Here is a 70,000-nt window from a genome sequence, read left to right as displayed (position 1 = left end):
ATATTTATTGTCTAAAGTCTAACAGAGAACATGAACTCTGTCCAGGTGCATCTCTGAGCTGGATCCGGCAGATGTTGCTGCTCTTAGGCTGGCCAAGCAGGGGCAGCTTCTGGCCCAGGGAGTTGGTCCAGTCTCTGAGAAGGCCCTGGACCAGATGATCACCAGGAGGGAGTTGGCTCTTCACTGCTGCAAGAGGACCAGGGGAGCAGAGGAGACAGCCAGGAGGATCAAGGCCCTGGTCGATGAGATGGACAGTGAGAAGGGGAGGGACACTCTGGGAGGACCACTGGTGGACCACGAGTGCATTCAGCAGGTCTGGAAGGAGCAGCAGAGACACATCACCTGTATTCAGGACCCAGAGGGCTTCTCTCTGTACCTGAAGACAGGCACACTGAAGAAGGGTGGTGTGGACCTCTGCTGCTACCGCTGTGCTCGTGGCTCCACCTCCTTGGAGTCCTTCCACCTCCATCTAAATCGCTTCATCCCAGGTGGCTGATTTTATCTTTTAATGTTGTTGTTTTAAACGCAGAGAGTAAAAGTCATCTTCTTGGTTTCCCCTGCAGGGACCAGTGCCAGCGACGCCCACTTCCAGGCCGACCTCCTGGAGGGTCTGATGCTGGAACCAGGACCGCATGGAGGAAGCTGTGAGCTGAGGATCTACAGCAGCGCTGAGAGGGAGGCCATGGACCGACTCAGCTTGGACGAGCGCTACCAGCCTCCTGGGTCACATACAGGCAAGAATGATTAACCTTAACTCAGACGTGTTGGCAGAAGAAAAAACTGTTCTAGTGGTTTCTCTGGAGATGCATCCATGGTTTGCTGATGCCGACGTATTTCCACCAACCAACACTGACATGCAGCGCTAAAAGGAATCCTCCATTTTAAAAGCACAGAAACCAAAGCAACACATTTAGTGGTAAAAGATGTTTTTATTCTTCCTGATGAATAAACAAAGTCTAAAGCAGGTCAGAGACTGAAAGAGCCTGGAGTTTCATCACTTTCTACTTTCACTTTTTACTCTGCTACTTTCCACCACTATGGAGTGCATGTTTGAATACTTCCTTAGTTCACATTCTTGACTAATAATCTGTATTCTGCGTTCTTCTACAGGGGAGCTTCTTGGGATGGAGTACCTTTACAGTCAGTCTGGTCGTTCGCTGACTGTAACGGACAACCCAGAGGAAGAGGATCGGCTGGTGGAGCTGATGGATGATGAGGCGGTGCGCGATGAAGGCTTTGTGGAGGAGGAACCCGAGAACCTGACCGTGCCCGTCCTCTTTGCTCCAGAACACAGCAGCGTCCAGCAGGCCTCCAGCCCCTCTTCCTCTGCACCGTCCACATCCAGCCGAGGAGATCTACGTCAGCGCCTCAACCAGAGTCCTCTGCCTCCTCCTCTGCCTCCTCCTCTGCCTCCTCCTCTGCCTCCTCCTCTGCCTCCTCCTCTGCCTCCTCCTCTGCCTCCTCCTCTGCCTCCTCCTCTGCCTCCTCCTCTGCCTCCTCCTCTGCCTCCTCCTCTGCCTCCTCCTCTGCCTCCTCCTCTGCCTCCTCCTCTGCCTCCTCCTCTGCCTCCTCCTCTGCCTCCTCCTCTGCCTCCTCCTCTGCAGCGCCCTGTCCAGCCAACTGGAGCCTCTGGTCCTGCAGCATCAGCTGGGTCCAGCGTTGCAGACCAGGCCCCTGTGAGTAGACGACACGTTAGCTTCAGTGCAACATCACTGAGATTTTACATGCTGTAATGTATTTTGTATTTTAATACTTTCATGCAGGCTGCAGTCCTCGGACCTGACGGCATCCCAGGCTGGGATAAGGTCCAGGACTTGGCCGAGTACCTGGTGACCCTGCGTCAGGCTCTCTACCTGGACGAGCAGCAGGTCAGAGGTCATCTGCCTGTGACCTCTGACCTGGACAAGAGGAGGATCAATTACCAACCCAGGCACCAAGCCAAGCTGGCACACGGCCGCTTTAAGGCCCCCAAGAATACGGGCGTCACCCCGGGTGTGGACAGTGTCAAGAGGAGCCTGATTGGTCCTCCAGGGGGACCGGCTCAGTGGCCCAGCACCAGTCGTCTAGTTGAGGCTCTGTGCATTAAATTGTGTTCATTGCACAAGTCCCCAACAAAAAAGGATGGAGTGCGGCTTCCTCGGTGGACCAAAGTTCTCACCGACTACCACCACATCTGAGACCTGGTGCTGGACTGCCCCCCCCTGATGGAGGCCACCTCTCTGCAGCTTTTTGTCCTCAATCAGAGGACTCTGACACAGTGGTAAGCACAATGCTTATTTTTTTTTACTTTGACATTTGAAATAAAAGTATCACATTTAATTGTAATGGTGACAGTTTTCTGATTGCAGGTTTAATCGAAGGGAGAGCACGCAGGAGATTAGTGTCCTCACCCAGGGCCTTGCTGCAGAGGACCACATCGTTGTGGCCAGCTCACAGCTGCCTCCTCCGCGGGAGAAGCTGGACGAAGCGCCGTCCCCCTCAGGACTCCAGCATGAGTTTGCCCTCCCGCCAAACAGAGCAGGTAAGGCTCCTAAGCTGCGGCCAGGCAGACGACCTGCTAGTGCCACCGTCCTGCAGCCCGTCACCCCAGCAGTTCCTCTTCCTATCCCAGCTCAGCTTCTTTTATTGAACCCTGGGTCGACAGTGATGGCAGCAGGTCATCACAGGGCTGCTCCTCCCCTGGCTCCTTATTTAACACCTGCCACACAGGTGGCTCCTGCACCCACTGCTCCTGCGTCTGTGTCCCGCTTCACTGAGAGGAACAGGCGACGCAGGGCAGAAGAGGAGGCCACCGGGAGCCAGAAACGAAAGTATGTGCGAGAAGTGGCTTTTAACAAGTGCAGCAAATGTGGGCAGCCAAAAACAAAAGAGTTTGGCCACAGCCGATTTGGCAGCGCCACTTTCTGCCCCAGTGCTTCAGGGGCAAATCCTTGGAGCAGTGGCTGGTAGAACAGCGGCAGCTGAAGAAACCGGGAAACCCACCCTAATAATGATGATAATAATAATAATAATAATGATAATAGTAACAAAACCAATAACATGTAAATATATATATATATATTAGGGCTGGGCAAGTTAACGCGTTAATTTCGCGTTAACTCATTAGACTATTAACGGCGATATTTTCTTTAACGCGCGTTAACGCATGTTGCTCACATGCTTTTATTTTGTGAAGGTCTGTCCAACTTCCGTTTGTGTGTGCCGCACTTCCGTTTCAGCGCTTCCCTCGGCCAAATAACATTAGTTTGACTGAAATGATCAACTGTCGCAGCAACAGTGTCAAAACTTGCAGAGCAATGGAAGTGGCAGGTCAGGGCCACAGCTTCAAACTATTCATGAGTGAGTGGATGATACAAAGAAGTGGCCTCATATAACGTACGAGGACATTTTAACCTGTTTTGTGTCGTTACTTGGTGCGGACGGCTCTGCTGTGCGACTTTACCGAAGCGAACCTCCGCAGTGAAAGAGTTGGATCGGTGTTAATAAATATCAACATGGATGACCTGGTATTCATGGAGGCTGATGTCCGTTCAAGCTAAAACTAGTCCGACGTTCACGCTGCTGGATTCTGACTGCATCAATCGGCTCTACGAGACCTCAGAGCGCTCTGATGCTGCGGCTCCAGGGAAAGCCTTCAGTCATGCAGCGGCGACTTATGGAAGGTAGGCTGATGAATTATCTGATTCAGAAACATACTGGCCGTTGGCTCGTTGTGATTAGATTGCTGCTCAGTTAATTTTGTAATGTTTGGGATTTAACTGATGTTATGAGAGGATATCAAAACATTAGCTTACCTGTCTCCTCTCCTCTTGACGTCTCCTGGTTTTGTTTTTTTATGGAACTTCGCAGCCCAGACACTTTTCTGGCGTCATGTGGTCTTATGTTGGTCTTTTGTCCACAAAATGAAAAAAACATACGGTCGCTTCGGTGGTTTCTTCAGATTTTAAGCTTTTAACCACAGGCGAAGGGATTCCTCATTCTTCGGCTGAGGGTGAATGAAGTAGGGCGCCTCGTATCCACAGCTTTTGTACACGGTCGATGATTAAAACACTCCTGCTCCACGTAAACCTTTCTTTTACACCCGTTACTATGACAACCTCTAACCACACAAATGATCCCGGTCTTCCTCGAAGTCATAATGACGAGTAATTTGAGACGAAGTAGCCGCATGAGCCGCTTCTCAGATAGCTAAACACTGACAGGAAGTGAGCGGGCGGAAGTCTCGCCCAAACAAACGTCAACTCGCTGCCTCCATGTTTCCGTCAAAAATAAGGTGGATATGCACGCGAGAAAGCAACAACAAAAAACCGCTTGTCAACGTCAAATAAACGCAAGCAACGCAAGCATATCGAGTTAGCAAGCATTTCAGTTTAAAGTTCTTCCAGCATGGAATATGACAGAAACAAGTTAGTTGTAACCACTGCCAAGTTAAACTTTGGTATTGAACATAAAATGGTAATGCTGCTCCCTGCTGTTACCTCAGAAATTGCCTGTTTTTGGTAGATTTTTTCCCCATAAAGAGAATTCCCTGTCAGTGGCAATAAGCTTTAATTTATTATTATTGCTATTTTTTGTTTTACATGTTTAAGTTGAGCTTTACACTAAATATGTGTTACTGATAAGTGCTACAAATGTTACAACACTTTTGTTCATATGGCAGCAGAACATTAAAATAAAAGTGCTCTTTACACTACTTTTGAATTCATTCTTGGAGTTTGTAAATACAATGCGATTAATCGCGATTAATCAGGGCGATTAATCGCGATTAAATATTTTAATCGTTGCCCAGCCCTAAAAATAATGAAGGTTACTACTTCATATCACGGGTTCTTTTAGGAACGTAACCCCCGTGAGAAACGAGGGTTCACTGTAACCGTATAAGTCTAATAAAAGCTTCCTGAAGGGTCCCGGCCCAGACGGGCTCTGAAAGACAACAAGTGTCTCAGTTTCCAGTCATTCTGCAGAATAAAAACTGTTTTAATGGTCTGAAGGAAAATGCAGCTGAAAGCAACAAAGTCCATTAATGGAGAAAATGAGGAGCTTTTCTGTGCAGTGAGGTTTGATGTGCTGAAGGCAGCAGTGATGGAGCTCCCAGTGAGGACCGTCCTCCAGGAGGAAACCTCAGAGATGTGAGGAACCTGGAGATGAGCTGAGTCCACCATGAAGACATCAGCAGCTTACATCTTAAAGTTGCAGTGTGAGAGTCAAATTTCAACTTTTAAAACAAATCTGAATAAACGGTACACCCAGGTTAAAACCTTGTTGCCAGTCCTTGCCTGTCCTGTATCTTGTCTGACTTCATGCAACCACTTCCCTCCCTTCAGCCAGGCTGAGGAAAAGACTCCACCGTCAAAGCTTCAGTGCAGTTCAGCTGTCCTCGTTTCAGCTGGTTGTGCCTCAATGGACAAATAGCTGTCATTTCTTATTTCATGCTAATCTTTGATGTGAAACCAACATCTTTTCTGTCAATAAGAAAAGTTATTTTGGAGTTTCATCAGTTTTCAGGAAAACGGTTTATAATTGAAGGACTTTGTGCTGAAAGCTTGAAAAAAAGCATGAATTTAACGTCCTGAAGACTCACTGCTGCAGGGAGCAAAGGCGAAGAGAAGACGAAGAGTTTGATTTAATATGAGGTCAATGTTGCAAAGGTGTCTTTTTAAAAATAAAATCTGAGATCTCTTTTAACTAGGCGGTTACCTATGCTTCCTAAATGTCTTCAGAGTCCAGACCAAATGTGAAATAAAGAAATGAGACCTTGATATCCCAGAGCAACGATGGCACAGTGCCCGCTTGAAAGCATTTTTTACCTCCGTCAGTCAACAGAACATTGAAATAGTTGATTTTTTATTTCACTTTGCAGGACTGTAACATAAATTGCAACCTGAATTGTTGAGAAATGTCCCTAACCGGGCACTGAAGTGTCAAAGCAACTGGAAATAAAAATCTGCCAAATGTCAAAAAGCCTTTAAAAGCATTTTCAGCAGAGTTGGTCAGAAAATTATTACTTAAAAAAAAAGAAGCTTTCATTCAGAAAACATCTCAGTAATCCAGTCCAGATAAAATGTTGCAGCTTTAAGCTGATTTTACATTAAAGAATGAAAACTTGATACAACAAAAATATCTTTATTCTCAGCTACGTCCAGTTTCTCCACCTGGGGGTTAAAGGTCATCAAAGTATTTATTCCTGCTGTCAGAGCTCAACAGTAAAAACCTCATCAGCATAAAGATGCAAATTAGCATCAACACGTTCAGACCCAGATAGACAATAAAAGGAACCAAGGACTGAACCCTGTGGCGCCCCCTGGTGGACGAGAAATCGATCAGAAGCGCCGTGAAAACCCGCCTGTCTGGCTGCAATGCGCGCTCCCGACACAGGGGAACAGAATTTAGCACAACACCGGTGTCCTGCAACTTTTATTTGTGTCCCTGGTCCGACACGCCTGAGTCAAATAATCCGGTAATTATCAGGACTCTGGAGAACCTGACTGCAGACTGAGGAGCTGATTGTTCCATTTGATTCAGGCGTGATGGACCAGAGAACCTCTAAAAGTTTCAGGACACCGGCCCTCCAGGACTGGAGCTGGACACCGTTGGAACAGGAACCTGAAGCTGAAAATGTGGGACTGTCCCTTTAAGAGGAGCAGCAGGACGCCGTGCACGCTGCGGCTCTGTGTGCGCGTTCACACGTTTCCTGTGTAAAACTAAAAGTCCAGAATAGGAAGAAGTTGTGATGTGGAAATGTTCCATGTGGTTCTGTTGTTGGTGTTGGTTCAGCTTCTGGTTTGGTGCCGCAGGAGTTTAGCTAGAAAAGTAAAAACTGGTCTTCAGTCTGTCCAAGTCAGCAGTTTGGAAGTAAAGAAGCTGATTTTAGTCCCAGACTGTCAGCGTCGGCTCTTCTTTCATTCTCAACGTGTTTTCAAGGTTTGGAAAGATGGAGCAGAAATATCATTTCATCATTGCTTTGAGTTTCTGCTGCTGATTTATTCAACTAAAGAACAAAATCTGTCATTTAAAAACATGTCAGAAAGAAGATGGAAATGTTTTACTGTAAATTAGGACTTTTTGAAAGTCAGTGTTGATAGAAAAAAATCTGTTTTATTGAAACAAGCGTCAGAGTTTTATTGAAATATTGAAAATTGATCAGAGGAACAGAAGAGAATGAGCAGCAAATGAATCAAACACAGAAGAAGAAAATCTGTTTATTTCACATTAAAACACATGAAGTAGAACTGCAGCAAATATACAAAAGGAAGATTTAACATGTGAATGTAAAAAGTGTTTAGAAAAATAGGAGCCGACAGAAACAGATAATGTCCAGAGATTGAGAAAAACTGGCCAACATTTCAATGAAATCTGACTGATGAATGAAAGTAAAAAACCAAGAGAGAAAGTCAACATGCTGATATTCAGAGTGAAGCTTTGACTGGAAACAGGCAGAAAAACAACATGTGGATCCTGGAATAATCCCAGCTTCCATCTTTAAAGGACTGGAAGAGGAAGAAGTTTCCAAGGAATCATTTAGAAGAGTTTCACAAAGAAACAGATTGAATCCATGAATGTGAAAACGTGTTTCTGAGTGAAAGAGACAGACATGAACAGACTGAACTATCTGTTCAACAGGGAGAGGCTTTCTCTGACAGGAGGAGACTCTTTAGACTCAATCAGCACAGAAACACTGAGGAACCAGAACCGGACCAGAGCCCAAAGCCAGGAAGCAGAGGTTCAGTGAATGTGGTGTTGAAGGTGTGGAGGTGGATCAGTGAGTCAGAGGAGACTCTGTAGAAGGACAGAATACCAGCAGGACAGTCCACATACACTGCTACTCTGTTGGAGACGGAGGAGGAGGAGATAGATGTTTCTCTGTTATTGTGACAGACAGAGTAACCATGATCAGAGCAGCTCAGACTCCAGGACTGATCATTATATCCAAACCAACAGTCTCTACTGTCTCCTTTCCTCCTGATTCTTCTGTAACTCACTGATATATAAACTCTTCCTCTCCACTCGACCTCCCAGTAACAGCGACCAGTCAGACCAGTTCTACACAGCAGCTGAGGATCATCAAATCTGTCTGGATGATCAGGATATGACTGAAGCTCCTTCACACATGTCACCTTCCTGTTGTCTTCAGACAGTTTGAGTTTTCTGCTCACTGTGTTTGTGTCGATTGTGAGTTGACAGGAATCTGATGGAGAGAACAAAGACAATCCAGCTGCAGTTATTGATCATTTATTGACACTTTGATGATGACTCCTGAATGAGTGATGGACAGTTTGAAGATGGTTGAATGTGAGCTGCTTTGTTGTCATGAATCAAATGAAAAACACACTTACACTTCCTCAGACCTGGTGTCAACCATCGGACTCCAGCAGGCTCCACCCTGAAAGGAGGAGGGGGGTCAGACCATCAGTCTCTTTCAGCAGCAAACATGGACATTACATGTCTCTCAGACACACATTGTCCTCCACTGAGAAAGGACCAGTCCAACATTTGGACACGTCCACTTGTTGTAAAAATCCAGAGAAAGAAAGAAGAGCTGAGAGCAGACAGACACCTGGGCTCTGATGATGATGATGATGATGATGATGATGATGATGAAACATTACAACCTGCAGTGGATTTAGTGTCGCTGTGGGAAATTCACGTGCTCTGTGCTGCAGCGCTCTGATTGGCTGAGATCAGAAATGGAGCAGGTTTTAAAAGAGAAGGGCCGACCTCTTCATGAACTAAGTGACCCTCTGTGGCTGGCAGACCTGGCATCTTTAGTTGATCTTACGCATCGTCTGAATACACTGAACAAGAAGCTACAAGGCAAAGAACAGCTGGTGCCACACCTGTATGCACACCTGAAAGCCTTCTGGGTAAAGCTCCGCCTCTTTGAGACACAACTACGAGGCTTTAATGCTGCACACTTCCCTGCTCTGTCTGAAATCACGTCTGCTTTTCCAAAGGCCGACCTTTCTGCTAAAAAGGAGAAATATGTGTCTGTGATTGCATCTCTGGCTGACAGAATTCAACCAGCGTCTCCAAGACTTTTCTGTCATTGAAAAACAAATCCAGCTGTTCTCCACCTCCTTCCTGGTGGATGCAGAAGAAGTGGAAGAGAGTCTGCAGTTAGAACTGATTGAAATGCAATGTGATGATTCTCTGCAGAGTCAACATCAGCTTCTCTCCCTCCCTGAATTCTTTCAGAGTTTGGATAATGCCAAGTTTCCTCTGATGAGACGCCACGCAGAAACAATGATGAGCCTGTTGGGCTCAACATCCAGATGTGAACAAAGATTTTCTCTGTTAAATCAGAACAAAAGCAGACTGAGAAGCAGAATGACTGACAGCATCTCTGTGAAGTCCTTCGTGTCTCAACCACCAAACTTTCTGCTGACATGTCAGCCATCCTTCAATCAAAGGACAGCATCACTGCTCCCACTGACTGCAATGTTCTTCACATTATAGCTGACTTAGAAATACACACAGTATTCATGTGGCAATATGGCACCTCTAGTGTGGCCCTTTGTTTAGTTTTCTGGATTTGGCCCTCACTAAAAAAGTTTGGACACCCCTGGTATAAAGTGTTAATGTTCCCCCTTTTATTTAGGAAGATAAAAAAGGTGAATAAAATAAATCTACTTTAGGACCTTTAAATGAAATAAAGACAAGTAACAAGTGCTTCTCTGCATAAAACACTAAAATAAAAACACTCAGGGTGTCAATCTAAAATCACAGTTCAATAATATTTGCTTAAATGCTGATTAATTAAAGCTAAAGCCAGCAAACACCAAGCTAACCCTACGTTGCAGGCCTGTTTCCATGCTTGTGAATATGGAGACCAAACTCAGTGGTCGCTTCACTCAAAGAGCAAATAATAAACTAAAAAGGTCCCTTGTGCCAGATGAATAATAATCCTAACAGAAACGCTCTGCTCCGTTTAGTCCTCCTCTCCTGTGGAAAAAACTCAGCTCCCACAGTCACGGCTCTGACTCCAATACTAGGCCACCTGCTTTATAAGTTTGGTTTTTATTAATTCTGCATTATTTTAACTACATGCGCTGTGTTTCTGTGCCTCAACGCTCTTACTGCTCCTCTCTCCTCCCTTCCCTCAGACCCAGGTGCTTTTATCAGCGGCCAGCCTTCAAAACGTGAATCACTACGTTTAATGTCCTTCCACTCGTACCAAAATGTCCCAATTAAAGTCAATAGGAGAGTCAGTAGCTGTGTTTCATGCTATTTTGTTTTTAACCACACAGAACCAGCGGTGCTTCAATGGAATGCTGCCTTGCTCTTTAATTCAGGTGAGCATAATTACGTTAAATGTAATTTAGGTGTGGACTTTTAAGGGTCATTTTAAGGAACTTGTAACATCAGGGGCTTCAGCTCAGACCCATTATTCCTCCTCTTCCCTCTAAAGGAGCCCTTTACACTATTTATTTAGGCATTTTTCCCACTGTTTATTCCTCACATGCAGAGCACCAATGGGGGTAAAATCTGCCCACCTCACCGCCTCAAACTGATATCATTAGTATAAATTATGCTGATACCAGACGTTACCAAATAAAGTGTTTTTTTCTACAGCCACTTAGGAACCAGAGAGACGCAGAGCTTGAAAAGCTGCGCCTTTACTCATCAACTCTGGGGTTGCCATGCATAAAAAGTGCTATATTTCCTGTAGGATTCCCCAATAAAGACTATTAGTGGGCTAAAAGAGAAGCAGAAAGTCATTATTCCGTCCGCTCTGACCACAAACAAAACGCTCAGAGAACAACTTCAAACTGAGCCTTCAGCTTGGTAATTACGCACCAGAGCGCCCTGAGGAGAGCAATAGAGGAGATTTGTCTGGTCAGAGCAGAGACTGAGATGAGAAACCTGTGGCTGTGAAAGGTGATGATGGTTATAAACTGTAACAGGCTAGAAGTTCATGGAGCTGAAAAGAGGGAAACATCAGCAGCTGGATCAGCATAAAGACGCAGCGTGAACCCCTGAGTGCTTTAAGTGTTCCTGCTGAGGGGAAAATGTCAGACCATAGAGGCTTAATGAAACTCAGCCTGATTCACCAATGAGGTTATAGATCTACACTGATAAACAAACCCATAGATTAATGTGTCACAGTGTAATAATACGGTCAATAAAATAAAACTACTTCATTTTATCCGGTATTAGTTTCTGATCAGGGTGGGAGTGGAAAACCCACATTCACACTGGTAAGTGGAGGTGAAGGGCATCAGGACTCATGGCTTTGGTGGACACATGGGGAAACTCGCTCTGACACTCAACCAGAATCGCATAATCGTCATTTCCACCAGTCTCTGTTTTAAGTCCACATTTGAGCTGAGCTCAACAAGAGCCTCCTCCTCTTGGATGCTCATTTTATCTCTGACTGTGGGTGGGAAAGAGAAGGGGTTCCTGACCCACTGGTTTCCCAGTGGCTCCTCTCCAAAATACTCTCAGAACTGATCATGCAGCCCGTTCAGATGCTGATGACCGGTTTCACAGAGTTCAGCGGCAGCGCTGTCTTATATTTCTTAGCGCCTCTCCTGTGACTCTTTGGCGCCCCCCAGGGGAGGCACGCCTCACCTATTGAAAACCACTGATCTAGGCTACATGGTCCTGATCCAAGCTGGATGAGTTCTGAATGGATGGATCTGAGGCTTCAAAGCAGCTTTTAAAGCCAACATATCACCAGAACCCAGTTCTGCATTGTTGGGTCTCACCTCAGACGGTCAGAGGGACCAACAAAGTTCTACCTCTTCAATCTGCTGCTCACTGCAGCCTTGAAATGCAGATCAACTGATTGGTTGAAGGCAGAACCTCCATCCTACAACTGGTGGTGCTGAAAGTTTGGGCCAGGTACCAAATGGAGAGAAGAACCAACCTGACCAGACTTTAAATTAATGTGTTCTATAGGCGTTGGGAACCTGCAGTAATGTTACTGATGCAATAAAACTAAAGGTTGTAATTAGTAATTGGATCATTGTTAGATGGAGGATCTGAGACTTTGTGACAACACAGCTCTGACCCAAGACTGCTTGATGATCTGGTTGTTGTTCTTTTTCTCTTTTTGTTGTTTAGAAAATGAAAAAAACTCAATAAAATTTAATTTAAAATGGGTTTCATCATGTGAATCTAACTGGTGAACTTCTCTTTCACAAATATATTCAGTTCCTATTGAGCACCATTAAAGACCCTCGGCCCTTTAATTTTCCCTGTGAGCCGTTCTTAGTGAGGAGAATATTACAGAAAACTGGGTAATGATCTCTGCCTGCAGATGAGTCGTCTAATAAATCCCATTTCACTACCAGCTGAAATATTCCTGGACACTAGTGTTAAATCAAGGACTGATCCATTTCATGGATGAACATCTGTTCTGGTCCATCTTCCATCATTCAGCAGAATAAATTATTATCCTCTAAATGTTCTTCTACTATTTTTCCATTTCCATCTGTTTCCGCCCCATAATATTCCATGTGCATTAAAGTCACCACATATTACTGATTATCTCCACCTTTAATCTGCATTAACTGATTCAGATCTAACTTTTTACAAGGATTATAATAGTTAAATATAATTAATTAACCTCATTTATTATTTTCTCTATTACTACATATTCTAGATCAGTTGCTCTACTTATTTCTCTGCTTGTTAGATGATCTTTTCTAAATGTTGAACATCCTCCTCCTGTTTCTTCCTTCCTGTCACTGAAACATCTCCACTTATTCAGAAAACTAGTTACAGTTTTATTTTGTCTTTTACACATTTTATCCATCTGTGCTTTTTTGAACACATTTAACACGTTTTCACCTCTTATCACAACAACCTCCTGCCATCTTGGAGGGAAAGTCACCATGAATGATGTGACATTTTCTCCATAATCACACATGAACTCTGAGCTGCTGCTTTCAGCTCCGTACCTGGATCATCTAGTCTGGAGTCAAAGGGAAAGAAGGGAACCAAATCTCAGCAGCTCCAGATTTAGCTCCACAAATGTGATAGAATAAAAACTGAATAAAGTTACGACCAAAATGATTCTTAACTCTGGCTGATCTAGATTTAAAGAGATTTTCATTCAACCAAGAAGTAGGAAGGAAATGAGGCAGGTAGGTTTCAAGATATAACGATGTAAGGAGTTAAGGATCTATTTCATTTACATTTTACATTTACAGAATGGCATGTTGAAAATTATTTGTGGACTTTTTAATAATGAATGTTAAAATTTTACTGATTGTAAACCACTGGAACACATCTAATTAGTGCTGAGCAGCTTTTTACATCTTTCTAATGTTATTCTGACATTTGTCTTTGGAGCTCAGAGTCCTGCAGGCTGGAAGTCCTCTTACCATCTCCATCATTTCCACCTCAGTGTCTGTTCTAACATCAAGTTTCTTAGTTCATTTTTACACTGCCACAATCTGGATCCTCTACTCTACTTGTGATGATGGTTTCTAAAATTAATGTCCAGCTCACTGTGGGGGTGATCGCAGGGTGGGCTCTGGTTAAATGCCTGGATGACCCCAGATCCAATGACCAGGCCAAGTGATGCTTTCTGCTTTCTTTAATAAGCAGATTTAGGTCTCTGTATGTGTGTGGTTCTACAAACTATAATAAACTAATGAAAACAAAAATTATAATCTGATGTTATCACAACTCTCATATTAGTAGATCACACAAATCATTACAGCCACATGCTGTCTAGTAAACCTAACAGGCCTTTATTTGGAGTCCAAACTAGATCTGAGAACAAATAAAAACTGTTTTATCTTCTTTCAGTCTTGTGCTTCAATCACTGATAATGTGGAGATCAAGCAAACAAGGAAACTAAACATGATCAGAATCACCAACTGAAGGGAAAAAGTTAGCTTAGTTAGCCATATCTGCTGTCAGCTATAATGAGCTGACAGAAAAGACTTTAGAGAGTCTAAAGTCTAAAGATACAGAACAATAAACCTACTTGACAAATTATTCTGATTGGACAATAAACAAAACTCAGCAGTCTTAAGGACACACACTGTCAGGAAATACCACACAGACTGCTTCTAAAACACAGCTTGTAAAGATCCTCACTGCTTCCAAAAACACCATTTTACATCTCTTCTAACATGACTCAAAACGCCCCCTGGTGGTGAGCCTGGAAACTGCACCACAGTCCTGCCTTCAGAACATCATTCGTCTATAGCAGATAGTTTAATTTACAGATCCTCAGATTATGATTAGTGATCTTTGTATTTTTAAATCTTGCCGACATATCTGGTCTGAATGCACCTGCATAACTTTCCTGTGATAAACAAGCTCTCATGCTTACAGATTTACTGTGTTTCCACATCCAAGGACGCAGAGAGGAGTTGAGTTAGATAGGAACTGGATCGTACCAGTGTCTGAACTCTGAAGATTACTCCCACTTTCTTTGTTAACCCAGAATGTGTAAAAGTTTAATGTTTTCTTTTTCTCTTGACTCTGATTCCTGACTGCGTTAATTTTATTCAATCAAATTTAATTTATATAGCGGCAATTCATGAAACATGTCATCTCATGGCACTTTTCAAAGTCAGATTCCATCAGAACCTCCCGGTTGGTCCTGCACGTCATAAGAGGAGTAGGAGAGGGATGGTTGGGATTTAATTGAAGAGGTTTGATTTATGATCTGTAAAATCAGTTCAAACTTTGTCATAAAGTTCCTCTATAACTTTATTCCTCCATACCTGAGAGCTTCCAGTTTCCAGCGTGGATCCTTCAGTCCAGCCGACAGCAGCTTCACTCCTGAGTCTCCTGGATGATTGTAGCTCAGGTCCAACTCTTTCAGATGGGAGGGGTTGGAGCTCAGAGCTGATTTCAGAGAAACACAGCCTTCCTCTGAGACCAGACAGCCTGACAAGCTGCAGACACACGATTCAACACAAGATGTTGTTTTAATAAGCAATAAATAGAAATCAAACTGTATTTTGTTCTGTATGTAATAAAAAGTAACATCTGACACATTTAAATGGATGAATCCTGACTAGAGCTTCACTGGGTTGGAAACTGCCAACTGACACAAACTCTGCAGAAGATTCTGGCTTTAAGGGAAATTCAAACTGGACCTAAAATACCAAAGATAAACTGGTTGTCCCAGTAGAACCATTGTTCTGGTGTCTAGATCGCTTTAATATTTTTTTATCTAATTGGAGTCAAGAATTGAAGCTGATATAAAGAATAAAGCAGTGGTTTGGATCAGTGGCATTAGCAGCGTATGGTGAACACATATTTCACACTTGCAGAATCAGCAGTCTTTGAGAAATCTGCCATCTGAGGTCAGATCCAGTCTTTCAGTGCGCTCTCTTTCTTTCACTCTTTGTTAAACATTTTCCCCATATTTTCCCCACTTACTGCATCTCTTCTCTTGCTGTCTCATCACTAGTTTCCCTGTCACTCTGGGCTCTGGCCTGCGTGTGTTTGGGATGTCATGAATCAACTCTGGTGGACGTGATGACCAGGAAACTGGGACATGGAAAGGACAAACTATCTACCACTAATATTCCGCTTTATTGTGGGAAACTGAGAGATAATTAAATTATTTCTCTCAGAAAGAAAGTCAAGCCCAAACAAACAACTTCACTTTCAAAAACACTGGGTCCTGGTTGTGGAAGTAGTTGAGCAGTCGTGGTGTTGCCTGTACACAAATAATCTTTTCTGTCTTTTTCTTTTGACTCATTGTCAGGTTATGGTGGAGCAGGTAGTGACTATATGGAATACAATAAAAACTAATGTGATTGTTTTTAAATTACTTAATCCAAATGTCATTTTTGGGTTTAATCCATCTTTTTAACAAACATCTAAATGTCTTTCTTCCTGAGATCTGGCGCTGTTTAGAAAACATCCAGGGCTTCAGACCATTTTAGTAGAACATCTCTCACATTTTCAGCTTCCAGCTCTGCTTTGATAGCTCTGCTTCATCTTTCTCTGTTCTCATCTCTCCTGCTGCTCAATCAGCGCACTGCATTCTGGGATCTTTTATGTGCTGAGACAGAATAGTCCATTTTAGTAAATGGAAAGGGGAGCAGCAGTTGATGATGCATTATGTTACATTTTTCTGTTACCTTTGTGATTGTAAATCTTAATTATTTTATTTAAACATACATAAATAATTAATGGGTAGTGTTAAATGGCTGGGTAACCAGCGGGTCCCCTTACTGGTGGGGGCCCAGGTGGTTGTTTTCAGCTTCTCTGCATTGAGGTAACGTATAGTTGTCTGTAGATGAATATATCAGAATCAGAATGTTTATTATTGTCATTGTACATCATGTTCCACACATGTACAACAAGATTAAAGCCAGGTCCAACCAGTGCACTCATATCAAAATGTCAGATAATCAAAAATATATACAATACAATATACAGTAGTGTTATGTACATTAGAGATATAATATATGTCGCTGTGTAGATTGTTAAATATGTGCGTAAATATTTCAGGACAGAAACTGTAAATATTGTACAGTGTCAAAATTGCAGTTTTTTAGAATGATGAATAATGTCAATAAACTTATATTTACATAAACTTTTTAGCAGACATAAGTTAACAAATCTATCTTTAAACTAACATCTCCATCATGTTTTTAGCAGGTAATGGACATAAATCTGGTTTCAACAGGATGGAGAACTTTGTACCTGAGAGTTTCCAGTCTGCAGTTTGGACTCTCCAGTCCAGCAGAGAGAAGCTTCACTCCTGAATCCTGCAGGTTGTTGTTACTCAGGTCCAGTTCTCTGAGACTGGAGGACTGGGAGCTGAGAACTGAGGACAGAGCTTCACAGCTTCTCTCTGAGAGGTTACAGCCACTCAGTCTGAGGAGACAGGGAGAAAAATCTGCTATTAAACAATTCATCAGAAATATTGTTGATTTAATATTATGTATTTCAATTTTAAATGGATTCTGGTAATCATCAAGCCAACGGCTTTTGGGGACCAGAATTTTGCTGCTGCCACCCCAAACCATCAAGAACTCAGACTCATTACAGAACTACAAATCCCACATATTTAAACATGCTTTTCTGTAGTATACTTTTCGTATATTTCTGTGTTTTTAAAAATTGTTTTTCAAAGCGACTTTGTGTGTCCAAAAAGAACAATATAAGTTTAATGCATTATTATTATTATTATTATTATTATTATTAATAATAATAATAATAATAATAATAATAATATTGCGCCGATGCCATTTTTTTGCCCCGATACCTGGCCACTTTTCAGTATTGGAATGAAAACATCCTAGTGCCATAAACCCCATTTCCACTACCCTTGTTAAACCGATCCATGCTGAGCTCGGTCCGAGCTTGGATCAGTTAACCAAGCCAAGCTTGGTTCTGACGACCGTTTACACATCACGCTATCTCGGTTCCTTGGTTTCCTCACCTCCTAGTGGCGATCTGTGGTACTACTGCTCTCTCGGTTTGAAGGAGGGAATCAAGCAAATAAAAATGGCGGCGCCCGTAACATTCAGGCAGTTATGCTTGGTGAAACGTCGTTGTTAGCAGAGAGTCAGGCGAAGAAGGCAACTTTTGGTGAATTTACTTGACAGAGTCGGCTTTTGGGAAGTGGATAAGACAAACGAACGTCTAATAAGGATTTACAGACGCAGGAAACAACGACAGACGCTGAGGTTCATCACGCTGCTAAGCAGAATCATCACTGGAAACCGTGTCACAGTAGGGAAGCTAGTGTTTTTATGAATGTTTGAAATGTCAGCTGATCGCACAGAGATGACGCGGTCTGCTCATGCGCTCTTTGTTATGAGACATGGAACCGGTCTGCATTTAGCGCGGTCCGGTTGTGTCTAGCTCGGTTCAGTTCAGTTTGTGTTCCATTTACACTCGATAGTTATCTCGGTAACTGAGCTCTGACTGGTCTCAGCACGGTTAAAAAGGGGTAGTGTAAACGGGGTAAATGACTCGGTGCCATCTTCTGGAGTATATAATATGTTAAACTCTGACCTATAATGGCTAAATCACTTGTCATGACGCTCTGATTTTTACACAATGTATAAACTAATGTGTAAATAAATACCTGTTTTCATGCAGATATATTTTTTCGCCTTTTCAACAAAGATAGACATGGTATTATGCATATACAAAAAAAATTAATAAAAAATGTATATTTCAATAAAGTCATAAGTTTTGTTTTTTTGTAGAAAAAAAATCACTCTCTCACACACATCTAATTCTGAGCTTTCACACCAACAACAATAACTTCTTTGAATATTTTTGCTTGCTGTTTATATCAGGGGTCTCAGACTCGCGGCCCGCGGGCCAACTGCGGCCCTCGGGACGATAGTTTGTGGCCCCCGCCTTAATAGGAAAGTTTAATGTCAGTGCGGCCCGCGGGTTTGATATGATTGGCACTTGTTAGTGTTGTGTGCGGAGCTGAACGAACTTACCAATCACGGTGGAGTATATTGCTCTCGGGGGCAGGACATCCGCCAGGTGTGTTTGCATTTTCTATTTGTCATTATTTGCATGCGGCACAAGCGCAATTTCTGCAGCTGCTCCCGCTTCACGCGCGTCCAGTCTAGATCCGGAAGTTGCTGCTCAGTGTACCGTAATTAAGGCTAGGGCCTGACTACAGCCAAATATGGTAATAGGCAATCAGAAAGGTTGTCTGAGGAGCCCGTGTGTGTGTGTGTGTGAATAAAACACAGACAGGTAGTAAGTTTATATTATTGTATTCAAATGTATATTTTTTGCATATATTTAGGAAGGTAGTCAATATTTATTTTCCTATAAGCATACACAACAAAAAATAAATAAACTCTGATAACACCCAAGAGTTTTTGTTCTCTTCAAGTCCGTTTTTTTTTTTTTTTTTTTTTTAATGCAGAGTGATTAATGTTTCACTTCACTTAAGTCCTGCCGCGAAGCTGCGGTGATCCGGTAGTTCGCCATCATGGCTTGAAATGGGGTGGGAAAGAAACCTGACCCAAATAATGTCATAAATAAAAACAATTAGCATTTATACAGGGTTAAACTGCTATCCAAAACAACTAAACATTCATTTAAAAAAAAAAAAAAGCTTTATTCCATATAGTATTTGTCATGTTTTGTTTAACGTATTTGGCCCGAATGCAGAACACACTCAGTTACACAGGAAGCAGTTTTAAGTTGTTTATTAAATAAACTGCGGAAAACTAACAAATGCACAGGAGGTTCTGTCACAAGGTGGTGGCGACGAGGAGAGAGGTACGAGTGGGACGCGCTCAATCTAGGAGGCAAAAAGAAATTATTAGATAAATTAAAAAGGCACGGAGCGATTTATTGGAGAAACGTAAGCTTACCACATAGCACTGAAACCAGACCGAGGGGAAGCGGAGCGCACTCAGCTCTTGCCTGATGTTGATGGAGGCGGGTGACTGTGTGACCGGTGAACGAGTGCTTGGGGCAGGGTCCGAGCGAGCAGCGCCGGCGGGTCCAGGGATCCAGGGGCAGCAGGAGGAACCAGGTAGATCCGGCTTGGTAATTCCAAGGGAGCACGAGAGGGAGTCCGGAGCAAAGTCCAAGACGAAGGGAACCGAAGGACTTGGCTTGCAACGTCAGAGCATGGATGAGTGATCCAACACGAGAGGCAGCCACAACGGCGTGCTCCTGCTGTCCGAGTTAGTGTAGTTCTTAGTGCCGCCGAACGCTGCTGAACGAGCCGCAGGTGTGCGCGCCCGCCCATCTGTCAACTGCAGACACCTGCGGAGAGAGCAGAGAAGGCAGAACCGGCAGAAACTGCACGGCTCTGCCTGCTGAGTCTTGACAGTATTTCTCAGGAATTATTCAAATTAATTTCAAGTTAATCACATTGTTACAGATTTAACTAAAGTTAAAGATCAAGTAAAGTTACAGATTCAGTAAAGTCAGATATCAAAGTAAAGTGCACTTTTAAGTTCTATCCAAGTTTAATTGACATTTAAAGACAAACTTAATTTACTTAAATACTGTTTTAAGTAACATTGAATTGGTTTGTTTTGTTGCGCAACTCCAAAGAAATGAACCAATTCCAGAGTTGTATTGGCCGTTCACAAAAATCAATGAAAAGTAACTAAAAGTATCCTTAAAGGACAAAATTACAAGAATCAAAGGTCTTATTTAATACTTTGAGGACGTATCTTCAATTCGGGAACAAAATTAACAAAAAGTGAATGATATTTTAGTCTGCAAGACCATTTTAAGACGTCAATACACAGATTTTAAGTGGCGTGTCACCATCGCATTTCTATTATAAAAAAAACAAACAAAGGACGTAAAATAAACGACTCACCGTCGATTGGTTACCAGAAAACACCCAATATAATCCTTCGTCTAATTTAATTTGGGTTGATTCAGCAATGTTCTTCAGTGATGTAGTAAAACGCCGTAAGCAGCTAGCCACAGCGAAAGCCTGTAGCAACGGAAATGGAGGAGATCCGAGTTCACCTCTGACCCGGACCTTAAAGTGTGCTGTCAGGTTTACCCGCCAAAATAAAATAGGTGTTGATTATTTTATGCCGGTTACATAAGCGGTACAGAAAAAGAAGCGGAAAAGGCGCATCACCGAAACTGAAACTACAGCCCCAAACATGTCTTTTTCAAAGCCTGCAGTGAAGAAAAAGGTTGGGGATGAGCACAGACAGTTTCAGAAAAAGTGGGAAGAGCAATATTTCTTTGTTGAGCACAGGGGCATCCCGACGTGTCTTATTTGCACAGAGAAAGTTGCAGTGCACAAAGAATACAATTTGAAACGTCATTACACAACTAGACATGCTGAGGAGTATGCAAAATACCAGGGAGATGAGAGAGCCAACCGGGTTGTTAATCTTAAAACATGTCTACTGAGGCAACAAGATTTCTTTAAGAAAGCAACCAAAGAGAATGATGCAGCAGTTGAAGCTAGCTACGTGGTTAGTGAGATGATTGCTAAAGCAGGAAAGCCATTCAAAGAAGGTGAATTTGTTAAAAAGTGCATATTACAGGCTGCAAGTATTGTCTGTCCAGAAAAAAAGGTCAGTTTAACAACATCAGCCTTTCTGCCAACACCGTGGCAGAACGCATTTCTGACCTGTCAAGTGACATTTATGATCAACTGCTTGAGAAAGCAACGCGTTTCAGTGCATACTCAGTTGCTCTTGATGAGACTACAGACATCACTGACACAGCCCAGCTAGCAATCTATGTCCGTGGTGTTGATGACAATTTTGAAGTCACAGAGGAGTTGCTCACAGTAATTCCAATGCATGGCCAGACCACTGCTCAGGAGATATTTCACCAGCTGTGTGATGCCATTGAGAATGCTGGTTTGCCGTGGAAGAGGTTTGTTGGAATAACAACCGATGGAGCGCCATCAATGACAGGGAGGAAAAATGGACTGGTGGCACTTGTTAAAAAAAAACTGGAAGAGGAGAGTGTGGAGGAGGCCATTGCTTTGCACTGCATTATCCATCAGCAGGCCCTTTGCAGCAAATGCCTGAAGTTTGACAATGTGATGTCTGTTGTTGTGAAATGCATCAACCAAATCAGATCCAGGAGCTTAAAGCACAGAAGGTTCCGTGCTTTTTTAGAGGAAATGGAGTCAGAATATGGGGATGTGCTCTACTTCACCGAGGTACGTTGGCTCAGCAGGGGAAACACACTGAAGAGATTTTTTGAGTTGAGAGTGGAAGTGAAAGCCTTCATGGAGAAAGATGGGGTTGCTGTTCCCGAGCTAAGTGATCCCAAATGGCTCATGGACTTAGCTTTTCTTGTTGATATTACCCAGGAGCTTAATGTACTTAATAAGAAGTTACAAGGCCAGGGGCAACTTGTCAGTGCTGCCTATGACAACGTGAGAGCATTCTCTGCAAAACTCATGTTATGGAAAGCCCAGGTTTCTCAGACAAACCTTTGCCATTTTCCAGCATGCAAGGCACTCATGGATGCAGGCACACCATTCAGTGGTGAGAAGTATGTGGATGTCATTTTGAAGCTACAGGAGGAATTTGATCACAGATTTGCAGACTTCAAGACGCACAGAGCCACATTTCAAATTTTTGCGGACCCCTTCTCCTTTGACGTGCAAGATGCTCCTCCTGTGCTTCAAATGGAGCTGACTGACCTACAGTGCAACTCTGAACTGAAAGCCAAGTTCAGGGAGGTGAGTGGAAAAGCAGACAAGCTTGGGCAATTTTTGAGAGAATTGCCACCCAGCTTCCCTGAGCTTTCCCGAATGTTCAAGCGGACCATGTGTCTTTTTGGGAGCACATACTTGTGCGAAAAGCTCTTCTCTACCTTGAACTTCAATAAGTCCAAGTACAGGTCGAGACTTACTGATGAGCATCTTCAAGCCCTACTTAGGGTCTCAACTGCCTCCTCCCTTAAGCCAAATGTGGCTCGGCTATGCGAGAGGAAGCGCTGCCAGACCTCTAGCAGTAAGAAGTAGGCAGAAGAAGCCATGTTCATAACAGTTTATGTTCAATGTTACATTCATGTTCAGAAAGTTAAAGGTTAAAGAACTGTTAATACGGCCATTTGAATTTGAATTATAAAAATTTAATTTATCTAGTCTTCTATATCTGCTGTATTATTTTTATTATTATTTTATTTATTTATTACTGATAAAAAAAATTTCTTATGAATTGTTATTTTATTTATTTTTTCATCTTATTTTGTGTTAAAAAATAAAAATAAATACATTTGATAACATTGGAATGTTTTTGTAAGAGCTTTTCTTGTGGAAAACCCGATGCGGCCCAGCTTCACCCAGACTCTACCTCCAGCGGCCCCCGGGTAAATTGAGTTTGAGACCCCTGGTTTATATCCATATTCATACAGTTTAAGCCTGGAAAAAGGTTTTAAACTTCCAGGTCATTCCAGTCTTACACTTTGCTTGCAACTGTGCAAGAGCTTAATACCCTTGAAAGCGACTGTTTAGCAACTTTTTAGTAACTCCAGGTACTTCGTTTGGTACTGTGGTTCAGCCTTAGTTTGTCAAATACAGAGACAACGAATTAATAAGCATTAAAGTGTGGTTTATGGGTTGGGTTTCTGCAATGTTACCTTCAGAACCAATCTCTGCCCCGCCTAATCTGCTTTCAGCAGTTATCTCACATTATTGCAGCAGTAAACTGCAGAAAATATGGGCAGAGTTGCTCTCTCTGCGTTTACTCCCTCAGCTCCTATGGCGGAGGGATATTTAGTGCAAGCAGGTCTCTTAATAACCAATGTTTCGTCACTTATTTTAGAGCCCGAATAAGCGATTTCACTTTCAGAAACGTGCCCAAAAAACGCACAACCCCCGACTCATTAAATTTACAAGTGACTTTAGAAAAAAGAAGCCCAAAGTATCATAAAATAAGCAGTCTTGGCAACAGTGAGCGGGTCTGTTTTGCTACAGTCTCTAGCGACCTTGAAACTACGGAAAGCGCCGAGGGTAAAACAAACACAGTCCAGAGAACGCGGCGGGTAATTACATAATTACAAAACATTAGGGAACGGTGTGCGTGTTTTGTCACGAGATCAACGGCGACAAAAAAAAATGTCAGCGTTATGGTCTAACAAAGTTAACATGTTAATAACGTGCTAAAACTGACAGCCCTAATTCTAACACACTCTGATGGGATGGGAGTCCTGAATGTATTTAATTCTTCAAAGTGGTCACAAAATAAAACCTTTGAGAATCACTCCTATACGTTGTGTCCTATACTGTGTCTGGTTTCTATTCATAGGGAATAAAGGTCAGACAAAAGTTAACAAATCTATCATTGCACTAACATTTCCATCATGTTTTAGCAGGTAATGGACAGAAATCTGGTTTCAACAGGATGGAGAACTTTGTACCTGAGAGTTTCCAGTCTGCAGTTTGGACTCTCCAGTCCAGCAGAGAGAAGCTTCACTCCTGAATCCTGCAGGTTGTTGTTCCTCAGGTCCAGTTCTCTGAGACTGGAGGACTGGGAGCTGAGAACTGAGGACAGAGCTTCACAGCTTCTCTCTGAGAGGTTACAGCCACTCAGTCTGAGGAGACAGGGAGAAAAATCTGCTATTAAACAATTCATCAGAAATATTGTTGATTTAGTATAATATATTTAAATTTTAAATGGATTCTGAGTAATCATCAGATCAACGGCTTTTGGGGACCAGAATTTTGCTGCTGCCACCCCAAACCATCAAGAACTCAGACTCATTACAGAACTACAAATCCCACATATTTAAACTTGCTTTTCTGTAGTATAATTTTCGTATATTTCTGTGTTTTTAAAAATTGTTTTTCAAAGCGACTTTGTGTGTCCAAAAAGAACAATATAAGTTTGATGCATTATTATTATTATTAATAATGTTGCGCTGATGCCATTTTTTTGCCCCGATTCCCGATACCTGACCACTTTTCAGTATTGGAATGAAAACATCCTAGTGCCATAAACCCCATTTCCACTACCCTTGTTAAACCGATCCATGCTGAGCTCGGTCCAAGCTTGGATCAGTTAACCAAGTCAAGCTTGGTTCTGACGACCGTTTACACATCACGCTATCTCGGTTCCTTGGTTTCTCCACCTCCTAGTGGCGATCTGTGGTACTACTGCTCTCTCGGTTTGAAGGAGGGAATCAAGCAAATAAAAATGGCGGCGCCCGTAACATTAAGGCAGTTATGCTTGGTGAAACGTCGTTGTTAGCGGAGAGTCAGGCGAAGACAGCAACTTTTGGTGAATTTACTTTACAGAGTCGGCTTTTGGGAAGTGGATAAGACAAACGAACGTCTAATAAGGATTTACAGACGTAGGAAACAACGACAGACGCTGAGGTTCATCACACTGCTAAGCAGAATCATCTCTGGAAACCGTGTCACAGTAGGGAAGCTAGTGTTTTTATGAATGTTTGAAATGTCAGCTGATCGCACAGAGATGACGCGGTCTGCTCATGCGCTCTTTGTTATTAGAGAACCGGGCCAGAGAAAAACCGGGCCGAGCCCACACATGGAACCGGTCTGCATTTAGCGCGGTCCGGTTGTGTCTGGCTCGGTTCAGTTCAGTTTGTGTTCCATTTACACTCGATAGTTATCTCGGTAACTGAGCTCTGACTGGTCTCAGCACGGTTAAAAAGGGGTAGTGTAAACGGGGTAAATGACTCGATGCCATCTTCTGGGGTATATAATATGTTAAACTCTGGCCTATAATGGCTAAATCACTTGTCATGACGCTCTGATTTCTACACAATGTATAAACTAATGTGTAAATAAATACCTGTTTTCATGCCGATATATTTTTTCGCCTTTTCAACAAAGATGGACGTGGTATTATGCATATACAAAAAAATTAAATAAAAATTACATTTCAATAAAGTCATGTTTTGTTTTTTGTAAAATAAAATTCACTCTCTCACACACATCTGAGCTTTCACACCAACAACAATAACTTCTTTGAATATTTTTGCTCGCTGTTTATATCCATATTCATACAGTTTAAGCCGGGAAAAAGGTTTTAAACTTCCAGGTCATTCCAGTCTTACACTTTGCTTGTAACTGTGCAGGAGCTTAATACCCTTGAAAGAGACTGTTTGGCAACTGTTTAGTAACTCCAGGTACTTTATTTGGCACCGTGATTCAGCCTCAGTTTGTCAAATACAGAGACAACAAATTAATAAGCATTAAAGTATGGTTTATGGGTTGGGTTTCTGCAATGTTATCCTCAGAACCAATCTCTGCCCCGCCTAATCTACTTTCAGCAGTTATCTCACGTTATTGCAACAGTAAACTGCAGAAAATACGGGCAGAGTTGCTCTCTCTGCGTTTACTCCCTCAGCTCCTATGGCGGAGGGATATTTCATGCAAGCAGGTCTCTTAATAACCAATGTTTCGTCACTTATTTTAGAGCCCGAATAAGCGATTTTACTTTCAGAAACATGCCCAAAAAACACACAACCCCCGACTCATTAAATTTACAAGTGACTTTAGAAAAAAGAAGCCCAAAGTATCATGAAATAAGCAGTCTTGACAACAGTGAACGGGTCTGTTTTGCTACAGTCTCTAGCGACCTTGAAACTACGGAAAGCGCCGAGGGTAAAACAAACGCAGTCCAGAGAGCGCCGTGGGTAATTACATAATTCCAAATATTAGGGAACGGTGTGCGTGTTTTGACACAAGATTAACGGCAACAAAAAAAAAGTTGTTGGCATTATGGTCTAACAAAGTTAACGTGTTAATAACTTGCTAAAACTGACAACCCTAATTCTAACACATTCTGTTGGGATGGGCGTCCTGAATATATTTAATTCTTCAAAGTGTTAACAAAATAAAACCTTTGAGAATCACTCCTATACGGTGTGTCCTATACTGTGTCTGGTTTGTATTCATAGGGAATAAAGGTCAGACAAAAGTTAATAAATCTATCACTGAACTAACATTTTCATCATGTTTTTAACAGGTAATGGACATAAATCTGGTTTCAACAGGATGGAGAACTTTGTACCTGAGAGTTTCCAGTCTGCAGTTTGGACTCTCCAGTCCAGCAGAGAGAAGCTTCACTCCTGAATCCTGCAGGTTGTTGTTACTCAGGTCCAGTTCTCTGAGACTGAAGGACTGGGAGCTGAGAACTGAGGACAGAGCTTCACAGCTTCTCTCTGAGAGGTTACAGCCACTCAGTCTGAGGAGACAGGGAGAAAAATCTATTAAACAATTCATCAGAAATATTGTTGATTTCTTTACAGTCACCAATGTTCTCCTTGGAAAGATTGATGGATCTGTCTGATTTTACACGTCTTTATGTTGCCTTTTGTTGTGAACTGGTTCATTATAAATAAACTGAAGCAACATTAATCAATATTTACCTCATTAACAGATTTCTCACTATCAGAAATAGAAGCAGCAACAATCTGTGTCCTTACAGAGCTTTGTTGGAGGCTTTAACCACTGGCAGCAGCCTCAGAAGAACCTCCTCTGAAGCAGAGTATTTCTTCAGGTCAAACACATCCAGATCTTCTGCTGATGACACTAAGATGAAGATCAGAGCTGACCACTGAGCAGGAGACAGTTTATCTGTGGAGAGACGTCCTGAACTCAGAGACTGTTGGATCTCCTCCACTAGAGAACGATCCTTCAGTTCATTCAGACAATGGAACAGATTGATGCTTTTCTCTGCAGACACATTCTCACTGATCTGCTTCTTGATGTACTGAACTGTTTCCTGATTGGTCTGTGAGCTACTTCCTGTCACTGACACCAGACCTAGTAGGAGTCTCTGATTGGTCTGCAGTGAAAGTCCCAGGAGGAACCGGAGGAACACGTCCAGGTGTCCATTTGGACTCTCTAAGGCCTGATCAACAGCTGTCTGGTGAAGAGACTTTGGTTTAGGGTCCTTAGAAACTGAGGACTCCTTAGATGTTTGTGTTTCTTCCATCAGGTTGACACCATGATTTATGAAGGTCCGATGAACATGAAGAGCAGCCAGAAACTCCTGAACACTCAGATGGACGAAGCAGAACACCTTGTCCTGGTACAGCCCTCTCTCCTCTCTAAAGATCTGTGTGAACACTCCTGAGTACACTGAGGCTGCTCTGATATCGATGCCACACTCTGTCAGGTCTGATTCATAGAAGATCAGGTTTCCTTTCTGCAGCTGATCAAAAGCCAGTTTTCCCAGAGACTCAATCATCTTCATGCTCTCTGGACTCCAGTGTGGATCTGTTTCAGCTCCTCCATCATACTTGACCTTCTTCACTTTGGTCTGAACCACCAGGAAGTGGATGTACATCTCAGTCAGGGTGCTGGGCAGCTCTCCTCCCTCTCTGGTCTCCAACACGTTCTCCAGAACAGTAGCAGTGATCCAGCAGAAGACTGGGATGTGGCACATGATGTGGAGGCTTCTTGATGTCTTCATGTGGGAGATGATCCTCCTGGCCTGCTCCTTACCTCTGAACCTCTTCCTGAAGTACTCCTCCTTCTGTGGGTCAGTGAACCCTCTGACCTCTGTCACCATGCCAACACACTCAGGAGGGATCTGATTGGCTGCTGCAGGTCGTGTGGTTATCCAGAGGCAAGCAGAGGGAAGCAGTTTCCCCCTGATGAGGTTTGTCAGCAGAACATCCACTGAGGTGGACTCTGTAGCATCAGTCAGGATCTCCTGGTTCTGGAAGTCCAGAGGAAGTCGACTCTCATCCAGACCATCAAAGATGAACAGAACCTGGAAGTGTTCAAAGCTGCAGATTTCTTTGGTTTCAGTAAAGAAGTGATGAACAAGGTCCACCAAGCTGAACCTTTTCTCTTTCAGCACATTCAGCTCTCTGAAGGTGAATGGAAATATGAAGTGGATGTTCTGGTGGGCTTTGTCTTCAGCCCAGTCCAGAGTGAACTTCTGGGTTAAGACTGTTTTCCCAATGCCAGCCACTCCCTTTGTCATCACTGTTCTGATTGGTTGATCTCTTCCAGGTGGGACTTTAAAGATGTCTTCTTGTCTGATGGTTGTTTCTGGTCTGTGTGGTTTCCTGGATGCTGTTTCAATCTGTCTGACCTCATGTTCCTCATTGACCTCTCCAGTCCCTCCCTCTGTGATGTAGAGCTCTGTGTAGATCTGGTTCAGAAGGGTTGGACTTCCTGCTTTAGCGATCCCCTCAATCACACACTGGAACTTCTTCTTCAGACCAGATTTAAGTTGATGTTGACAAACTGCAGCAGGATGTTCTAAATTGACAAAAAAAATTTAAATCAGGATGGAAACAAAATTATCTTCTAAAAGATGATCTGAATAAATGTGATTCCATCTCTTCAGACATCAGTAAATGTGTGATTTATCCATCAGGTTAAATCTTTGTAGAAATCCTCTTACTGCTCTGCAGATGGTCAGCCAGCTCCTCCTGCTTCATCCTTTGGAAGTTCAGAGTGATCTTCATCAGTGCCTCTCTGCTGCTCCTCCTCTGCTCTTCATCCTCACCTTCCAACACCTCCTCATCATCTCTCTGACTCTCTGAGCTGTCTGGGTCATCTGGACTCAGAAGCTTCTTGGTCTTCTTCAGCTCCTTCTTCACAAAAGTGACAATGTTGTTCTTGTTGTGTAATCAAGCGATGAGGAAAAATCAGACTGTGTTGTAAGCAATGAAATTTGAGAATTTTACAGACACCAAGGAGTGTGTCGTTGCTTTGTAGCCAAGCTACCCCGGATTTATCTACCTCTTTGGCAGTGGACCCTGTAGGACAGAGGAGTCCACGCTGGGGAGATCAGCTACCGATGCAGGCCTCATGGAGCTCATAGACTCACAAGCATCTGCATAGTTGACCAAACTACTACGCGGTCTGCTTTCCAAGAGACCAAAGTTGTAACTTATTTACCAACTGCCCTAAAGGCGGTCTGCTTGTAACCTTTCTAAGCTGTTGCAGGAAAGCTGAGTCGAGACAGCGCAGAGCGGTCTCCTGTCCTGCCACCAGGCGAAGCTAAGAGGAAAGCCGATCTGAAGTCACCCACTGGACCGGGAGACATACCCTCACAAGATGAAAGCTATGCAAGGGAAGCTGGATGGAGGTCTCCGCTTCCACAGCCTGAACACACTGCGTGAGCTGTGCTCAACTTGCCCAGGCCTGGTTTTCCAAATGACAGCTGCTGCCCCTGTTTCCTAGCTAGCCACTTGCTCGCTACTGAGATAGCCAGCTTTACCTTGGAGTAATTCACTGGCAATTAGACGCCCATCACCACAACCAGAGACAACAGGAGAGCTTGGGCAGAGAAATAGACAGGAACAGTTTAAAATGTTTGGCATTTTGAAACCAAGTGGTTGCGATTCAAGTCTGTTTTTACAGTTAGAAAATTTTATTTCCATAAGGGATACATTGACGGGATAATGATGTTTGTGTTTTCCGTTCCAGTCATTACAACTAGATAGAGCTTAAGGCTTTGTTAAATTAGCGCCGAATGTTGCAAGCATAATGCTAATAGCTTTCCAGATAATATTATTGCTAACCTCGACTAAACAGAACTACAGTTCGTTTCAAACTTAAGTTTTGTTTTCGTTTCGCTCTCCCATCGTTCCATAGTGCGATGAGCATTGGTACATCATTAATAGGGAGGATTAATGTCCACACCTCTAAACTTTTGTGGGATGTTAAAGGTGAGATTATGTAAACTTTCAAAATGCTCACGCGGGGGTTAGAGGGTGGGGAGGGGGTGTTGTTAGTGGCTCGCTTTTACTGTCACAGCAACTGGACGCTAGAAGAGTGGATTCACTCAACTCCATCTCGTTTAACCGACTAGACATCTAGACATGGAAGTAGGGATGTTTTACTTTTGTGAAAGGAGTGTCAACACTTTATTGTTCAAATAATGAGTTAAAACAGAAAAAAAACACTTGATACAACTTGATAGAATTATTTTTACTATTTTCTACATATTTTATGTTATTTACTATGTTCATTGCATTTATCACGTAATTTAGTCTTTACTACTAAGATGTTTTAAGGTTTTAATTATTCAGATATTAAAGTGTATTTCAAGTGTATTTCATGTGACTGAACTGTCTCTCATTACTGTGTTTGGGTTTATTGTTTTAATCATGTATTTACTGGAATATATAGACCAGGGGTTACCATTTTATTTTACTCTCTCTCTTATCGTTGCGGAAGGCCTGCAGAAAGCAGAGAAATATGTTGTGACGATAATAAGTGTTTTTCTAAATATGTTTGAAACTGTTATGAACTGTATTCAGCCATCTGAAGTGCTTACGCATAACTGTACTGTGTGAACTGCTTGATATTATCTAGAAGGTCACAGAGTTGTTTTGCTTCTCCCTACCCCTTAGCTTCACAATGGAACCAGGGATTCCTTTGGAAAATAAAAAGAGAGGAGGCGACGGAGCTTGCTTCAGAGCGAGTTGGAGATCTGTAATTAAGCACTTCCATTCGTTCTCCTTACGAAGATGGCTTGCAATGTTAGCTTTTAGAGTTTTTGTTTTGTTTTTGTAGATCTGCATTTTATTATACATTTTCCTGGCTTCAACTTTTTATTATGTTTTGAATAACTAGTTTTTAGATTTTAGTTTTTATAAAGGGGGAAATATAGTTACTTTGCAAACAGAAGTTCTTCAAAAACTGCTGAACAACATGCTGGTGAAGATTCTTTTTCTCATTTTCCCCTCAGCTGCAACACTTGAAGCACACAGGGGTACACGATGCTTCTTTATGCATTATCCAGCTGCTGATTTTTCCCTCCTTTCTGCTACATGCATTGCTAGCTGTTACAGTTTATAACAATCATCATCACCTTTCACAGTGGCAGATTTAGCTACTCAGTCTCTGCCTTGATCAGACAAATCTCCTCTATGGCACAGGGCGCTCTATTGGTTAATTGCACAGGTGAAAGGCTGAGTTTGAAGTTCTTCTCCGAACACATATTGTTTCTGATCGAAGTGGACGGACTAAATACATTCTGCTTTACTTTTAACCCACTTCTACACCGCTCTGGTTACTAAGTGATAAAAAGTCATTATTTGGCAAGCCCTAATATCAGCTATTTGGGCTGATATCCACCGGACAATAGCTGACAGACCGAAAGTTATTTATTAAACATTAAATAACTTAGACAGTTTGTAATAATAGCACAACACCCTGCAGCAGCTGGAACAGAATAATATATGAAGGACACATCAGACTGAGATCATGGATCCAAACGTCAGAACCATGTTGGACAGACTGACGGTCCACTAGTCCACACAGTCCAGCATGGAGACGACTGAACAGAACCGATGGGAAAGTAGTTGTTGTACATGTACAGACCATAAATATGGAGTCCAGCTGGGTTTGATGCTGCCGGGCAGACGGACCTCTGAGAACCTCTGAGTTCTGCTGGTCCACTCTGTGGAGGAACCAGAACAATTAGGAAGGAAGGAAATATTCATCCAGCAGTTTTCACAGATGAAATCACCAAGAACTTCACAGTAAAAGTCCTTAAAAAAGAAAAACTGAGCATCAAATGAACACAAATAAGTTAAAAACAGGAAGATAAAATAAAAGGATGAAGACCAGAACCACCCAGTAGACATTTTAAAAAGTGGGTCTTTAACTGTCCACACTGTCAGCAGATGTGATGCTGGTGGGGACAGTGACCCATTGCTTGGAGACAGTGGAGGTGAAGGTTCTGTCCACACAGGTCTTCAGGACAGTGTGTGGGACATCCAGCAGGTTCTGATGACTAGATCTGAGGTGGTGTGGACCTGGAGGAGGTCTGAGATATGTGGCTGTGTGTCCATGTAAGGTTCTGTCCTGGATGTGATGGTGAGTATTTAAAATGGATCCTGTAGGTCCCTGGAAGCCAGTAAACTCACATTAAAGGTTCTGGTCATATGATTACAATGTCATAAAAAAGTAGATTTTTTTGCCAGCTTTTCCATTTAAAAATGTACAAATAGGTATCCGGCGTCTCAGGAGGGGGAAGCAGTGCAGCACCAACACTGTTTACAGTGGGGGTGGTGTGCTGCTGACCTCGACTCGGGACGTCGTGCGTCGGTGGGCGGAATACTTCGAAGACCTCCTTAATCCCACCAACACGTCTTCCATTGAGGAAGCAGAGCCTGAGGACTCTGGGTCGGGTCCTCCCATCTCTGGGGCTGAGGTTGCCGAGGTTGTTAAAAAGCTCCTCGGTGGCAAGGCCCCGGGGGTGGATGAGATTCGCCCTGAGTACCTTAAGGCTCTGGATGTTGTGGGGCTGTGTTGGTTAACGCGGCTCTGCAACATTGCGTGGACATCGGGGGCAGTTCCTCTGGATTGGCAGACTGGGGTGGTGGTCCCCCTATTTAAAAAGGGGGACCGGAGGGTGTGTTCCAACTACAGGGGAATCACACTCTTAACCCTCCCTGGTAAGGTCTATTCAGGGGTTCTGGAAAGGAGGGTCCGTCGGATAGTCGAATCTCGGATTCAGGAAGAGCAGTGTGGTTTTCGTCCTGGCCGTGGAACACTGGACCAGCTCTATACCCTCAGCAGGATTCTTGAGGGGGCATGGGAGTTTGCCCAACCAGTCTACATGTGTTTTGTGGATCTGGAGAAGGCATTCGACCGTGTCCCCCGGGGGATCCTGTGGGGGGTACTCCGGGAGTATGGAGTACCGGACCCTTTAATAAGGGCTGTCAGGTCTCTGTACGACCGGTGTCAGAGTCTGGTCCGCATTCCCGGCAGTAAGTCGGACTCGTTTCCGGTGAGAGTTGGACTCCGCCAAGGTTGCCCTTTGTCACCGATTCTGTTCATAACTTTTATGGACAGAATTTCTAGGCGCAGCCAAGGTGTTGAGGGGATCCGTTTTGGTGGCCTTAGGATTGCGTCTCTGCTATTCGCGGATGACGTGGTCCTATTGGCTTCATCAGGGCGTGATCTACAGCTCTCACTGGAGCGGTTCGTAGCCGAGTGCGAAGCGGCCAGGATGAAAATCAGTGCCTCCAAATCCGAGACCATGGTCTTGAACCGGAAAAGGGTAGAGTGCCTTCTCCGGGTTGGGGAGGATGTCCTGCCCCTAGTGGAGGAGTTCAAGTATCTTGGGGTCTTGTTCACGAATGAGGGGAGGATGGAGCGGGAGATCGACAGGCGGATTGGTGCAGCGTCTGCTGTGAAGCGGGCGCTGTACCGATCCGTTGTGGTGAAGAGAGAGCTGAGCCAAAAGGCGAAGCTCTCGATTTACCGGTCGCTCTACGTTCCTACCCTCATCTATGGTCACGAGCTTTGGGTCGTGACCGAAAGAACGAGATCCCGGATACAAGCGGCTGAAATGAGTTTTCTCCGTAGTGTGTCTGGGCTCTCCCTTAGAGATAGGGTGAGGAGCTCAGTCATCCGGGGAGGACTCAGAGTAGAGCCGCTGCTCCTCCACGTCCAGAGGAGCCAGTTGAGGTGGCTCGGGCATCTGGTCAGGATGCCTCCTGGACGCCTCCCTGGTGAGGTGTTCCGGGCACGTCCCACCGGGAGGAGGCCCAGGGGAAGACCCAGGACACGCTGGAGGGACTATGTCTCCCGGCTGGCCTGGGAACGCCTTGGGATTCCTCCTGAGGAGCTGGCCCAAGTGGCTGGGGAGAGGGACGTCTGGGCCTCCCTACTGAAGCTGCTACCCCCGCGACCCGACCCCGGATAAGCGGAAGAAGACGGACGGACGGACGGACGGACAAATAGGTACATTCAGTACAAACAGACACAGGCATATTTTACATTTACTTCTTTTATTTTTGATAATTATAACTGACAACTAATGAATATCTAAAATTCAGTATCAGAAATTTTTAATATTCCTTAAGACTAATACAAAAAAGGATTTCCAGAAATGTTGGTCAACTGAAAAGTATAAACATGAAAAGTATAAAGATGTGCAGCACTCAATGATTAGTTGGGGCTCCTTTTCCCTGGATTACTACAGCAATGTGGCATGGCATGGACTGGATCAGTCTGCCCAGGTATTATAAGAGACCAGGTTGCTCTCATAAAGGCCTTCAGCTCTTCTGCATTGTTAGGTCTAGCGTATCACATCTTCCTCTTGACAGTAGTCCATAGATTTTCTATGGGGTTAAGGCCTGGGTATTTTTCTGGCTAATTAAGAACAGGGATACCGGACTTCCAGTTCCGGGGTGAACAAGGCAACATCTTAGACAGCTCCATGACAAAAACCTGAGAAAAAGGCCATTAACTGTGGTAAATGCTGATTAGTTGAAAACAATATTAGGGGCCTGGAGATGCCCCTGGAAAGGCTGGAAACGCTAAACTGCGCAAAGAGGACGACATGCATCGGAGCAGCGCTAACGGAAAGGCTTGTGCCCGAAACAGAGCAAGTACACAACAATATGTAAGAGTTGGAAGCTATTTTCTTGGATATAAGAGAATTTAGACATGAGATGGTAAATAGCCTCAACAACATCGGGGAAGACCTTAGAAGGACGAACATTAGAATTGATTAAGCAGAAAGACTAGTTGGAGACATGGAGGAGTGGGTGCAAAGTGTGGAGGAAGTTGCATGTAAACCCCCCAAACTCCAAAGACAGCTACAGGAAAAACAAACTGACTACACTGAAAAAAGTCAACAGAGTGTGTCATTTCTTCAAAGTGAATTTTTAAATTGGTTGAATGAAAAATCATGGTTTCCATGATTAATGTTACACATTAATCTATGGATTTGTTTATCAGTAGGTCTATAACCTCATTGGTAAATCTTAGACTTAGACTTTATTTGTCATTTTGTATGCACAGAGTGCGTACAGAACGAAATTTTGTTGCATACAGCTTGTAAATTGCAGTAAAATTACATTACAGTATAAGGTGCAGCAGTGATTTAAAAGTAAACAATTTAAATGTAGACAATGCAGGAGAAGTCACAGTGTACAGGTGAGTATTTGTAAAACCATTTGTATGTGCAGAATTGATTGAGCAAAGGGCATTTGTGAAAGAATACAGCTTGTGAATTACAGTAGATTTAAAATACAGTATAAGGTGCAGCAGTGATTTAAAAGTAAAACAATTGAAATGTAAACAAGAAAGTCACAGTGTACAGGTGAGTATTTATAAAAAACATATGTATGTACAGAATTTGATTGTGCAAAGGGCATTTGTGCAAGAATGCATTTGAAAGCTAAGAGTTTGGCAGCATTTGTAATGCTGGATGGAGATGCAATGATGCAAAATGTACAAATATGCAAATGTTGTGCAGAGTTAATGGGTTATAGTTCAGCAGTTCAACAGTCTGATGGCAGCAGGGAAAAAGCCGTTGCAGAACCTGGTGTACCTGCAGCGGATGCTGCAGAACCTCTTCCCAGAGGGCAGCAGGGAGAACAGTCCATGATGGGGGTGTGAGGGGTCCCTGATGATGTCACGGGCTCGTAACACGCAGCGCTGAGATGAAATGTCTTTAATGGAGGGAAGAGGAGCCCGGATGATCCCTTCTGCTGTCCTCACCCCCATAGATATCCATAATAAAGGCTAGATGTCTTACGGCGGAGTCTCAAACGTCATCACCGGCGGCCATCTTGCCTCAGGCAAGCTTTCTGGCGTGCTCTGTGGTACCTAATGTAAGGTGAGTGATCAGCACGAACACAAATACTCTTATCTCATTGAATTCTTGACGGATTTACAAACAGTTTGGTTTCTTACCAACGTTATGAACGTGGCTATAATTCTTGATGCATGAACATGTCAAAATTGCAGATTTTCTTGTTGAAAAATAACTTAATCATGCAGCATAGTTGCGCATCACGGCTACTTGCGCAAGTTATCAAGGCTGAGACCACTGGTCAATTATATAGGTTTTACTGACACCAATAACGATTGTATGACAATTACTCTTTGGTGTAAATTTGAGGGAAATCAATCTCACAATGGTCCAAAAAGATAAATGTTCCCCTAATTTCCCCATGGTTATTATAAATTATTTTAATATACCAACTCTTATTTCAGGATTTGTTGAGCGACGGGCTCTGAAGAAGCTGTCCTGTGATGTCTGCCGTGCCAGCTTGGTAACAGATGCTGCATCTGCCATCAAGAACCAGAGCTACCACCTGCTGAAGTTAAAAAGCAATGCAAATCTGGTGATTCCATCAGAAGGCACAGTGATGTGGTCAGGACAGCAGAATGGGTCATTCGTCAGACCTCATGTACCAGACGATCACAGCCTATCAAAGTGCTAGAGGTCGTGTACATTGTACGGAAGAGGATAGGGTCAGAGGATGTGTTTGTGCTCAGAGAGCACATCGGAGAAACACAGTATGGCATAGACAGCCACCACCATACGCTGTTAACGTTGGTTGTGTCCTTGTTTTTTAAGTTAAGGCTGCACCACATTGCCAAAATAACTAACCTTAGCTTACAGAGCAACAACATGCAACAGAAGCTCAATAAAACCGTCCTTTTCAAAGGGCATTAGCCAAGCTATGTTTTTTGGGTCATTTTTTAAATCTCTGTCTTCCATGTGTATACCATCACAGTAGTGTAGGTGGGGATTTCAACATGCTACATCTATATATACTTGTGAATGGGACTATTGTACCAATTTTAATAGCAAATAAATGTCACTTTTACAATGGTTTAAAAATAGGAACTTTTGTGTAATTACTCCTGATATATAATCCGAATAGTCTACATGAAACTTCAAAGTGTTACCTTTAATTTGAAACCTGGATTATGCTTCTACACCAAGAGGTTGCCACACAATAAGCCTTTTTTGTCAGTATTTCATATTTTATTATAACAGTAATATTCATATTATAAAAGTATGTATGTAAATATAAATAAATTAGAACTGTGGAATAATTAATCACACCCTAATAAAAAGTTTATATATATATATATAGAGAGATAGATATATATACACACACACATACATATATATATATATATATAGATATAGACACACACACATACATATATAGATAGAGAGATATATATATATATAGAGATATATAGAGATATAGATAGAGAGAGATATATAGATAGATAGAGAGAGAGAGAGATAGAGATAGAACACACACACACAGACATATAGATATATATAGAGATAGAGATAGATATATATAGAGATAGAGATAGAGATATATAGAGATAGAGATATAGATATAGAGATAGAGATAGATAGATATATAGAGATATAGATATATAGATATATCTATATATATATGTGTATATATATATATATGTGTGTGTGTGTATATATGTGTATATATAATATAGACACACACATATATATATATATATATATATATACACACACATATATATATAATATATACACACACATATGTATATATAATATATACACACACACATATATATATATATATATATATATATATATATATATATATATATATATATATATATATATATATATATATATATATATATATATATATATATATATATATATATATATCATGTTGCCATTGAGTTTTAATAGCATATATTGATTTAACATAAATACCTTGTGCATTTGTATATTTATTGCACCTGTATGTTCTATTCAGTTCTTTTCATATGAAATTCCATGGTTATAATTATTCATAAGTGTGCAGTGTCATAACTACATGTCTGACTTTTGTTTAACAAACCAAACAGTTTGAGAATCGTTAGACAATTGAGGAAGTTATGGTTATTTAAGTACATGCGCCATTGAAACACAATGTTACGAATGAGCGAGCTGCCTGTGGCAAGATGGCCACCACGTGCGGACGTCGACCCCCATTGGCCAGCAGCGCGGACGAGACATCTAGCCTTTATTATGGATATCTATGCTCACCCCTCTCCTCACGTTGTTCCAGTCGGAGGCACTGCAGCCTCCACACCATACAGAGAGACAGCTGGTCAGAATGCTCTCTATGGTGCTTCTGTAGAAGGTCGTGAGGATGGGCGGGGGCAGGTGGGCTCTCCTCATCCTCCTCAGGCTGAGATTCATCAAGCCTATATGATCCGACATTTTCCCCTTAGCTGCGACACTTGAAGCACACAAGGGTTCACGCTGCCTTTTTATGCATAATCCAGCTGCTGATTTTTCCCCTCTTTTCAGCTTTTCTCCATGCACTTCTAGCCTGTTACAGTTTATAACCATCACCATCACTTTTTACAGTGACAGGTTTCTCATCCCACCCTCCGCGCAGACTAGACAAATCTTCTCTATGGTGCAGGGCGCTTTGATGTGTATTAACGCAGGCCGAAGGCTGAGTTTGAAGTTGTTCTCTGAGCGCGTTTTGTTTGTGGTTGGAGTGGACGGAATAATGACTTTCTGCATCGCTTTTAGCCCACTAATAGTCTTAAAAGGGAAATCCTATAGGAAATATAGCACTTTTTATGCATTACAACCCCAAAATAGATGGGTAAAGGTGCGGCTTTTCAAGCTTTGCGTCTCTCTGGTTCCTAAGTGACGGTAACGTCTGGTGAAAAATAGGGTTTCTATTTGCTAGTAGGAACGTTCAGATCGCTGCGGTGAGTCCGGTTAGAACTCCGAAGAAAACAGAGTCGTACTCCAACTGGTCTAATTTGTCCTTGCAGTTTATTCACTAATTGCCGTAACAGTGCATATGGTTTTCTAGAAACACAACAATAATACAATATCAGTGTCTGAATAATCCTCCACAAATAACTGAACTAATATCTCACATGAAAACTGCAATATTAATAGTTACAAACATCTTTCCTAAATAAATACACGGCAGGAGGAAGCAAACAGCATTACTTAGCTCTTAAGTGCGCACGTGTACAAAACATGTCTTAAACTAAAAGCAAACTGAAATACTCTGTTAAACAAACAATGTCACCGACTCCCAACATTACTTACTTGCATTTCACGCACACACATTGAAAGAAGGCGGCAACAAACTGCAACAGCTTGACGAAACCCACAAACGGTAAACTCTACAGCTCCCCTTTTCTCTCTCTCCTTTTCGGTCTGCATGCTACCCTCCGGTACCTAAGCCCCGCCCCTTAAAGGGCTCTACACAGTAAACGTAAGGCAGCCTTTTTCACAGTCTGGTATCAGCATAATTTATACGTAATGATACGTGTTTTAGGTGGTGAGGTGGGTGGATTTTACCCCCAATGGTGCGCTGCACGTGAGGGATAAACAAAAAACGTGAAGAGACCACAGAGAGGAGAAACCAACCACATTCCTGACATTCCAACTGGAGAGAGTCAAGATATTTTGGAAGCTGAGACAGTGACACGAAACAATTGTGCATTGATAAAGAATAAAATGGACAAGACGTTTTCACTGCGAAGACAGGAAACTGTGACAAAGGAATTAGGAGCGAAAGAGGTGAAAGACAGATAGATAGCCTGCATTGTTCTCAGTGAAGGAGGTCTTTTTTTCCCCAGTAGCAATAGTTCAGGAGTGGCCTATAAATCAAATTATATCAACGGAGCCAAAGTAATTCAGAGTGCATATTTAAGTATTGTCATAGAACAAATGATACACACCACAAAGTTTAGAGATATATATAATGAAATAACATTTGCTTGTGATGTGTTTTTTTATGCAGATCAATGCTGAATTTATGAGGATTACTACTGTTCCATTTCAGCCACAATTCCTGGCCTCTTTGGAGAAGCACCACAGTAAGCTGATGGAGATCATAAGGACCAAGGGAGGAGCTATCAGAGAGAAGACACGGGATGTATTGAAGGTTCTTGATCAGGTATGTACTTGCTTAATTTGCTTGCCTTGTATCAGAAAAAATATTAAAATTGTAAATAAAAACAATAATTTTCATTTGTCATTATCAGCACACTTGATTTTGAAATTAGATCATTTTAGAAGAAGTAGAATGTTTATCATCTGAGTTTGACAGGCTATTCACCGGTTTACCCAAATAATTTGTTTTTCAGCAATTACTGCAGATCTAAATTCTCATTCAGACATGTTGATGTTTGCATCTTCAGTCAAGTTGCATGGTTTGTGTTTTGCACTCTAACCTAGAGCCTGGATGTGAGCCAAAGAGAGAGTGTCTGCTGAAGTGCCTCATCTTGTACCTTGGGGAAGATGAACGAAAACCGATCAAGGAGTTTCTGGTAAGATATTTTGCTGTTAATCTCTTAAACTTCAGAAACGTTAATTTACATGATCTCAGTTCCTCTTAAACTACTCAGATTAATTTATGATAAATTCATATACATTTGCTGATCCCATTTAAAATGTCTACAGGGTTTCCCCCAGAAAAAGGAGTAGTCCTGGCGATTTGTGCAGTTGTCGCTTTTTTGGGGTGCACGTGGTACTGTTGAGCAGAGGGGGTAAATGCACTTTGTGCATGCAAAATGACAGTAAAGCTATCTATCTATCTATCTATCTATCTATCTATCTATCTATCTATCTATCTATCTATCTATCTATCTATCTATCTATCTATCTATCTATCTATCTATCTATCTATCTATCTATCTATCTATCTATCTAGTAACTACCGCTGCAGCGCACACGTAATGCGTGTTATGCTACCAACAGTTTTTGTGCAGCCCCAGGCTTTGCAAATCACAGGTTGCCTTCCTATACACATTTATCCGGCACTTAACTTTCACAGGGTTTAGCCCCCTCTAGCGAACTACTACTTTGCTGTGCTTAGTCGGAATTGTTGAGGGGCGGGGGTTGCATGCAACAGGAACAACTATCGGACATGGGGTGGAGAGGAGGACTTTACAAACCTGTTGGTTTTATAACCTTCATTTATCACAAAAAGTTATTTTGATATGATTTTAGGTGAGAAAGTTAACCTTGTCAGACCCAGCAGAGCCAGAGACCAGCTCACAGGCGGGCCTGACCAAGTAGTCCTGCTCGCAGCTGTTGCCTGTTGCTACTACTTCGATCAGGAATTTAACGCAATGTGAAACAACAGAATTTTTAAAGTGTAACATCATTTGTGCTTTTCTTTATTCATTTGACATTCTGAAGCACAATAAATGTCTTGTGTTTTGTCAGGTTGTTGAAAAGGATGATGCAGAAAGAGAGCTTCAGCAGTGCACAATGGCCGTGTTTGTCATCAGGGAGGAAGAGGATCCGTTAAAGACACCATGTGACATAGGCATCATTATTGAAGGTGTGGAGGTGCTTAATGAGCTGCCATCAATCGTACACGGATGTGCCCTCTTATTTGGCCTCATCTGAATTTAGTATTCACATTTCAATGGTTATAAACATGCCACAATATTTCTACAACAGAAAGAAATCCAATAACAAAAAAGAAAAGAAAAATCAAATTAAATTGTATTTTGAATTAAAGCTAATTTCCATTATCCTGGAATGTATTTTTCAATACAAGCAATCAAACAGAACAATAGGCATCCACCTGTCTTTCTTTAACCAACCCCATATTTAAAGCTTTACACTGAGACTGCACACTGTGCATGTCACTCTCTTTGGTTCTATCTCCATGAAGACTTTCTGAAGCACATCAAAAGTGTGTTTGAGCTCCCCTGGATAGCTCAAGTTCATAGCATAGTAAGCCACGTCAGCGCACTAGCTGTTTGCTTTCCTTGAACTGGGTTTATTCATAATTTAACCCACAGCAATTTTTCCATCTCAATTTTTTGGGTTCTTCTGCATTTGTAATTGTTCAAAGTAAATTTTCATACTTATTAATGAGTATTTTTAAATGTTGGCAACCACAGCACTGTTTATACTGTTTTAATACTGTCACTTTGGATCTCTGATATTTAGAAGAAAAGGCGAAGAAACTATTTTTACATGTTGAGATGTGTAAGTTGATGCGTCAGCAGTTTCATTAGGTGTGCAAACGGGGAAAAAATGACATTTAATTAAATTTTAAATCTAATTTCTTTTCCTAATTGTTGTATAAAATATACACTGGCCTTTTGAAAGGCTTTTGAAATTTTCAGACTCATCAAAAATAAATGGCCTTTAAAGTAAATTTTCTGTTTTAAGTTTTATCTGCACTGAATTCTTTCAGTGATTTATAGTTTTATATTGTAGAGAAATTGGCTTTTAATGTGGTAAAATTTTAAGTTATAAAAAGGCAAAAAAAATTAATGGACCTATATTAAGTAATACTTTAGCTTGAGACTAAATATAATGTTTTAAGTAAGGTACAACAAAAATTTGACTTTGTGTTGATCCAGAAATTTAAGTTGAGAAAAAAAAAACATGTAACAATTGTAAGGAACTGGTTTGTTGAACCGAATTCAGCCACACACAGAGTTTCATTTTGAGCAGTTTATTAAAAAAAACGGAGATGGGTGCACGTTTCAGCGTGTGTGCGATTTCTATCTTTTCTATTCCTTGTTTGTTTGTTTGTTCATTGTTAGTTTTGCTGTTTGTGTGTTTGTGGCGGGTGGTTTCCTGAGTGGTTACGCCCGGTGTTTTTCACCGGGATCATGCCGACTCATGGAGTTGGGAGTGTGGGTTTGGAGAAGCTCACACGCCGACACGGAGTTAAACTTTGTCCAGCGTTTAATTGCTTCGTAGATGATTGCAGTTTAGCGATTGGAGAAATTGTCGGCTATGAAAGTGTGAAGTCCGCATCTAGAATGAACAATGGAGTTGTTATTTTTCTGGATAGTGTTGATAAAGTTAACGTAGTTGTTGAGCAAGGTGTGGTTATTCAAGACACCTTTGTTCAGGTGGTGCCGCTAGTTAATCCGGCCAAAAAGATCATCTTGTCTCAAGTCCCTCCATCTATTAGTAATGAAACATTACAAAGAGATCTGGCGAGGCACAGGCAGTTAATGTCTCCCATTAAACGGATCCCTCTGGGCTGTAAATCACCGCACCTTAAACATGTTGTTTCCTTCAGAAGGCAGGTTTTTATGGTTTTGAAAAATAACACTGAGGAGCTAAATTTAATACTGAAATTTAGAGTGGATGACTTTGATTACACTGTTTATACTTCTTCAGAAAGAATGAAATGCTTTGGCTGTGGAATGGAGGGCCATATAGTGCGCTCCTGTCCACAAAAACAAAATGCTAAAGAAAACAACAGTGAGACTGTTTCATCAGTTTCAGATCATGAACATCCACAGAGTTCACAGGAGGGGAATTCACAGAGCACACAGGAGGACAGGTCACAGAATTCACAGGAGGGAAACGGACAACAAGCTGGGCATGAAGGAGCAGCTGCTTCTGTTAATGATATGCTGGATTCTGCTGGTTTAGGAAATGATGGTTCAGGTGCTGACGTAGTTTTTGAAAACTACTCAGAAGATCCTGGTTTAGATACCACCAGGGACTTTGGTGCTGTTGGTTCTGATGCTGCTTTCTCTGGTTCAAAAGTAGAAATCACTGAGCAGTCACACACTGACAGCGTTACCACACAGATCAAATTGGGGGAGGAAGGATGTTCTCAGGAGGAGGAGGATGAAATGCTGGTAGATAAAGATTTTTCTAATGATACTAAAAAGAGGAAACCAAATGAAGAGCGTTAATGTGTTTGTAAAGTGAAGAAAGTTTCTCCTAATAGTGAATGCCAGCAGTCAGGTGACAGTGAAGGTGATGAGGAGAGTGATGTGGAGTCTCTGGCCTCCTCACAGACGTGGACTCACAAGAAGAGTGGCTACTCTTTAACAAGTATTAAAAGCTTCCTGCAGGACACAAAGGGAGCCAGGAATGTCAAAGTGGAAAAAGTTTTTCCTGATCTACAGCTCTTCCTTGACTCAGTGAAGGTTTTCCTGAGAAGTCCTGGAGTCCTGGGGGAAAAAGCCTTCACTGACCAGGAAATCTACCGTATTAAAAAACTCGTGCAAAAGGTCAAAAAGCAGTTAGAAGATGATGAATAACATTAAGAATCTTTCTTTTTTTCTTTTTTGGTTTTTAGTTTCTGTTTCATTTCTACTTTTTTATGCTATGGGAGATATTCGTATAGGCAGCTTGAACCTAAATGGGGCAAAAGATGGTGCGAAAAGAGCTTCTCTTTTCAAGTTGTGCTCTCTTAAAAAGTTAGATATTATTTTTTTTACAAGAAACACACAGTACTGCTGATAATGAGGCTGACTGGAGGAGAGAATGGACCGGTGAATCCTTCTTAAGTCATAAGACCAGTAATAGTGGTGGGGTTGGGGTTCTCTTTGCTAAAAATTTTATTCCTCAGTCGGTGGAATCTGAGGAGGTCATTAAAGGCCGTCTGTTGAAAATAAGAGCAGTGTATTAGAAAGTTACAATGGTGTTTATTACTATATATGCTCCTGTTGTGGGAGTGGAGAGGGTCTTATTTCTAGATGCTTTGAATAAGGTTATTGGAAAATGTAGCAGTGAGGAATATTTATTTGTTGGAGGTGATTTTAACTGTACTGAGGACAGCAGCTTAGACAGGAACCATGCAGAGCCTCATGCCGCCTCTGGCACTCGCCTGATTTAGCTTCTGGAAGCTCAGGAGCTGTGTGATGTGTGGAGAGGTTTTCATGGTGAGCAGCGACAGTACACGTGGACGCATGCTAAAGATAATTTACTGTCTATGGCCAGGCTTGATCGTTTTTATTGTTTTAAACATCATTTTAATATTTTTAAAAGTTGTTTAATCAGCCCTGTTGGTTTTTCTGACCATTCACTTGTAACAGTTTCTGTTTTTATAAGGTGTGTGAAAGCCAGTAGTGCTTATTGGCATTTTAACACAGCCTTATTGGAAGACAGACATTTTAAAGATACATTTGCCTTTTTTTGGAAAAACCATCAGAGTACAAAATCTGATTTTATTTCTTTACAACAATGGTGGGATTTTGGAAAAGTCCTGATAAGACAGTTCTGTCAACAGTACACTCAGAATGTCACCAAGGCCTTGATGGGTTCAGTCAGGGCTCTGGAGTCTGAGGTGGAGGAGCTAAGAAATTTGTTTGAAGCCACAGGAGACCAACACCATACTCAGTTATTGGAAGCTAAAAAATCTGATTTAGCTAAATTGCTGGGTGTCTCAGCTCAGGGGGCTCTCGTTAGGTCCCGTTTCCAACATGTAGCTCACATGGACGTTCCGTCTCACTTTTTCTTTGGTCTAGAGCGTAAGAATGGACAAAAAAAGTTCATTCACAGCTTAAAGAGTGACACTGGGCAGGTGCTAAATGATCATACAGTAATCCGTAAACATGCTGTCACTTTTTACAGTAAACTGTTTAAATGTGAGCACAGAGAGGAGCAGGCAGTGTCTCAGAGTTTTTACACTGGTCTTCCTCAGTTGGAGCAGCAGAGTAACATAGAGCTGGAAGCAGCACTGTCTGCTAATGAACTCTATACAGCTCTGCAGAGCATGCAGAGTGGGAAAGCTCCTGGAATAGATGCTCTACCTGTGGACTTCTACAAGTCTCTCTGGTCAGTAGTGGGGGAAGATCTGCGGTCAGTACTGAATGACAGTCTGGCTGGTGGCCGTCTGCCACTTAGCTGCAGAAGAGCGCTTCTTACTTTGCTGCCCAAAAAGGGTGACCTACAGTTTATTCAAAATTGGAGACCTGTTTCACTGCTCTGCTCAGATTACAAGCTCCTCTCTAAGGTGTTGGCAACCAGGCTGAGCAAAGTGATGGAAAAAGTGATCCACTGTGATCAGACGTATTGTGTACCAGGCAGATTGATCTCTGATAACATTGCCTTGATACGAGATTTTTTAGACATCTGTAAGCTGTATGGCCTGAAAGATGGAATTATATCTATTGATCAAGAAAAAGCCTTTGATCGTGTAGAGCATGATTACTTATGGCTCACTTTGAGTGCTTTTGGTTTTAGTCCTGGTTTTATTGATAAAGTGAAGGTTTTATACTGTGACATTCAGAGTGTGCTAAAAATTAATGGTGGTTTGAGCGCTCCTTTTCAAAGAGGAATAAGACAAGGATGTGCCCTTTCTGGCATGTTATATTCTTTAGCTTTTGAGCCATTATTGCATAAACTCAGACGTGACCTTCAGGGATTGATCATTCCAGGTTGTAATAGATCTTTAAAGCTGTCGGCCTATGCAGATGACCTTGTGATCTTAGTGAATACTCAAAAGGATATTGACATATTGGTAAGAGATGTCGATCAGTTTGGCTCTTTATCCTCAGCAAAAGTTAACTGGGATAAAAGTGAAGCTCTGTGTGTTGGAAGTGATCTGGAGAATCAACTAAAATTGCCTGGGGGGTTAATTTGGAAGAAGGGAGGGCTCAAATATTTAGGAGTTTTTCTGGGTGATCAATCTTTTGGTTTGAAAAACTGGGAAAATGTTTTAGATAAGGTGAAAGGTCGTTTAACAAGGTAGAAATGGATTCTGACAAAGATGTCCTACAGAGGCAGAGTTTTAATTGTTAATAATTTGGTTTCGTCCACTTTATGGCATCACCTGTCATGTGTTGACCCCCCACCTGACCTGCTGTCAAAGATCCAGGCCCTTCTTGTTGACTTTTTCTGGGACAAACTGCACTGGGTGCCACAGAGTGTGCTGTATTTGCCGAAGGACGATGGAGGACAGGGCCTGATCCATCTCAGCAGCAGAGGGGCTGCTTTCCGTTTCCAGTTCCTACAGAGGTTTCTGTGTGGTCCTACTGATTTAGTGTGGAGGCCGTTGGCTTGCACTATCCTGAATCAGTTAGGTGGACTTGGACTGAACAAATCCTTGTTCCTGATGGACTTAAAGCAGCCTAATGTCAAAGAACTTCCTGTTTACTATCGTGGATTATTCAAGGTGTGGAGTTTGCTGAAAAAGAAGTGGCTCGGACAACACAGCTCACTATACTGGCTGCTTCAGGAACCAGTCATCTATGGGTCACGGTTCAATGCAGTTTGTCAGGTGGGGCCAACTGTTCTAAGGCGGTTCTGTCTCTCAAATGTGGTGACTCTGGGACATGTAGTCCAGCTTACAGGAGCAGGCTTGGATAATGCAGCTCCTCTTGCTTCCCGATTAGAAGTGAACTCGACTCGGTTTATTGCACTGTTGCTTAGTAAATGGAGAGAAGCCCTCACAGGTAGTGAGCGGACTTTGTTGCATCATTATTGTAATGGCTCTGTTGAACCTAATGAGAATGATGTTTTCCCTTCACTAAACATTTCCCCGGATTTTAAGAACTGCGTTGGACCGTTTTTAAAGTGTGAGATCTCTTCTGAGGTTGTTTTTAAAGACGTGAACAGTAAAATAATGTATAAAATTTTTGTTAAGATTCTGCAGAGGGACAAATTAAATGGCAGAACTGACACTCCATGGAGAGCTCACTTAGGTCTTAGTGACAATGTTGGACCTGAGTGGAGAGCGCTGTACAAACCACCATTAATCAAACGAGCAGCTGTTGAAAGCTCGTTTGAAAATAGATTTTAATTATTATCGGATGATGAAAGACCTGGAAAGTTTTTCCAGAATATGGTGCTACAAAAATGTTCCGTGTCAGCTTGTAAATGAAGAACTTGTCTTTGGAAGTATGCTAGGATAATTTGGATTTTGTAAATCGTGACTTACTGATGGTTGTTTGTGGTAGTTGTGTAACTTTTTAAATCTTTTAATAAATGTATTGTTAAACTTCAAAAATCTCTCTCTCTCTCTCTCTCTCTCTCTCTCTCTCTGACGGGCAGGTGATTTACATCTGAGCCGATTACTACCCTTCATAATGAGCTGGAACCAGGGGGAGGGCATCAGTTCATTAACCCTCCTGCATGGTACAGACCAATCCTCTTCCAAGTCCTAGCTTCCTCGTGAAACACAAACCTAACCCTGCTCTCTGTTTCCTTCTTCCTAGAACCCTGGATACCAAGACCACACCTCAAAAACCACATAACTCTGAACACTCCTCTGAGGTGTTCATAGCCAGCCTCCTTGAATCCATGAAGCCTCGGACCCATACTCTGCGTAAGCCCTCCTGCCTGAGCTCTCCTGCCTGTCCACCCTCTGACACCACGCCTGGAGAACACCCACCCAACGTGCACCTTCCACCCGGACCACTGGACATCACCCTCCTAAGCCTGAACCAAGCCACCTCCTCAGTGTGTCCCCATGCTCTTCACAATTCTCTTCATTGAAACCAGAACCTTCCAGTGGCTCACCTCACCTTTCCCAGCAGAACCCGGAAAACGCAGCCAGCCGACATCATCTCTGCTGAGACCACAACCTTTCAATAAAAACTCTTAACTGATCATTGCCTCCGTGATTGCGCTCATTCAGGGTCTTCCTTCGTTAACATGTGAAAGGGTTTTTAGAATGTTCTGAAATGTTCTGGGGTGTTTTGGTGTTGGGAACATAAGGATAACTGAACTCTGTGATATAAACTTGGCTCTGTATTTCATCAACATTGGACACCGGAGTTAGAAGCTAGAGGCCTATGAAGGGAGGAAGGAGACAACAGGGCCTGGTTTAACTGTTTGTTGCTGCCAAAGAACTGAGCATCTTCCTTACAAAGTTGAGAGTGATAAAATGTTTAGCTATTCTTGTATACACAGTGTAAGAGTATTCCATCTAGGGAAGAAGGAAAACATCTGTTTGGATACGTGACGCACACATATACACACCCATATGAGAGAACAACCCTATAAGAGGAAGTCAAAGCATGTAATGCTCGGGATTTTGGTTGGTTTCTGTTCAATGAAGATGTGACTGTAAAATAATCCCCCTGGTGGTCTTTAAAAGAAGATGCTGCTCTGTCTCGTTTTTTGTCTCTTTTCTTTAAGGTTCTCTCCAACACATGAAAAGTTTGCTCTCAGACTGCAGGTCTACTGGTGGTTCCTTGTGTTTCCAAAAGTAATGGGAGGCAGATCCTTTAGCTATCAGGCTCCTCTTCTCTGGAACCAACTCCCAGTTTTGGTCTGTGAGGCAGACACCCTGTTTACTTTTAAGACAGGGCTTAAAACTTTCCTGTTTGAGTTTTTAAAGTAGCTTTGTTTACCATGAGCTATTTTATAATTATGCTGATATATGCTTAAGCTGCTGTACAAAATCAGGGTATTTCTCACCCTCTGCTGAGCTCTCCTACTGTTCTCCAATTTGCATTGTTTTTTTGTTATTTAAACTTTAAGTTCTGTGATTTTTTTCTTCATAGTAGGTAGACCTGGTCCGGCATTCTGTTACCTGTGACAGCATCCAAGGAAGATAGATCACCCACTATTACCATCTACTGTAGAAAAACTTCCTAGATCAATTTGCTTCTGTGAATTTTTTTTATCTTTCTTATTGTGTTTCTGTCTTCTCTAACCCCCAGTCAACCGAAGCAGATGAACACTTACACTGGTTCTGGTTCTGCTAGAGGTCTCATCTTCCCGTTAAAGGGGAGTTTTCCTATCCACTGTCGCATCATGTTTGCTCAGTATGAGTGATTGCTGCTAAACCATGGACATACAGACAACTGTCCTTGAGGATCTACACTCTTTCAGGAGGAGTGAATGCTGCTTGTCAAGACTTGACCCAATCTACTGGGTTCCCTTAGAGAGGAAACTTTTTGACCAATCTGTAATCTGATCCAATCTGTATAATCTGATTGAATTTAACTTTAAAGTGCTTTGAGATGATATGTATTATGGATTGGCGTTATATAAATAAAATTCAATAGAATTTAAAAAAAAATATTATTTTGAATTTTATTAGGAAACTTCGAACTCACAGGGGCATAATGATAAATTGCAATTTTCAAATTTTCAAAAAAGCTTAAATTTGCCACAGATAACACAAGAACAATTTATTTCATTGGTCTCTGAAATACCAGCAGAGGAAATAAATGCCTTCTCCCTGGGCTGCCACCTTATCATGGTGGAGAGGTTTGAATGTCCCAATGACCCTAGGAGCTATACTGTCAGGGCCTTTTTGCCTCTAGCAAAAGTCACCCAAGGCAGACAGGTCCAGACAAAGAGCACCCCAAGGACCCTAGGTGGGTTCTCCCATCTCTGGTGCTGAGGTTGCTGAGGTTGTTAAAAAGCTCCTCGGTGGCAAGGCCCCGGGGGTGGATGAGATTCGCCCTGAGTACCTTAAGGCTCTGGATGTTGTGGGGCTGTGTTGGTTAACGCGGCTCTGCAACATTGCGTGTACATCGGGGGCAGTTCCCCTGGTTGGGTAGACTGGGGTGGTGGTTCCCCTATTTAAAAAGGGGGACCTGAGGGTGTGTTCCAACTACAGAGGGATCACACTCTTAAGCCTCCCTGGTAAGGTCTATTCTAGGGTTCTGGATAGGAGGATCCGTCGGATAGTCGAATCTCGGATTCAGGAAGAGCAGTGTGGTTTTCGTCCTGGCCGTGGAACACTGGACCAGCTCTATACCCTCAGCAGGATTCTTGAGGGGGCATGGGAGTTTGCCCAACCAGTCTACATGTGCTTTGTGGATCTGGAGAAGGCATTCAACCGTGTCCTTTGGGAGTCCTGTGGGGGGTACTCCGGGAGTATGGAATACCGGGTCCCTGAAGCGGTTTTCAGCTGAGTGTGAAGCAGCCGGGATGAGGATTAGTGCCTCCAAATCTGAGACCATGGTCTTGAACCGGAAAAGGGTAGAGTGCTTCCTCCGGATTGGGGAGGATGTGCTGCCCCTAGTGGAGGAGTTAAAGTATCTCGGGGTCTTGTTCACGAATGAAGGGAAGATGGAGCGGGAGATCGACAGGCGGATTGGTGCAGCGTCTGCTGTGAAGCGGGCGCTGTACCGATCCGTTGTGGTGAAGAGAGAGCTGAGCCAAAAGGCGAAGCTCTCGATTTACCGGTCGATCTACGTTCCTACCCTCATCTATGGTCACGAGCTTTGGGTCATGACCGAAAGAACGAGATCCCGGATACAAGCGGCTGAAATGAGTTTTCTCCGCAGTGTGTCTGGGCTCTCCCTTAGAGATAGGGTGAGGAGCTCAGTCATCTGGGGAGGACTCAGAGTAGAGCCGCTGCTCCTCCACGTCGAGAGGAGCCAGTTGAGGTGGCTCGGGCATCTGGTCAGGATGCCTCCTGGACGCCTCCCTGGTGAGGTGTTGTGGGCACGTCCCACCGGGAGGAGGCCCAGGGGAAGACCCAGGACACGCTGGAGGGACTATGTCTCTCTGCTGGGAACGCCTTGGGAGTCCTCCTGAGGAGCTGGCCCAAGTGGCTGGGGAGAGGGACGTCTGGGCCTCCCTACTGAAGCTGCTACCCCCGCGACCCAACCCCGGATAAGCGGAAGAGAATGGATGGAAATAAATGCAGCAATTTCAAAACTCAAAAATAACAAAAGACCAGAGGCTGATGGATATACATCAGTATGGTATAAAATCTTTAGAAAATCGCTCTGCTACACAGGACTTTTAATTATATTAAAATCTATTTCAGAATCTACCAGTTGATGTGACAGGCGATCAAACTGGGTACTTGCAACCTTCTCAAAGCGCAAATGCACTACTCTAACCACTACGCCACCACTCCACGGACTGAGAGAAAATTAAAAGGCCTAGAGTTAATAAGCTGATCAGAGTATTGCACTAGGTGTCTTCAATATTGGACCTTTTCACAATATTCTAATTTTTGGAATTCAAATTTTTTTCATTAGATGTTAATTATAATCATCAAAATCAACTGAAATGTATCTGCCTGTGTGTAATGAATGAATATAATATAAAAGATTTACTTTTTGAATGGAATCACTGAAAATAATCTACTTTTTCATTATATTCTAAATATATAATCAGCACCCGCATATGTGTCGACACAGAGACAACCAAAAGGTAAAGGTCCATGAAGGACATCTGGATGTGAGCAGAAACCAGAGGATCCAGAGTTAACTATATCAACTATATTACTGTCATTCAAATGCAACATGCATTAATATTAGGGTTGCTTTCCTAGGCTTGAACAAATAATTAACTTTATGAAATGATTTGTGAATTTTTATACATTGCCTGAATCTACATTGCATCGCTGTGAGAATAAAATTCAGGGAATTGTTTTTTTTCTCAGAAGCTGCACAAAAAGAATAGATTTAAACTAGATTTACATTATAGTTATATCCCACTTTTTACACCAGGGAGGTTTATAGGGCATGTACATATCACTATATTGATCTATCTATCTATATAAATATTATTTTGCCGTGGTGGTGCAACACAAACATTTATATGTAAAGAAAATAAATCAGAGTTAACTGCAGTCCAAATTAATATTTTTTACGTTTTTAATGATGGCGACTAATCAATGAGGCCCAAAAGCAAACAGATCAGAGCTGTTAAACATGATGTAGCAGCATCCAGGACGCCTCCAACAACATCCATTCTTTCCACTTTCACTGCTGTGGTTCTGGAGAACATCCAACACACACCGCTTCACATATGAACATAGAAATGTGGGAAAAAGAGCTGAGCTCACGTTGAACACATGTTGGAATAAAAACATTTCAGACTGACTCAGTTTCCACAGTTACAGCAGTTAGATACAGCTCACCTCTCTGAGGATGCAGGTCCAGAAGATTTGAAGTCAATGAAACGACCCTTTGACCAGTCGCTCTTAAAGGACACACAGCTGGGTTCTGGAACTGGCTTGACTGTTTGATGGATCCTGATGGAAACATTATTATCAACATACATCCTGTTAGGTTCTATTTAATGTTCTGAGTTTCTGTTTAATACCAGCCCACATTTACATCATGGACCTATATGAGCAGGAACTGCGCTGAAAAATGGGACCCAGAGGTAATTGTCTACAACTTAAATAACGGCTCCGTGTTAATTGTCTATTTAAGTTTGAGGCAGAACAACTCTGGGATCCATATGGGAATCAGAGGTTAGGGTTAGGGTACCATGCTGAGCTGCTCTGTTCAGTCTGGATGAAGCAGCAAAGAGGAACAGCAGCAGCTTCAGGACCACTTGGTCTCTTCTGGCCTGATATAGTGAGAACGCTGTGTGAAAAGGGCTCTGGACACTTAGAGATGCTGATCTCACCTCTGAGCGTGGCTCTGGCTCTCAGCTTCCCCACACAGAGTGGTTTTAGAGGGAGGGACTCCCTCCTCTCTGTCCTCACACTGATCCATGCTGCTGAATTCACATCCACATCAGCTCACACACACTTTCTACCTTCACCTGCAGAGGAAACACAAATCATTCATCTGCACATCAACTCTGATCATCCTTTACATCATTAGTGCTGGAAAAAGATCAGCTGCTCCTCCTCTGATTGGCTCTTCTTCTCTGCTTCATATCAGTGTCAGATGAATGCAGTCAGACAGCAGTGAGAGGCAGAGGAAGCTGCCATCAGCTGCTGTACTTCTACTATCATGGTGAAGATTCTCAGTCATCCAGGTCATGGTCATTCCAAAAAAAAGTAAAAAACAAAGCAACTGGACTTGTTATCCGTAGTTGAAGACGTTTCGCTTCCTCTCCAGGAAGCTTTCTCAATTCAAAAAGTCTGGAATAATGTGGAGTAACAAGCTTTATACAATTGCCAAACAAAGGCCTGTAATGGCTTAGATAACATGCAAATTCAACCGAAACAGGTCCACCCCTTAGTAATGGGCGGTCGTTAAAGACATTAAACCAGCAGATTGGACCGAAACTGGTCCACTCCTCTCTAACGAGGAGTCGTCAGGGTCGTTATTGGCTTGGCTTAAAGGAACAATGTTTTGATCACCCGAATGAGGGTGAGAGTTAAGGTGATGGTTGGCTGGAATTAATCCTATAGCTGTGTTGTAAGTTTTTGAGAGTTGGAACCTAAGGCCTCCTCCTCTGTTTAAGGTTGGTTTTTCTCTCTTAACGTAGATGGCTTCCTTCACACCCCTTTCAAACCATCTGTCTTCTTTGTCCAAAATGTGAACATTTTGATCCTCAGTGTCCTTTGTCCTTAAGGTGTAGGTGGACAGCAGAGTCTTGTCCTGAGGAGGTAGCTCTCCTGTGTTGAGCCATGCGTCTGTGGAGAGGTTGTTTGGTTTCTCCAATATAAAGATCAGAACATTCCTCACTGCACTGAACTGCATTCACCACTCCGCTCATCTTAGGTTTGGGGGTTTTGTCCGTTGTCTGTCAGAGGGTCCTGTTTGGTTTGAAATGTACTGGGATTTTGTGTTTGGAGAAAATCCTCTTGAGTTTTTCAGACTCCAGCAACATATGGGATGACAATGTTTTTACGTTTATTCTTCTCACCATTATGTTCTGCAGCGGGTCTTTTGGATTTTCTTGCTGATTTGACAAAAGCCCAGTTAGGGTACCCACAGGTTTGGAGGGCATATTTGATGTGTTTCTGTTCCTTGTGCTTCCCTTCTGTTTTAGTTGGGACATGCTCGGCCCGGTGTTGTAAGGTTCTGATGACAGAAAGTTTGTGCTCCAGTGGGTGGTGTGAGTCAAAAAAACTTGGAAGGAGATGGAAACCTCAACATTGAAGTGTATAGGAAACCCACACACACAGAGCAATATCTTCTTTTGGGCTTTAACGACCGCCCATTACTAAGGGGTGGACCTGTTTCGGTTGTATTTGCATGTTATCTAAGCCATTACAAGGCGTTTGTTGGGCAGTGGTATAAAGCTTGATACTCCACATTACTCCAGACTTTTTGAATTGAGAAAGCTTCCTGGAGAGGAAGTGAAACGTCTTCAACTACGGAAAACAAGTCCAGTTGCTTTGTTTTTTACTTCTTTTTGGAATACTTCTACTATCAGTCCACTAGACGGAGCCATGGACCAACATTTCATCCACTGACACTGATTCACTCTGACTGGAAGCTTCAGTCCATCACATTGACTCAGTTCAACACATGAAACAATTTCAGCTGATGGTTTATGCAGCAGAGGATCATCAGAGCTCAAAGCATCAGATTCTTTATTAATGGGTAGTTTTCAGAGGAGTTTGGAGAAGGAATTACAAACAGACGTGTTAGATTTTAGCTGCTGGGAAGAGTATAAGAAATAAGATTAAACTGTTTGCATTTTACTACCATGAAAAACAGACTTAAACTAAACCAAGTGTAAAATATGAGTATAGAAAATGTTTGAGAACAAACAGGCACTAAAGGATGATGTTGAAGGAATGCAGTGATTCCAGTTTGACTGGAAAAACTAAAAGGAGTTACAGAACCACAGACGACGGTTTAGAACCAGGAAATAAAAATGTTTCTGTTCTTTTTTAAAAACAAAAAACAAAACAATGAACATTATTTTTTATTCCAGCATGTAGATAATTCAGATTAAGACAAATTAAACACCATTTCTCATAGATTAGTCTTCAGACAGCAGAGATGAAACTTTGTGCTTAAATCAGAAGTGAACATGTTCTCCAGACATCAGAGAGCAGAAACAAAGAGGAAAGTTCCTCAAGACAAAGTTCTGGTAGGAAAGAAAGCAAACTTACAGTTTGTTCAGACGGTCCAAAGTGCTGAAGAACAAGATGTGAACCACTGAGACACAGGTGAGCTGCTACCTGGAAGGAGGCGGAGCTTCAGCTGTGATGGAGGCAGGACAGGTAGGTTAGTGGGAGGAGTTCAGATCTGACTGCCTTCTGGTTCTCAGACTCATCTCTGCTGTTCTGCTGAAGAACCTGGTGCTACCTAGAAAGCAGGTGATGTAAAAACTCAGTTTAACTGTCTGCTAACAGTGAATTCAGAGAAACTCTGGTTCTTTTCTCCAGAAAGAGGGACCAGCCTGACTCTGAGGAACAGACTGAGAAGACAAGCTGCTCCCTGCAGGATCTCCATGAGAAACTCTGACGTTCTTCTGCTCAGCCTAGAACATCAGTCTGAATGTGTTCCTCACTATTAAACCACATTCTTTGCTTTACTGTTGGACATTTTTCTGACCCACATGTGATGAGCTGTTATCCCCACATGTAGTCACTGTACTGGAATAATGTTAACCTGAATTATTTTAATCTGTGTTATGATTCATAAACACATAATCATGAATAAGTTCCATGTTTCTGCCTTGTTCTTGTTCTCAGATGTACTGAAGGTTCCTCATCAGTGATGCAGAAAACTTCATGTCTACAGAGTGTTGATCAGTCAGAGAAATGATTGAAGTGAAACAGATCTTACCATCATGATGTGAGTTTGTGGAGTTAAAACCAGCGAGGCAGTTCTATTTCTCTGCTCTCAGCAATAAAAACACTAATAATAGCAGAACTTTGTTTGCTATTGTTGACAGGCTGACCAACAGCTCACCAATCATCCCTCCTGATGGAGACCAGCACCATCTATCTCCACCTCTGAGAACCTGCTGATGTCTCCTGAGCCTCCACAATCATTACAGCATCTAAATGACTTTAACAAACTGAATTATGTCTTCTTGACAGAAACACAGCAGAAGAGAAAATCCACAACTTGCTGCCTGGATTTGTTCCCTCTGAGTTTCTAAAAGCAGTTTTTAGCTGTGATGCCGCTGAAATATTACAGATAGTAAATACTTCCCTCCAGTTAGTTTGTTTTCTAAAGGCTGAAAACTGCAGAGATCAAACCTCTGTTAGAGAAACCAACTCTAGATCCATGGATAATAAGTCCCTACAGGATCAGAACTAATCCACTGGTTCTGGAAAAGATCATTGAAAATGGTTGTGATGAACAAATGTATGACTTTCTGATGAAATGAATCTCTTCAGTGATTTCTAGTCAGGCTTCAGACCACAGCACAGAGACTGCACTGCTAAACGTTTACAATGATGCTCATCTTGACTGGAATGGCTCCAGAACTCCTCTGTTGGTTCTACTGGATCTCAGTTCTGCTGAACACAGTTCATCACAACATGTTGATGATCCAACTAGAACACTGGCTGGATTATCTGGTTCTGGGCTAAACTGGTTCACACCATATTTGTTTTTTTTTTTTTTTTTTTTTTTTTTTTTTTTTTTTTTTTTCACACCATATTTGGCAGACATGGATAACTTTGTGTCATTTGGTAAATAAATATAAATCTGGACCAACAAAAATTAAACGTGGGGTTCCTCAAGGATCCATTTTCAGCCACTATTATTTCTCCTCCATCTGATGCCAACAGGTCAGATTCTAGAGTTCTGCAGCATCTCCTAACATCCATGCTGACTACATGTGACTTGTAATCTCCATGTTGCTGCTGAGCCTGGCTCACTGCACTCACTGAGTCAGTGTGTCCATAATATCAATGAGTGCATCAGTCACAATATGCTACAGCTTCATGCAGACAGAAAACATCATTTTTAGTCCAGAACTGTGAGGATCTAGATCAGTGGTCAGCTAGACTCTATGAAACATGAAGCTTTGACCACATTTCTGTTATTTTAGTCTCTCTGCACTGGCTGCCTGAACATTTTAGCATTCATTTTAAAATGCTTTTATCTGCTTCTAAAGCTCTAAATGGCCTTGCCACACATTAGCTGTCTGAACTAGTACATCCTGCACATCCTCTGTTCCCTCAGGTCACTGATCAGCTGATCCTGAGTCAGCCAAAGATGAAGCTTAAGCTCAGGGTGACTGAGCTTTAGCTGCAGCAGATCTAGAATTATGAAACAACCTTCCCTTGGACATCAGACAGTTCTCCTCCCTGTGTTTCACACTCATTTATAAAACCATCTATTCTCATTGACCTCTGACACCATCAGAGACTTTAAATTGTTCTGATTATCATTAATAGCATTTTGATTCTCTTTCCTTTTAATTCATTTATTACAGATTTTATGATTGTTGTATTATTTTAGCGTAGGGCTGTGTATTTGTTTTAGGTCTTATTAATTTTAATTAGCTTACTTTATTAATAAAAACACTTTAAAACAATCACAGCTGCCAGTGTCAAAAGAAATAAATGTAAAACATTAGAATCAACATTGTTTTACCTGAAAAAACAATTAGTCTCATGTTGTGCTTTAGGCCAAAGAGTAAAAATGTGTTCAAGTTTTAAAGGTTAATATCTTGTCATGTTATCATATGGCTGCTGTTTATTCATACAGAGTAATTTGGTTCTGTGGTGCTGAAAGTGCTCTATAAATAAAGCTGGGATGGTACTGGGTCTAAAAACTGGAGAACAGAACATAAAGCTGGCTGTAGTTTTAGTCTTGGATCTAAATGTTCCACATTACTTCTGACATGATGGAGCGAGTCTGTTGAAGCTAGATGCCTTTCTCAGGGTAGGGCTGCATGTGAACGCTGCTACTTTCTGCTACATCACGTTGGCTCCATGCACGGCTCTGCTCAAAGCAGCAAAACAGCAACTATTTCTCTGCAAGTTCATGTTTCTAGTTCTGTTCAGTGTAGTTCTAGAGCTCAGAAACACTTTCTACCTTCACCTGCAGAGGAAACACAAATCATTCATCTGCACATCAGCTCTGATCCTCTGATGACGTCACAGCTCACCTGGTTTGTAGTTTTTCTTTCAGACTAAAACAGTCAGCAGAGCGTCTGCAGTGATATCAGAGGCAGGTTGATAAAGTCTTGATGAGAAAGGAGAGAAGTTGTGCTGAAAATGTTTCCTGATGGCGTCCTGAGGAGAAATGAGCCCAGAGAACAGAGCTGCTGGTTGCTTCCTGCTGCAGGAACTGCTCAGACTGGTCTGGCTGAGTGGGAGTCAGAGGAAAGTTCACCTGCTGACGTCTGAAGACATGAAGCCTTCTCATGACTCCCAGTGTGAACACAAACACTCTGCTGCTGTTTAAATGGCTTCATTGTTGTTCTGCTGATCCAGGTTCTGTTCAGCTCTGATGGAACCACAACCTGCTTTAACTGGGAACCAACTGGACTCTTCATTGCTGGAGATTTGTCTCCCTCTGCTGGTGAAAACATAAACTGCATGATGTCTGATTTTTAAACCCATTTGCTGCGTTTTTAAATGATCCAAACATGTCAGTGATGGTAAAAAGTGAGCAGAACCACAGTCAGTTCTAAGCTTTCATTTATCAGGACATGAATAAAAGATCATCTGTTCCTCAGCAGCTCTTAAAATGAGGGAAATACAACAGCAGCACAGATTCCATTGGGTCATTATTTAGTGAACAGAACCAGAAGCAGAACCCTGAAGCAGTGAGTGAAAAACTAAGTCCATCCTTTCTGCTTCCACAGCAGGTCAGAGGCTCAGTAGCTGCAAGGAGCTGCTAATCACATGACAATCTGCACTTTAACCATTTTTAGCCCTTTAACACTAAACAACAATTAGTTGATGCTTTGCTGGAATTATGGCATCAAAACAGAAACAGAAAAACAAGATAAAAACCAAGAATCCACTAAAAACACAAACTAACACCAAATAATGATAAAATCCATCAAAGTAACAAAGTAAACTGTAGTCCTTAATATCAGCACACTGCTGCTGCTAAAATGAGCCGTTGTTCTAATGCAGATTATTACTAGAGCTCCTAGAGAATTATTTCTCCTTATTTTAGTGCTGCTGAGCAGAGTGTCGACAGTCTCTGGTTAAAATCAGCATCAGCTGAGGATGTTCTGAAGATCCAGGTTGAAACCCTGATTTCATTTCAAACCATCAAAGTGAATTTAAAGTCAGAGTCAGAGAAAAGAGCAGAGAGGAGGCAGCTTGGTCCAAACTCCTTCTTTCCACCTGCAGCTGTTTTCCAGCTGTTCTCCACAGGTGGAGGCTGGATGTTTGGGAGGAGAGAAGCGGCACATTAAAGCTCCAGATGTTCACAGCTGGATTCTTCCCACAGCAGCTGGAACAATTGCACAGATGAAACGATTGAGTCCTGAAAAATGGGATGTTTGGATGTGATCAGGTCTGCAGATGCCACTGACTGGGATTTGTGAAGAAAATGTCTCTCAGAGCTGTGAAGAGCTGTGCTTCTTTAGAGGGAAAGCTCTGAAATCTTCACTCCTCCCATCCAGTGGTGTTCAGGTGGGCTCAATGGAGCGCACCCAGCAGGACTTGATCTGAATCAACTCCATTTGATTTCTAAGCACAAAGAAAAAGCCTCTAACAGTTCTGTGTGTATTGATGGAAAATGGCTTTTAGTAAAAAGCTCCAAGTGTGGATCAGATTTCTGAGCTTCAGCAGCAACCAGAACTGTTGCTTAAAGCTGAAGTTAGAAGTCAGAGAAAAGCTGCAAAAGAAAATCAAAGCAGCGACTCAGACGTTCTTTCCTTCCATGAAGCTCATTGATTGTTGGCAACACATCACACACAGCACAGTAGAAACATGAAGCTTCTGCTTTTAAAAGCAACTCATGGCTTTCATCTTTTCAGCTTTTAGTGCAACACAAACATCTGGACTAAAACTGATGTGAGAGCAGCTTCTGGTTCCTGAACAACGGCTCTGGAACGTTGATTTCTGCACTTTTCCAGCATCTGGAACATTCCAGCTCCACAGTTCACATGTTAGCTTGCTGTCAATGTTGCTAGTAAACCTTTAGGACGTGTTCAGTGGACAATTTGGATTCAGCTTGACAGGAGAACACCTCCAGATGTTACTCAACACATTTCATTAAGATATGATGTGGAATTTCACATTTAAAGCTCATCAACATGTGACTTTACAATTCTATTGATCAAAACTGCTGAGGTTCACATTGCCACACTATGTACATACTAATTACACAGAAAATAAAACAAGGTCCAGAAAAAAGCTGAACTAGAAACAGGTAAGTATAAAATGTTGAAATGATGAAGAACATTTCCATAGTTTGCTGCCACAGAACTTTGGTTCCAACAACACAATAGACGGTTCCAGCTGGATTCCCTCAGAGCTTTCAGGACATCTTCTTGTCAGCCTAGGCACGGCTCATGGAACCATCTGCCACACGTGTCCCTGGATCTGCACAACAACTTACACAATATACACATTAGGGGACAAGGAGGTGGCTTTTGCTGGCTTCATACTATCTTTTCATCGTCACATTTGGTTATTGAACAACTACAGAACGGGTCAAGCTATGTTCCAGAAAATGAGTTTTTATCAAATCAATAAATGATTAAAATCTGGGAGTCAGCCCCAGGAAAGATGGCCCCCACATCAGCTCAGCTACTGGGAAGCTTAATGAAATGAACTGAAAGAATTTCACATGTATTGTTTTCTAGATTTCTGTGGAGGTAAATGTTCTTCATCCAAACACTGACTTCTACAGCCAATCACTTTACTACCTTTGGAACACAGAGAAATGACTTTTAAAAGTCACAGCTGCTTCTTTGATGAAGTTATCTCAGTAATATGTTCATAGGAAACTCTCCTGAAGTAATCCCTGGGGATTTTCCCTCACCACATCATCATTATCATCATTATCTTTTTTACAGTGTATTCTAAATACTGATATATCTATAACAATGGCACATAAAACATGTGAACACAAATCGCTTAATTTCACATATTCCACTAAAACAGTACATCCAATTACATCCAATTAAAGGTAATATTATTATTTTTTCATGTTAAAACCCTTGATGATCTGCTTTCCCTCAATGACTGTTAGACCTGTATTTTTACTTTATGCTCTAAAACTAAGTCAGTTCACAGATTCACAACGTTTTGAATAAGCATTGTTACTGAGGTAGAGGTATACAAATGACTAAATAATTACAAATGCTAATGCGAGTGAGCAATCAGGCCTTCATCTGACTTAGTAGCTGACTAAGCTGGCATTTAGTTAGCTGCAGACAATCTGAAAGCCGTCTACTGTTTTCATGTTGCAGATCCTGCTGAGGATTAGCTGAATATAGCATGATCACACGTCCATTATGACACCATGAAATGCTCCACATGCTGAGGATTCAGTTACTAAACGGCAGAAAATCAGCAGCAAACAATACATTTACTCAGCCAGTTTGTAACTGGAGGCTCTGGCTGCTTTTACCATAGAACACAAGGAGCAGTTGTTCCATGAATCAAAGTCTACAATGGCAGAAAATAGGTAACATCACCTTTATGGTTCCATGTGTTCCATCCACTAAGATCAGCTCCATGTTCAGAGGTCACACTACCACATCTTCATAGAAAACAAGCTTCCATCCTTTTCTGTTGCTGCTATGTGTTAAACTACAGGATCATTGTTATCTGTCAACATCCAGATCATATTTATAATGAAGCAATGCAGTTTGCAGACAATCCCAATGAAGTGTGACAGAGTTTGTGAAAACCAAATGATCTGCTGAAGCTAGATGTGGCCAGCAAGGCAACAGGGATGCAGCTACGCTGTTTTTCTCTGCCCACATCATCCAACCTATTGCTGGGACATTTACAGTAAAGCTGAACACTTCAGGGCCAACCTAAAAACCTGCCTTTGTTACACATGCAGAGAATCTTTATTACTACATATAGACCAACATTTGAAGCTCTGCTCATTTTGAAGAAGATTCTTGACATTCTTTGGAAGAGTTAAATGTGACAGTGATGTGTGTTTGAAATGTGAAATAAATGCAGTTTATGTAAATAGTAAATGGTTTCATATTTATGAAGGTGTGCTGTGAATCCTTGAATAAATAGCTTTTTACCTCTTGGTGCACCTTTTAAATTCTTTTTTGTCTGGGCCATCTTTTCAACTACCTTAGTGATTTCAACCAGATGTTGACAGTGAACACCTCATGCGTATACGGAGCTCTAGAATGATTCCAGTTGCTTTATGTCGTTGCCGTTGCTCTCTCTAGCTGCCCTTTTGTCTTCTAATGCTCCAGTTTAGTTCAACTCTGGCTAGATTTCACCGTGTTAACTCCAAACTTGTTGCAGTCCGCCCTCATCATTCTTCCTTCAGCCAAGATGCGGCTGACACTCATGTTTGTGTGGAAGCAGAATAATAATCAAATAAGAAGAAGAAGCTGCTGCATATGTCTCTATGCTTGCATCCAAAGCCTTGAGTGAAGGCGTATCATGAAGGGGAGAAGTTGCCAGGTTCCATATTTCATAAACTGTTTCTGTTGGGACTCAACTGGATGGCGTAATGCCCAAAGCTTCTGACCACAGATGTGCTTAATGCCACAATTTCTGCCATGCAGTGAGAGGCGTTTTAGTACCAAATGTTTCCCTCCTACATGCACTCTGGACTGGAAACACTGAGAGCTACTTTTTAGGATCTGATTGAATGTGACTTTGTAAAGAGCCTTGAGATGACGTGTTGTGAACTGGCGCTATAGAAATAAAATCTAATTGAAGTGAAAACATTTTAGTGTGGTTATTGTGGAGCATTACCTGATCACTGCTTGTTCCACAGGCTAAAAAACATTCTTTGGGGATTTAACAGGACATGAAGTTTCTTTTTCTTTGTCTCTATGTAACTATAAATGTCATCAAATAGTCGGCTTTTATCACTTCCATGCATTTCATATTCCACATGACATAAATGTCTTAATGTGGGCGTGGCCAGCAGATTTTGTAGCATCTCCCTAAACAGAGCTTAGACACTGAAACAAGGTTTACCACTTTGCAATATATTCTAGTTGCATATTCTATATATTAGCTCTACATGGCAATATTTAGCCCTAAAATCCCTGCCTGGTCCTACCTGATGCCGTCAGTATTTGTTCACCCAGAGCAACTCTTTCCTTTTCCAGGTTCTTTTTGATGTAGAAAAGCTGATGGCTGGAATATTTGGAAAAGCTTTCCTCACTTCCCTTGTGATCTAAAAAAAGGCAGAATATTAATTTTGTATTCTTTGTAATATTCAATAGTTTGTTTCTGTTGTAGTTCCATATTTCTGCCAGCAGGGAGCGTATTCACAACTACAAGCTCTACGCGCTTCTTCTTTTGTCTTTTTTCTCTTTGCGCTGATGCCGTTACTGCAGTTTAGAGAGAGTTAGAACAGGAGGCGTCAATATAACTAGTTACTAAGTAAATACTGATTAAAACTGTGTTATATCTTGAGTTATTGATCCTAGGAGATTATCTGCACCTGCCAGGAGGGTTTTTGGTTGCGGGACATCACCGTGTTGTTGTGTTTTGTCGAGTGAAAACTGCGGTGAGTAATGATGATTAGCGCTTAGCATAGCATGCTAACTACTGCTGATTCTGGCTGATTGCTCACTGATTTCATGGAGAAAGTATCTTTGTTATATTGTTATGCTTGGAGACGATGTTTAAAACCAGCTGGAGACAGATGAAGGTATATGAGTGAATTGAGGATGTAAAAAATTGTGTTTTGTGTAAATGATCTGTGTTAATTGAGCTATTGCTGCATGTGATTTGTACTATTACTATATGCCAACTAATGCTATATAGTTAAGCGAGCTGGTTTTATGAGCTAAAACAAGCAACAGTGTGCTTTTGAGTTATTGAGAGACAGTAATTTAATGAATGATTAACAAACATGATTGAAATGTGATTTAAAATAATTCATTTGCCATTTTGTGTGTGTGGGCTTAAGACTTTTAAAATGTCAAATGCCATATACTTTTATGTTATGTTCTAAAACTATCAAGTGCTGAGAAAGTCATGTGCTGAAATATTTTGCATTTTATTTAAATATATATTTAAATAAAACTTAATAAAACTTTAATAAATATATAAATAACAATACACAAACACACTAAAACATTTATCAGGAGACCTTTTCTCTTCACAAAGCCTTGCTCTGTAACATAGAAGAGAAAGTTTAGTCATCTGAAAAACACTTTAATATATGAATAAACTCAAACCTTAAAATATTTTTTAATAGTAATGAGTAAATATGTGATAAATGCAATGAATGGTAAATAAAATAAAACATGTAGAGAATAATAAAAATTATTCTAACAAGAAAACAGGTGAGTTTGCACACACAGATGCCAAACTCCTGTAATTCTGTAGTTTTGTATTTCAGAATAAAAAGGAGCTGCTGTTAAATTAAGAATTAATTTTCAATTAAAATGTTCTTAAGAATTAAATAATTTCTTAAGAGAACAAACGGATCCGTCTGAGCGTCTCTGAGCTGTTGGGAGAAAGACGAGCAGCACCAGTTGCTTTTCCTTCCAGACGCCGACATGCAGCTGATAATTGTACCAATAACTGGACCACATTAGCTGCCTGTCAGTTATTTAGTGTTTTTTAATTAAACCTTTATTTATCCTGGGGAGAGACCTGCTGAGATGGAGACCTCTGAGGTTAAGCTGTCATGGCTGTCCAGGTGTCCACCAGGTGAACTGTACCTGTGGTTTCTGACAGGTGAGCCGTTGCTGGATCTCCTTCAGGCTCGTCTAAATGTTCAGGACGGCTCACAGGAAGCTGCTTTCTAGGCTTCTAGGCTCCAGTCTGTCACAGCTTTAGTTCCAGCGCTGTTAAGCCTTTGAAAAGCGTTTTTATCTGATAAAGCTTGATGTAACACAGCAAAGTGTCTTTATTTATTTATCCTTCAACGCTTCCTTTTTCTGATGGAGATTCTCTTCAATCAGGTTTTTCTTTATTCTCTTTGGCCTTTAGCAGCAAACCAGCCAATGGATTTAACACTCTTCATGTGTTTGGGGCAAAATGAGGTGCTAAAAGTAAACTTTCTGCACCAAATGTAATCCAAGGTCTACTTACTCTGTTCATGGAAATGAGTTCATCAAGGACGGCACATCAGACGAGGCAGACTCCACCCAGTGGGCCGTCAGGCTGAGCATCGTTTGGTTTAAATGTATCGATGTTAGAGAGCGACATCAACGGTCTACATAGCTAACACGCTAGCTGCTGTTAGCTCGACTCACACTGCGTCAGCGCTGCGCCCCTCCTTCCAGCCTCAGAGCCTGGAGGGCCGGTTCTGAACAGATCCCTGGTTCTGTTGGGATCTGGGTCCAGGAGACACTGGGATAGGATAGAAACGCATGTTTGCATTTCTATTTTAGGGAGATGCTAGCTGCAGCCATCCTCAGATGTCCAGCGTGTGTCTGCCAGAAAAGTGCAGAAACTCTGGCTTAGAGTGAAAACAGGTCAGCTTTTACTCCACTGCTACATTCCTGTGGCTTTAAGCTTTTAGGCCTTTACTCGACTTACTGCGCGGTTCTGTTGGGCTTTTCTGGTTCTAAAGCTCCAGCCTGTCGGTACTAGTCTCCACTTCAAGGTTCATCTTCTCTTTGCTGATGTCTGGAAAAGTAAAACGTAAACATGGTAAGGTTTCTGACGTAGATTTAGCATGTTGAGAAATCCTGACAAAACATATAAATATAAACTCTACATTCCTGAGAGTTTATTGTACTCAGAGTTTAGGGTTTACCTTCCTAGAAAATAAATCATTAGGAGCTCTGGTTGCTTTGCTGTTTCTGTTGTAGGACGTGACCTTTGACCTGTAGGAAATGTTTTAGAGTTCAGAACCTGGAACGGAGGTGACCTTTGACACCTGAAGCTCTGTATTCAGAGCTTAAAATCAGTTTAATTCTCAGGATGTAACCAAACATTTCAGGCAGCCTGGTCAGAAACTCTTCCCTGAATCCACCAAGGAACTGAACTGGTTCCTAAACCGACTCCAGTCCTCATTTAACTCTACATGTGAATAAATCTGGACCCAACACATGTCTGTTGGACTTTATAGTCTCAGTGGGTCCATCTTTAGGTCCTTCAGGTGAAATTATTTAATGTTTAACTCTTCATTTAACACTGAAGCTGGAGGAGGTTCGGTTCTGGTCCGTTTGAGGACGTTTCTGCTCATGTTCTCAGATCTGGTCTTTAGTTTCTGATTTTTACTGGAGTAGAAGAGAAATACTGGGATCCAAAGTTAACATTTAATGTGCAGAATATGACCAGATTAAAGCTGCTTTTAACCAAATTTTTGTTGTTTTTAAGTCTCACATCTTCAGGAGGAGTAAACGAGCAACAACACCTAAGGTACCGTTTGCTTTTCTCTAGTTAGAACCACGTTCCCATCCAGAACCCCTCAGAACCATTTCACCATCAGTCTCCATCATCATCTGCCATGTTTGGTGTTTCCATCTCCTGATCACCATCAGTCGTTAGTTTAACGCCTCCAGCAGCAGAGAAACCATCCGGTTCTGTCCATTAAGGCCCAGGCTGTTGAACCGACTGGGTTCAGCCGGTCTGCCGGTACCGGCGCCGGTCCAGGCTTCCTACGCCGTCCTGACAGGTTCTGACGTCTGGAGGAAAACTTTGATTTCTCTCCTAAATTGACTTTATAACTAAATGGATCATCACTATAAATGGATTTTTTGTGCAGAATCAACAACAAGTGGGACTCAATCATGAAGTGGAACGAAATTTATTGGATATTTCAAACTTTAACTAATAAAAAACTGAAAAATTGGGTGTGCAAAACTAATCAGCCCCCTTGAGTTAATACTTTGCAGCGCCGCCTTTTGCTGCGATTACAGCTGCAGGTCGCTTGGCGTATTTTTGCCCATTCCTCCTTGCAAAGCTGATAGAGCTCAGTGAGGTTAGATGAAGAGCATTTGTGAACAGTTTTCAGTTCTTTCCACAGATTCTTAAGTAATTTCCCTCTGGGATTATTAAAGTATGTCTGATTCTGGATTGGATTCAGGTCTGGACTTTGACTAGGCCATTCTAACACCTGGATATGTTTATTTGTGAACCATTCCACTGTAGATTTTGCTTTATTTTGGATCATTTTCTTGTTGGAAGACAAATCTCCGTCCCAGTCTCAGGTCTTCTTCAGACTCCAACAGGTTTTCTTCCAGAATTGTCCTGTTTTTGGCTCCATCCATCCTCCCATCAATTTTAAACATCCTCCATGTCCCTGCTGAAGAAGAGCAGGCCCAAACCATGATCCTGCCACCACCATGTTTGACAGTGGGGATGGTGCATTCAGGGTGATGAGCTGTGTTGCTTTTACACCAAGTTTAGCCACTGTACAAAAGACTAAAAGTTTAATCTCAGCAGCTTTACAAACATCGGGACTTCAGTGTTGTGCAATTACACACCGTTTTAAAGTTATTTAATAAATAACTCTGTTATTGTCTGGTGAATATTAGCTCTAGAGCTGATATCAGGACAATAGATGAAAAGGATGAATTCGAGCTCTGATGATCTTTTTACAGCAAACTCTGCACACATAGAATAAGGAGTGACAACTTCTCTTCAAGTTCATGAATTTATTAAAAGAGCTCACCTGCCCCTGTGAATCATGATGCCTTGCTCATGGTCCGTTTCTGTGTCAGCAGGAGGAAGTGGGGAGTGAGAACCGAAGGAACACCAGAACCAAGCTCACTCCAAAGAAAGCAGAGGTACCGGCCAGAACCAAACAGCTGAACTGTTCACCTGGAGACAAAGAGCTGATCTGTTGTACTTCTGTGGTCAGAGCTCTTCCTCAGGTTGTCGGTTTGACTCCCAGAGCAGCAGGAAGGACGGCACGCTGCAGAAGATCGGAGACTTCCTGCAGAGCTCCCCGACTCTGCTGGGCTCCAAAGGTCAGAAACGTGCGACAAGAACCCAGAACCAGGACCGGTGGGCTGAAGCTCACCAGAGTCAGAAACGGGTTTTACTTTATTACCAGAGGCTAATTTCATGCCGTCCAGATTAAGAAGTTAATTCTCTGTGTGGTTATGAGGCAGAACCAGCTTTCATCAGTGATTATTGCCTCTGGTTCTGTTTGCTTCACGCTGGGCGACCCGTGTTCCTGCAGCCAAGAAGATGATGAGCCTGGTCAGCGGCCGTCTGGACCCAGACTCAGCAGCCGCCTCTTCCTCCCTCAGCCTGAGGGCCAAGAGGGGCAGAAAGAAACTCTACAGACCTGAAATCTCTTGCCCCATGGACATGCCCCCCCACCCGGTAAGAGCCCTGAACCGACAACCTCAGCAAGCTGCAGGAGAACCAGCAGAACCCAGACCTCAGTCAACCAGGCCGGTTTTATTAGACCTGTTAGTTCATCATCAGTTCTTCTTTCCTCCTCTGGTGGATCTGCTGAGCGTCCAGACCTGTTCCCTGACTGACCATCAGCTAAATTAAATAACTAAAATTAATTCAATAAATGACGTTTGATCTGATGGCTGATAGCTGCTGCCTGTAGTAAAGTTCTTTATAGCCCCGACATGCAGGATTTAACCCACCCAGAACCAACTGGTCAGGGTCAACGTAACCTCTGAACACAGAAATGTGTTCTCTTTATATTAAAGTTAAATGAAACAGAATTATAATTGTTTTTAGTAATCAAATAAATGGATATGGAACAAGTTTAATGAGTGGCTGACCCCACGTCTGCTTTTCACAAGTCAAGGCAAATTTATGTGTATATCACATTTCAGTACAGAGACAATGCAAAGTTACATGATTTAAATACAGTGGGAAAAAAACAGAATAAAAGCAAGAAGGAATACAATGTAGAAACAAAATAAAAATATGGAAAAAGAAGCCTGTAAACCAGATGATTAAAGTTCTCACGTTCCTCCTCCACACTGTGGAGAACCATGAATTTAGACGTTTCTGTCAGAGATGGTAGAAAGCCTCGCCTTGCTTGACCTTCGCTGATCTAACCAGACATGGATGTACCGATGCATGTGGGTTCTAAGCAGGTACCGCTTACAGAGTTCTCCAAGGTGTGTTTTTCATGGTTAGAGCTGCTGACATGTGATGAAGGCTCAGATAAAGACCTCACCTTTGCACCTGGGTCCTTTACTCACATGTAATACAGTGAACCCTCGCTACATCACGGTTCACCTTTCACGGTCTCACTGCTGTGTTCTGCATTCTGATTGGCTAAACAGTCCTCCTCGCTTTCTTCTCTATTGGTGTGTCATACGTTGCAGTTTAATATTTACACATACGTAAAACCAGGCCAAATTTAAGTTTGCAAATCCTCTTGCAATGTCAAGTTTGCTAAAACCAAACCGGAGGCCTCGTTTAAACGAGATCCATCACCTTCACTCTGCCGTAGATCCACCACTCTGCCGTAGATCCACCAGTCTACCGTGGATCCACCAGTCTGCCGTAGATCCATCACTCTGCCGTAGATCCGTCATTCTGCCGTAGATCCACCACTCTGCCGTAGATCCACCAG

General features: G+C 42.1%; 5 long non-coding RNA genes across 6 annotated transcripts; 3 read left to right on the top strand and 2 right to left on the bottom strand.

Moving 5' to 3' along the window:
• Positions 1–19,013: 19,013 nt before the first annotated feature.
• Positions 19,014–22,479, bottom strand: LOC110366488. Of its 2 annotated transcripts, XR_004928891.1 has the most exons (3): positions 20,255–22,479; positions 19,287–19,722; positions 19,014–19,213 (listed from the first exon to the last, which is right to left on the bottom strand). It is a non-coding gene; the product is annotated as an uncharacterized LOC110366488 (long non-coding RNA). The 2 variants fall into 2 exon arrangements; XR_002426724.2 differs by having other exon boundaries at positions 19,287–22,477.
• Positions 22,480–27,380: 4,901 nt separating this feature from the next.
• Positions 27,381–57,002, top strand: LOC118559486. Its single transcript, XR_004928892.1, has 3 exons — positions 27,381–27,428; positions 56,140–56,242; positions 56,343–57,002. It is a non-coding gene; the product is annotated as an uncharacterized LOC118559486 (long non-coding RNA).
• Positions 31,715–53,191, bottom strand: LOC118559489. The gene is made up of 3 exons (XR_004928895.1): positions 53,160–53,191; positions 52,663–52,776; positions 31,715–31,769 (listed from the first exon to the last, which is right to left on the bottom strand). It is a non-coding gene; the product is annotated as an uncharacterized LOC118559489 (long non-coding RNA).
• On the top strand, positions 35,825–36,445 carry LOC118559487. The gene is made up of 2 exons (XR_004928893.1): positions 35,825–35,948; positions 36,329–36,445. It is a non-coding gene; the product is annotated as an uncharacterized LOC118559487 (long non-coding RNA).
• LOC118559488 lies at positions 40,942–48,903 on the top strand. Its single transcript, XR_004928894.1, has 3 exons — positions 40,942–41,445; positions 47,874–47,957; positions 48,038–48,903. It is a non-coding gene; the product is annotated as an uncharacterized LOC118559488 (long non-coding RNA).
• Positions 57,003–70,000: the final 12,998 nt, after the last annotated feature.

Source organism: Fundulus heteroclitus, unplaced genomic scaffold, assembly GCF_011125445.2.
Source record: "Fundulus heteroclitus isolate FHET01 unplaced genomic scaffold, MU-UCD_Fhet_4.1 scaffold_294, whole genome shotgun sequence".
NCBI classification, from domain to species: Eukaryota; Metazoa; Chordata; class Actinopteri; order Cyprinodontiformes; family Fundulidae; genus Fundulus; species Fundulus heteroclitus.
Note: the sequence above shows the minus strand (reverse complement) of the source record. Positions and strands in the feature narration are given on the sequence as shown.